This window comes from Patella vulgata, chromosome 6 (genome assembly GCF_932274485.2).
Source record: "Patella vulgata chromosome 6, xgPatVulg1.2, whole genome shotgun sequence".
NCBI lineage: Eukaryota > Metazoa > Mollusca > Gastropoda > Patellidae > Patella > Patella vulgata.
The window spans coordinates 72385975-72448270 of record NC_065884.2 but is presented as its reverse complement, the minus strand read 5'-3'; the positions used below and the strand labels follow the sequence as shown (position 1 = coordinate 72448270).

The following is a 62296-nucleotide window of genomic DNA, read 5'->3' as shown; positions in this document are numbered from 1 at the left end:
CATAAAAGACGGAGGATTCAGCAGGTGATCGATTCCTTGAGAATCACAACAATAGTCATAAAACATGCAGGATTCGTCAGGTGATCGATTCCTCGAGAATTACCGCAGCAGCCATAAAACATGGGGAATTCATCTGGTAGTCAATGCCTTGAGGATGACAACAAAGGTTATAAAACATGGATGATTCGTCTGGTGATCAATTCCATGAGAATTATAACAACAGTCATGAAACACAGAGGATCTATCTCGTAGTCATGTCCTTGAGAATTACAATAGTAAGTCATAAACATGGATGATTCGTCTGGTGATCAATTCCATGAGAATTATAACAATAGTCATAAAACATGGGGGATTCATCTAGTAGTCTTGTCCATGAGCATCACAACAATAAGTTATAGTGCATGGAGCATTTATCAGGTGATCGATTCCTTGAGAATGGTATGGTTTATCTTAGAGACAAGCCGAGTAAAAAAATATATAAAATATAAAATCAAGCACGGCTAAACATTTCTATTTCAAATATAATGTCAGTTCCTGGTGTCAACGGATTACCCTGACATGGATGATTCGTAATCTATTTAATTATATCATTATTTCTTTATATCTGATAGTTTAAGTAGAAGATGGCTTGCCTTATTCAAAATGTCAGAAAAGCGCGGTTCCGTTTATCAGGAAGTAGACTACGATCCACTTCCCTTTGTGACATCCAACAGAGAGAATCATAGAAGACGACATTGTTAACGTGGTTTCAGTTACTGTTACCGAACATATTATTAAACACTTGTTTAGTAATGAAAACGTCAATGGCATAAATGACGTCAGTTTCTACGGAGATGATGTAATCTACAGATTGATTCCGGAGACGTACCACCAACAACAGATCAAATATTTTAGCCATTTAAAAGGCATTTTAATAATTGCATGCATTAATACCTCTGATTTGTGGGTTATAGCCTAATAATAAAACGAGATGAACCGCTTATAACATTTTTCTGTAAACTTTAAGGGTGATGCCTCTTTTTTTTCGTAACCCCCAGTCTGTCAACGGACTTCGGGTTCTGTTCATCCCTGGTTATGCAATGTTGAGAAAAGAGGTGACAGCACAATAAATCCAAAACAAAACCTAACAAACCTTTTCGCCATACTCTTGAAACAATAAATGTGCGTAGTTCCTGAATCTGTCGACAATAGAACTGTTGAGCCAACCACCATAGTTTTCAAGGGACTGTGGTAAATCCCAATGATATATGGTTACCATGGGGATAATCTGATTCATCTTCAGTTCATCTATTAGATTATGGTAGTATTCAATACCTTTATCATTCCTGGTAACACCATCAGGCATGATACGAGGCCAGGATATAGAGAATCTGTAGAATTTAACCTGGGTAAAATAAACATAATACCAGTTAATGAAACCTGGTTAGAACAACCACAATCTGATTCAAACACAGATCCTATTTCGTTTCGTTTTTTATAGTTCAAAATTTTCACTTTACCTGTCTTTACTACACTAGGATCTGGAAGAGTTGTTATCATTGACGTGTTCTGGATGGTGTTAGGGATTAGCCAATGAAACGGTCTGTTACGACGAGTTTTAGACGTGTTTTGCATTGAACTGTGGGTAATCTATTAGAAACATCAATGCTGATTGGTTAATCAAATGTCTGACGTCATAGGGTCAAAAGCCGCTCATATGACCTCTGCTTCTGTTTATATTCATTAGAATTATATAATAATCATGCCCCTTATAATGTTGGTTATGATAATTATATAATAATCTTACCCCTAATTGTTTAAGTATTGCTACATCTTGTTTATATTTATGGTAACTATCGCAGGCGATCTGAGGTGTTGATTTATCTTTGGTTTTACCAGCATTAGCAAATGTATCCCATATACTCGCTCCTTTACCTGTAAATAACATAATTATAAATTATCACCTATACTCACACCTTTACCTGTAAATAACATATATTACAAATGTATCCCATATACTCCCCCTTTACCTATAAATAACATATAATATTACCAATGTATCCCATATGCTCCCACTTTACCTAAAAATAGCATAATTATAAATTATAACCGACACTCACACCTTTACCTTTAAATAGCATAATTATAAATTATCAACTATACTCACACCTTTACCTATAGGGGGTTGGGTGGCTAGCGTGTGCGCGTTGTATCATTAGGTCTGTCATTGAGTCAACTAGGGTGATTTCGATTCCCCAGTTGTACGTTTCAAGGAGTAGGGTTTCCTCCGGTTTCCTCCCACTGCTAAAGACCCCTACGCACAAGCGAATTGTTGAAATAAAATTGAACCATATGTTAGTCCTAGTTTGTGTCGAGTGGACTTAAAACCCCATTTCTCCCCCCCCCTCCATCTATAAATATTATTATAAAGGGGGATAACTGGGGTTTAAACTTACATTAACACAGCTGGACCATTTATCGATAAGCATATCTGTACCTTGAGTGTTAAATTCTTAGCCACCATTACCAAATATCAAATATTCAAAAACATTTACAATTAGACCATTGATAAACTAAATTGGGATTCAGAGGTCGTTAGAATTCTTAGCCTCACTATTTGTGTAATTTGTAACGTACAGAACACCCGAAAGACGTATTTAAAACTTTATCTGATACATACCGTCAACATCCCAGGCTCCTTCTATCTGCGCAGCCGATGTTGCCACACCAAACATAAATTCTTCTGGAAATTTATCATTGAGGTACTTGTCAACATTTTTAGGAGCAATTCCCCAACCTCCAGGCTGGCTGTAACCAGGTGTAAAAGCGTTCTCCATCGCTAGAAGTGAAAACCAATGTGCGGTACCTCTTGCAATTCTCTGTCGTTGGGGATGAGCATAGTCAACTTGATACAGACCATAAGATTTGGTACCATTCCCGTTTCCATCCGGTCCATCCAACAAAGATCCGACAGAGAACCCTTTAATGTTACACTCATCCAGATTCAAGGCTGAAATAAAAACAACAAAACCAAGTCGTCAACATCACTTGACCAGTACACTAACACTAACAGGTCAAATTGTCTCAAATATCATGATCAGTGGCAAAAATATAAAATCTAATTTACTCATTGACATCTATAAACAAAATTGCAATTAAGTCACACACAAGATGTCCCCGGGGGGGCAAACCGTTGTATTATATACACCGACCAAATGTTCTCCCTAAAGCAGCCATTGCCCTGTCCTAATAATGTCAGCCACAACATCGTCTGAACAAACATCAGAGCATATCCATGTTTCCCGTTGGAAGGACTGTACGTCTCAACAAACAGCATACATTCAAGCGGATATAGGGTCGGCCATAAAGGTTCACATTGATACATGTGTCTCTTAACTATACAATAGAGAGAGGGAGAGAGAGAGAGAGAGAGAGAGGGAGAGGGGAGGAGAGAGAGAGAGAGAGAGGGAGAGAGAGATGGGCTTTAACGTCCACTAGACACAAACTAGATCATTTCAGAACTAACACATGGTTCAATTTTATTTCAATAATTCGCATGCGCGTAGGGGTCTTTAGCAGTAGGAGGAAACCGGAGGACCCGGAGAATACCCACTAGATTATACAGATGACCCTACTCCTTATCAAGTACAACCGGGGATTCGAAACCCCGTCAGTTGACTTAATGACAGACCGTATGATACAGCGTAGCTTGCACGTACTAACCATTCGGCCATCCAACCCCCCCCCCCCCCCTCCCATATATACAATAGAAGTATTGAAACTGAAACCAAGCTAAACAATTTAATATAATTGTCGAACTATTAAGTTACCTTTAAGGATATTATTTGTGTAAATTCTGTAGTAGTCTATTCTGGATTTCATATCGCTTGGTATATGTGTACCCGACAGGCTGCTGTCCGTGATATAAACACTGGGATTATCATACAGGTACTTTACCCGGCTCAACATCTTTCTTATTCCAGATTCATCACTTCTAAATTCAAAAATAACAACACAGATAAATATAAATACAACTAATAACATTGTAACCCAGGTATCATTTAATCTTGAGTGTCTAGCACTAATTTCTTTCACATTCGTTTAATATAAAATCTTTGTTTAACCAGCGGCTGCCAGGCAGGATACGCCCACATTTTCGAGAGATGGATAGAGAACAAGCTAACAAGAAAGTGATTTTTCCTACAATCAAGGGCCATAATTCAGGAAATTACAATTCGATATGCGCAAATATCGAAAGGAACTGAATGAACGGCAGCCAATTTGTCTGTCAATTTTGGGCCGATTTTCACGAAATTCGAACTGAGTCATCCTTAGGGTGTAACGGTGATATAATAGAACGGTTTTTTTAAATCGGATAAAAATTATGACTTCTATAGGGTCCACAAGCTAAAAACGTGATTTTTCGTACAATCAGGGGTTATAATTCAGGAAGTTATTGTCCGATATGCGCGAATATCGCAAGGAACTGAGATCTTTGGATTATAAACTTACATTTCAAGTTTCAACAAAATCGGATCAAAATTGTGACCTCTATAGGGTCCACAAGCTAAAAACGTGATTTTTCGTACAAACAGGGGCCATAATCCATGAAGTTTCGATCCGATACATGCCAATATCGAAAGCAGCCGAGATCTTTTGGGGATACACCTATATTTCAAGTTTCGTCGAAATCGGATAAGAATTGTGACCTGTAGAGAGTCCACAAACAATTGTGGACGGACGGACGGACGGACGGACAGGGGCGACGGCATAATACGTCCACATGAAAATGTGGGCGTATAAAAATTTATAAAAATCATTTAAAATCACCAAAAATCATCTAATTTTTACTTGTGTCCAGTTTAAAGCTGACTGATTAATTTTCATAATGAGTGTTCAATTTACAAGTGTTTAATTTCCTGACCACTGTTCAAAAATTAATCATTATACATCATTAATCAATTGGGTTGTTTATTTTTTAATGAATTTTTTAATAAATTTTTTAATGAATTTTTTATGAATTTTTAAACAAAGATTGGATATTAAACGACTGTGAAAGAAATTAGTGCTAGATACACAAGATTAAATGATATCTGGGTTACAGTGAGTTATTTTAAATATGGTGATTTGTATCGCCAGTTCCATCGTTCGTGGTGCTGTGATCGTTATTAAGCCTGTTATACATATACTCCGAAGCAATTAACATAAATCCCTAATTGTGCTTAACAATATAACAGCTTACCCCATCCACGTTTTGACTTCAGCAACCACCAGTCGTCTGTCTTTTATATAGACTTCGTTGGTGGCATGTGTATATGTCTGTTCTACACGCACTGTCGTGTCATAGATCACTCCAAGAAAATCACTACTGCCTGAAATCATACAAATGGAAATTATTACTACACGACATTAGTCAAATTCAAATAGGACTAAATCAAATTGCAATTGCAGATTTGAAGCCCTTGCTCGCCAGTTGAAGGACAGTCCAAACATAATTTAATTTCTTTCAGTATTTATAAAGACATTAAGCAACAGTCTACATTATAACAAGTCACCGTCGTCTTTTCATGAACTTATTTAAATGAAGTATCGACTTTATATATCGTTGAGATTAGCACATTTTTGTCTCAATTAAATATTAAATAAGCAATTTTAGAGTCTACTATTAGAAATTGTCTGACAAAACGCAAATCACGATCCATGGATTTAAGATTATATATTTGCTTGCTTGCTTGATTGATTGATTGATTGATTGATTGATTGATTGATCTATTCATTCGTTACCTTTTATAATATTTTTTTCAGTTGTGGTGATGTTGGGTAAGACTGTACGGTTTCTTAAAATCGAGCTGACTCGGAGCGCTGACTTCATTTCTTCTGGATAATCTCCATCAACATATATAGGATGGGCAAACCAGCCGCTTGTCATCTGAATATAGCGTTCAGCTGCATCAATATCCGATCGATCAGTTGCTGCATACGGTTCCGCCCACGAAAACTTTAGAAAGATGCCTACGTTTCCTGTGTTAGATTAAATAAGACAATAAATCAATCAGAATAATATTACCACAAATGAAATATCAATAACAAAAAACAGATGAAAAGGAATTGGGTAAGCTCTTGCCATATAAGACAGACCTTCATACTATTCGTATTAATGATACCCTGCGTCAATTGTTATATATGTAGTCTACAGTGATACCCTTTCCCGTCAATAGTTATACAGGTAATCTACAGCGATACCCTTCCTCATTTTGGACACCCATCGCTGGCTATACATATAGATTAATACCCTCCGTTTTGACATCCATCATAGATCAGTATTTGGTCAAATGCTTACCAAGTTGACTGTTTTTGTAGTTCTGGCTGTAATGACGGTAAGTACGAGCGTGGGCTAATATCAATTGTTTGGCAACCGCATAAACACTGTCTCCAGTGTTCCATTTACCATCTGTAGATATAGCCAGAGGATCGTAAAACGTAACCCAGTGGTTAACCTGAAACATACAATGTAGATATAGCCAGAGGATCGTAAAACGTAACCCAGTGGTTAACCTGAAACATACAATACATTTACCATCTGTAGATATAGCCAGAGGATCGTAAAACGTAACCCAGTGTTTAACCTGAAACATACAATACATTTACCATGTGTAGATATAGCCAGAGGATCGTAAAACGTAACCCAGTGGTTAACCTGAAACATACAATGTAGATATAGCCAGAGGATCGTAAAACGTAACCCAGTGGTTAACCTGAAACATACAATATATGGAATATTGTATACCACAATGATACAGATAGCTAAACGGACAAAATAAATGCTGTTATTTCTGATTAATGTCTGGGGAGGAGTTATTCAATAACACTAACAAAGATTAATTGTTGTGGAATAAAAACAAATAAATAAATAAGACTATTTATCTACCTTATCTCCAAGTCGTTTGAAACATATATCAGCGTACTCAATGAACCTGTCTACAGTAGCATCTGTTAACCAGCTTCCTTGGTCTTTAAGAGCTTGGGGCATGTCCCAATGATAGAGTGTGACCATTGGTTCGATCTGATTATTGATGAGCTCTGTCGTTAAATTTCTGTAATATTCCATCCCTGTCTCACTAAAAGATGCGTTGGTTCCATCAGGAAAGATTCTTGACCAGGCGATAGAAAACCGATATTGTTTAAGCTGAAGGAATATAAAATAAGATTCAAGTAATGGCATCCTGATCAAACTGCGATTAGATTCATCCAGTAAAATGAATTTCTTAGTCTCTGCTGGGTCTTTCAATAAAATGCTTTGCTTGGTCACCAAGGGGCCTTTCAATACAATAGCAATCTACCACTCGTTCACCATTTAATCCTCTCCATGAGCTCTGTGCGTAATTAAATCCATATCTAGGGGAGTTAGCATCACTGAAGCTACTGCACTAGGACAGGGCAACACGACTTCTACTCCAATGGCAGCAGGCACCACCACTACTTCAGAAGCAGCAGGCACCACGCAATCAACTGCACGAGGGCTGACCAACACGACATCTACTCTAGAAGCCGTAAGCACCACGAAATGTACCCAACGAGGACAGAGCAACACGCCACAGTAAGCATTATGCAATCTACTGTACGAACCGTGAGCACTGAGCATCATAAAATATAATCCAAGAGCAATGAGCGCCGCGAAGCCTACTGAAGAAGCACTAGCCTCAACGAAATCTAAGAAATATGACACCTTCTCCCAAACATTGCGATATGTATTGGTGTTTTATTCAAATATAAAAATATTTACCCCTAAACGTTTTATAAGTTGTACATCTTGTTTGTAATACTGGTCACTAGTGCTGGCTGAAGTATCTGTGTGGATACTTTTATCTCGTCCTAAAAAATAAAAAATCATATATGGTGGTTTTTTTTGGTTTATTAATAAAATTGTCACCATTATCGGGAAAAATGAGGTTGGAATACCAACGAAAAGACATTATCCACAATTCGTTAAGATGTTGACACAAACATAAGCTGTGATGTTAATTGGTGTTGTACGAACCTAAATCCGTGGTCTGGAGGAAGATGCATGGGCCCGAGGTACCAAAGATCATACATGGACCAATGGGCCAGCAATAATGCAAGACATGCTGTCTACTATGATATCTGCGGAATAGATATCTGCTGAATAAATCAGCGAACACGTTGTTGTTGTTTGAAGGTGCTCCCGCAGATGGAGCCTTTCCAATTTGCACAATATTAGATTAGGGGACGAAGCTGGGTACCATATAAATTGGGTTTTCCTGAATACTAAGCTGAGGATTACTAAGTTTAACTGTACTTACCACTAGGTGTTCCATCTATCTGGTAAGCTGCACTTCCGACTCCCCATTTAAAGTCATCTGGGAATTGACCATAATAAATATCATTCTGACTGAGGTGGGGAACAACACCCGATTCACTTCCGACTGGTCCAGGATAACCTTTTAATAAGGCATTATTTTTACTGACTCTGCTCAAATAATCCGCAGAATCTCTTTGAGTTCTTACTTGTTCATTTTCAAAATCCACGTTGTGTAAACCAGATTTCAATGTGTAGCCATCACTGTCTTCAAATCCATCCATCAATGATCCATACATATATCCTTTTATGGTGCTGTTATCTAACTTAATAGCTGAAAAATTAAACAACGATAGACCACTGTAATTATAACTTGCATTAAATAAGTGAAATGAAATGAAATGAAATGGAACAAGGTTTAACATCCTACTGTTCTGCTCCTATACTGGGCTAATGAAGACGGGCATACGTCATACAGTGTGCTATGAGTTAATCTTGGCCCACGCAGCGGTACAATGGCCTAGCTACTCTTATATCGAATTCCAACTGCAAAGGGATATTTTACGTGCATTCCAATGTATACACGGGACCTCGGTTTTTCGTCTCATCCGAAGGACTAGACAGCTGTCCTTGTCAGGCCCTTTGTTCTGCACCACTGACAAGGGGAAACCACGTCGGAAAATGTCGAAGAACTCTCTCGGTCAATACAGGGATCGAACACCCGACCTCCAGGCTAGCGATGTCTATGTACATCTTGACTGTGTGGTTTAATGGTCGAGAGAGAGAGAGAGAGAGAGAGAGAGTAACACTGTCTTAATCTCGAGACCATTAAACAACTTAAAATACAGACACTCGTTCGTGCTTTGCAATGAAATCCGTCACGCGGGTCCAAAATTTCAAGTAGTATAAATAATGTACGCATGACATATATACAATGTTATGTGGAACTGAAATTCCATCGATCTATACTGCTCGCTATGTAAAAAAACAACAGGCAAAAAAACAAAAAAAGACCGCCGCCATTTTGCTATCTCCATAAATGTAATTATAGACCTGTTTTAAATCCAATTAAATACAATCTGATTAATATACAGATCTATATTTCGTTTCGTTTTTTTTATACTTTAGATGGCCTACACTACATGAAGATCTGACCAATTGTACTGGAAGGTGCGCGTCAGGGGTCATACGAGAGGCTTTTGACCCTATGACGTCAGACATTTGATTAACAAATCAGCGTTGACGTTTCTAATGGTGTACCCACAGTTCCATGCATCAAACGCCAAGAACTCGCCGTAACAGACCGTTTCATTGGCTAATCCCCGACTTCAACTAGAACGCAGGTTATATAACAACTCTTCCAGATCCTAGTGTAGTAAAGACAAGTATAACGACATTTTGATCTATAAAAAAACCGAAACGAAATAGGATCTGTGTTTTAATCAGATTGAATTAAATGCAATAGTATATGGCGTTGGTATTTTGATTTTGTTTTCTTAATTAAATGTTAAATAACCAATCTGAGAACATATTAGTTGAATTAAGTCGTAAGGAATTTGATATTTTAGCGCCAACTGCCAATGGTTCGTCGTTACGTTAGCTATTATTGTTATCATCGAGCTATAATGCTTTGTTCCCACCATCACGATTCGTGCTGCGATTGAAACCGTGATTTTAATTGTGGCGTAATCGTGGTGCTCCTACCAGGTTTTATCATATACTGAGGTCAGTCATTGCAATCGCGTTCATCGCGTCGAAACGTATCCGAACGTAACTGCACGTACCAAATCGTGGACTCAATACTGACCATCCTATCGTAACGCATCGCTCAACAGCTGGAACGTAGAGAGAGAGAGAGAGAGAGAGAGAGAGAGAGACATGAGCACAAAGGAACTATTATTGTGCTTACCTTGTAAAGCCTGGTTGATATTTCTTTTAATACTGTGTCGTCGACGGTTGTCTCGATCTGTACCAGATCTAGTTAAATAACGTTCTTGTGTTATATATAATCCAGTAACAGTATACTGTTCCGTTATCCATTTTACCGTATCTCGCAATTGACTAATAACAATTGACCTAAAAATATGTATAAAATGAAAACTCTTAAATTGATGACGATTGATAATACATTAATATTATCTAAAGAAAAACATACTTGATTGTTCAAATAAAATATAGGTCGTCTGGAATATACAGGAAGTCTGGAAAGTCCAAATGTCAATAAAGATAGTGTGGAATGTTCAATCATCAATACATGTAGCATGGAAAGTCCATACAGATATCGGAGCCACGGTAGCTAAGTGGGTAAGACGCTGGGCTCACTAATCTGGGGGTTGTGTGTTCGATCCGTACATTGGCTGATAAAAGTTCATCGGGATTTTCCGACATGGTTTCCCCTTGCAAGTGGTGCAAGATGGAGGACCTGACAAGGACAGCTGTCAAGTCGTTCGGATGGGACGAAACACCGAGGCCCAGTGTATACATTGGCGTGCACGTAAAAGATCCCTTGGCAGTTAGAATTCGATATAAGAGTGGGCCATAGTGCAGCTGCCATGGCCAAATTTCCCTCATAGCACACTATATGGCGTATGGCCGTCTTCATTAGCTCAGTATAGGAGCAGAACATTAAACCCCAAATCATTTCATTTCCATACAGATGTCAAAAAGAATGTAATGTCCATTCATCCATACATATAGCCTGGAAAGTCCATACAGGAAGTCTGGATTATCTAAATGTTAATACAAATAGTATGGAATGTCCATACATCCATACATATAGCCTGGAAAGTCCAAACAGGCATACAGGACGTCTGGATTATCCAAATATCAATACAAATATTATGGAATGTCCATTCATCCATGGATTGTCTAAACATCAATTCAGATAATCTGGGTTGTGTAAATATCAATAGAATATGTGCAAGTGTCCAAACGTCGACAATCAGGGTTGTCTTAACACCAGTCAAGAAAATCTGGAATATTCAGACATCAATCCAGAAAGTAAAGTCGGGGTTATTCAAGATACAATCTAGAAGTCTGGATTTCCAAGCATCAGTCTCGAAAATTTGAATTTGAATTTTGAATTATAAAAATCCAGAAAATCTAGAATTTTCAAACATCAACCCATAACGAGTTGATTGTTGAATCTGGAGACCCTGGAATCTCCAAACACCATTCGTTATATTACCTACGGCTATTAAATACATTTTTACATAATTTCAAAGATTAATATAACATGTTTATATTACCCCCAGTATGGATAATTGCGAATGGCTGTTCCTATTTCAGTGTCACTATCACACGCATATGATGGCGGGTAACAATATCTGACCATGGAAGAAACGTGTTGAGTTCGATCATAATAAACATCAAGAAAATCAGCAGCTCCTGCAGAAGAAGAAAATTAATGATTATTATATTTTGTAAAAATGGTCCAACCTCGTGGTTTTTTTCCGGGTCCTCCGTTTTCCCCCCACTGCTAAAGACCCCTACGTGCAAGCGAATTATTGAAATAAGATTGAACCATGTGTTAGTCCCGAAATGACCTAATTTGTATCGACTGGACGTTTTTAAATTTGAATAATTAGACAATTTTTAAATATACTGTTTGTAATGTACATGACCCTTTCCAGTCTAAAAGTATGTTCTCTGTTTGGAAAAATTATACCATATTTGGGCATCTGTAGCTCCGTCTGATCTACCAGGCACCAGGACTGAGAGCGTGCGCGGTTTTATTCTATACGTACATTGATACAAATTAATTGATAACGCATACATAAATTCTGGGAGGACTATTATTTAAGCATCCATTTGGATTCAGACAATTTGTTTACCGCTTTCAGGAATAAATGGCCAAGTAAGAGTGAGGATCAAGTCGTCATTCTAGAATCCTCGGATTTAACCGATAGAAATACTGAAGAAGATTTCAGTCAGACTACATTTATGTTGATTTTTTAAATTTATTGTGGTTTTGCCGCCGCGTTATATCCATTTCCAGTTTCTTTCTGTAGATTTCTCTGATTCCTGCTTTTACGCATCTAAATTTTAAACAAACATTGGTGCATGGTTATTTAACAATTTGAGAACATCCCTGACATTACATAAGAAACCCAGCGAAATCAATGGCCTACCTTTATTTTTCTGGATCTCAGCTGTTGTGAATGACGGTAACCTTGACGACGAACCGGGTTTATAGTCATGGGTTTTTTCGCCTATTAATTGCTTCATGGTGGTGGGGTAATTCCCATTTCCAAATATGGGTTGGGCAAACCACCCGAAGTGAAACTCCATCGCCCTGTTTTCGGCATCTACGTGTAATGAGACACTTGGTTCTATCGCTTCGTACGTATCAGTAGACAAGGTGATTCCTACTTCTCCTGAAAAAAAAAGAGTCAAAACACTCGTTTAGAAGTCTTGATGAAAGTTGATTCCGGGAGTGGATGGGGCCGTTGAGGATGGGAAATGTCGTAAGGGTTACTGTGGAAAGTTTCATGCCATCAAGTCCTATATTATACGTATAGTGTTATTGTAGAAATACTGGACTGGTGGGAGAATAGGGGGTTATTATAGAAATACTGCACACAGTCGGCAATAGCGGGTTATTATAGAAATACTGGATAGCAGTGTTTAACAAGGGTTGTTATAAAAAATACTGGACGACAGTGGACAATAAAGGGTTATTATAGAAATACTGGACGACAGTGGGCAATAAAGGGTTATTATAGAAATACTGGTAAACAGTGTGTAATATGGGTTGTTTATAATTACAGGACGTCAATAAAATACTGGAAGACAGTGGACAATAAATGGTAGTAAATAACTAGTATGGTGGATAATGAACATCACGCTAAAATGGTTCATTTCAGTTCAGTATTTTGCAACATTCCGCTGACTAGTTTAGAATAGTGTAATATATTTTATACGAACAATGAGTTAGATAAACCCGCGGGCTATATATTCTATTATCAATGGATTAGATTGTTGCTGACTAGATTAAACATACATTATGCAAGAGCTAAATCTGCCTATAGCAGATCTTTCTTTAGGTCTGAAATATTATCTAAATTATTAATTAGACATTAATTAACTTAACCAGACAATAATCAACTCTCGATGCCATCGCTAGCTATGTGAAAAATAATTAAACGTTAAAATATATAATCGAAACCTTATCAATGGCTGTAGATTTTTGCTGACTATAGTAAACGAACAATGACCTGGTTAAACATAAGAATTATTATTTTTATCAACCAGCAGCCATTGTATATATCACCGTTATAGAAATACTGGACAACAGAGTGTATCATAATACCTTGGTATCCAGGCAAACTATCAATGATTTTCCAACTTACAACACTGAATTTGATAGCTTAAGGTAATAAACCAATCTAATTAAAACACAGATCTATATTTCGTTTCGTTTTTTTATACTTTCGATGGCATCTACTGCATGTAGGTCTGTCCACTTGTAGTGGAAGGTGGCATCAAAGGTCATACGAGCGGCTTTAACCCTATGACGTCAGACATTGATTAATCAACCAGTGTTTCTAGTGGTTTACCCGCAGTCCTCGCGCCGCATGCCAAGAACTCGCCGTAACAGACCGTTTCATTGGCTAGTCCCTCACATCAACCAGAAGGTGGCTTATTTAACAACTCTTCCAAATCCTAGTGTTGTGAACACAAGTAAACGAAATTTTGAACAATAAAAAACGAAACGAAATAGGATCTGTGTTTTAATCAGATTGATAATAAACTTCCTGCGGCATATTTTTTTATCGGTTTAGACGTGTGCTGACTATATTAAACTATTTGATACAAGCCATCTATTTATATTATCATCGGTGTAGATTGATTGCAGACCATATTAAACTATTTCATACGAGCCATTTACTTGTATTATCAACGGTGTAGATATATGCTGACTATATCAAACTATTTGATACGAGCTATATATTTTTATTATCTACGGTGTAGATATTTTCTGACCATATTTAACTATTTCATACGACCCATTTATTTGTATTATCAATGCTGACTAGATTACTCTATTTGAAAACATTTAATACGACTTGGTTAAACGCCGAGGATTATCTTTTTTTCCCTATTAACAATGTAGTTTTGTTCTAATTTAAAATATTTAAATCTAATTATTTCCTTCCCTCCTTGTGTATTTGTATACACAAATGTAGTTTTGTTCTAATTTAAAATATTTACATATATTATTTTCCTTACCTCCTTGTGTATTTTTAAATTCATTTTTATAAACGTGGTAGGCGTCTGTGTGAGCTTTGATAAGATTGTGACCGACAATATACGCATTGGTTCCCGGACCCCATAAACCAGGGGCTATTTTAGCAGTGCTATATCCTTCTATTGCTTCTTTTCTTGGGTCGTTTATAGTAATCCAGTGTTTCACCTAAAACAATAAATCGGGTTCAGAGATAAGATGCATGTGAAATCAACATGTGTGAGAAGCCAATACAACAAGGGCAATTGTCTAGTCGTTCGGATGGGACGAAAAACCGTGGTCCCGTGTACACATTGGCGTGCACGTAAAAGATCAATTGACAGTTGGAATTCGATATGAGTAGGCCTTAGTGTCACTGTCAGGACAAAATTTCCCTCCTAGCACACTGTATGGCGTATGCCCGTCTTCATTAGCCCAGAACAGTAGGACGTTAAACCCCATTTCATTCCATCACGTCATCGGCGCCAAGCAGCATGTCAAAGGTACTTGAATTATCTAGCTTGGGGTATTTTCTTGTAAGAGCGTGACACAAGAACCGAAGCAAGAAGATTAGACAAAAAGGCCAGTTGTTATCCAATCCCAATTGAGACCATAGTTGTCCAGACTATCTTTATATATGGCTCTGGTGTTTTCCTTTAAGATTGTGTTCACTATTGAGGCGCAATGCTGCTAAACGAGTGTTCCCTCAAAAGTATTTATCGGGTAGTTATTTGCAATAAGAGTATGGACTCATGTATTGGTATATATGGAAAATAGAGAAACCCAATCCTACTAGAAATATGCTGTGACGGGATCCCTAAAGGCAGTTTGTCTCCTCGACTGACGTAAGGAGTGTTTCGTATGTGTTGTTCTAATGACGAACGGTTGTGAGAGAGCACTGAGGTTATTGAACGTCAAGTAGACACTTATCCAGGACCCAAATCAACTTGAACTATCTGACAGTCAGAAGAATTTATAGCCCTTTAACTTACTTCGTTTCCAAATTCTCTGAAGCATGTTCGAGCATACTCAACAAATGACGTCACTGTAGCTTCGTTCAACCAGCCACCATGTCGTTGTAATTGTTCCGGTAGATCATTATGATATAATGTTACCATAGGAGTTATATTGTACTTCTTTAATTCACTGATCAGATCTTTATAATAGGCGATACCTTTATCATTCGTAGGGTTTCCACCTGTTGGCATAATTCTCGGCCACGAGATAGAAAACTTGTAGACATTCGCCTGAAATAGATTGAGAAGGGGATTTATTGTACATAAGTGTTGAGCACTGTCATCGGATTGATAATTCGCTTGATCTATTTATTTAACATGCCGGTGTTGAAATATCCTCATTAAAATACAGATCTATATTCCGTTTCGTTTGTTTTTTTATACTTTCGATGGCCTCTACTACATGAAGATCTGACCATTTGTAGTGGGAGGTCGCATCAGAGTCATACGAGCGGTTTTTGGCTCTATGACGTCAGCGTTGACGTATCTAGTGACTTACCCACAGTTCCGTGTAGACCACGCCAAAAACTCGCAGTAGCAGACCGATGCATATGCTAATTCCTCAATTCAACTAGAACGCGCATTATATAACATCTCTTCCATATAATAGTGTTGTGAAGACAAGTAAAACGAAATTTTGAATTATAAAAATCGAAACGAAATAAGATTTGTGTTTTAATCAGATTGGTATTGAAATGATAGTTGTCTGTTGAGATATTACAGAGATAAATAAGTCAAGTGTGTTACGAGTGATATGGGTTGGGTCGCTCAAACACAAGATTAGGTGTAAAATGTATTGAATTTCACTGTATCAACATTGTATACTTTAATAATCCCACAAAATAAGCATCTGTTACAATTCAACAATACCCAACTTGCATATTATTGCAAATCAGACAGGAATGTATCACAAGATATTGGGCGCTGGGGGTCTATATTGCTACATATAAAGTTATTATATTATAGTATTTACCCCCCCCCCCCCATCTTGTATAATAATTGGGCGCTGGGGGTCTATATTGCTACATATAAAGTTATTATATTATAGTATTTACCCCCCCCCATCTTGTATAATAATTCGCCGTCCTTTATTGCTACATATAAAGTTATTATATTATAGTATTTACCCCCCCCCCCCATCTTGTATAATAATTCGCCGTTCTTTATTGCTACATATATAGTTATTATATTATAGCATGAACCCCCTCCCCATCTTGTATAATAATTCGCCGTCCTTTATTGCTACATATAAACTGAATATATTGTAATATTTACGCGCCCCCGCCACCTCTCCCTCGTGTTGTGTGGTAAATTTATATGACTTATTACTACATATAAACTGATTATATTGTAATACCCTCACCCCGCACCATCTTGTATAATAATTGTAATCCTTTATCACTACACATAAAGTTATTATAGTGTAATACCCCCCTCCCCTATCTTGTAAAATGATTGTAATCCTTTATTACTACATATTAATATATTACAATATTTACCCCCATTTTGTATAATAAGTGCACATCCTTTTTATATTTGTGGTAACTGTCACATGCTGTATCGCCCGTATTACCATCTTTAATATTACCCGGTTGTTGTACAAATACATCCCATATACTCTCTCCTTTACCTAGAAAACAATATATTAAAAAATATATACATCGCATATACTCTCCCCTTTACTTAGAATAAACAATTATTAAACAATATATAAATCGCATATACACTCTCCTTTACTTAGAATAAACAATATATAAATATTTTAATATTTGTTTAAAAAGACTATAATAAATGGCATATACTCTATTCTTCGTTACTTAGAACACACAGCAATATATACAATGTACACATCCCATATACCCCCTCCTTTACTTAGAAGGCAATATATACGATATATACATTCGATATAGGATAAGATAAGATTTTATTGTATCATTTCATCCAGCAAGGACAACATACATAGTTTAAACAAAAGTTGATTATACAATTATAACATAATATGTCCCCTTTACCTAAAGGAGGGGTGGGGGTCAAATGGTTAGCGCTTGAGCGTTGTATCATAAGGTCTGTCAATAAGTCAACTGGCATGGTTTCGATTCCCCGGTTGTATGTGACAAGGCGTAGGGTTGCCTGTCCAACTTCGTGGGTTTTCTCCGGGTCCTCCGGTTTCCTCCCACTACTAAATACCCCTACGCGTAATTAAATTATTGAAATAAAATAGAACCATATGTAAGTCCCAAAATGACCTAGTTTGTGTCAAGTGGATGTTAAATCCCATCTCTCTCGAATACAATATGCACACCCCATATACCATCATTCTGTCATCCGATGGTTTTGAGTATTAATTTGGCATGTCAATCAATGTCTGTCAACATAATAGTTTTTATGACAACTGAAGCCAAAATACCTGGCGTATGCACCTTTAACGAAGTACAGGTATATTATTCAGGTGAGTAAATACGACAGGACGACCTAACATAACCAATCGTATTTGTATTACGTTATTATTACAGGACGCACTAGGTCGATAGCTATACCTAATGGTACAACGACCCAGGCCATTAATAGATATTTAAAATATCAAACATATTTCCACAACTATTCAAATATTCTCTGTTGGCCAATGGTCACACTGCAGAAATAACCGTAAGGGCGTGGCAAAACCTATTCAAACATGTATCCTACGATACAATAATTGATGTTGGTATCGACCGTTAGGATGTCGCAATCGCTTTACATACTTGTCATGTGCAAACACTGTAGTCAATAACGAATGACCTAGAGAATATCCGCCAGGTTGGGCAGGCGACCCTACTTCTTGTCACGTAAAAAAGTTGGGATCGCGACCACGTCACTTGATTTAATGACAGGCCTTAAAATGTTAAAATCCTCCTCCATTGAACCATGTGTTAGTCCCGAAATGACCCCATTTCTCTCTCTCTCTACTAAATAAAAGATAAGATTAGTGACAAGATATTAGACATTTATTGAAAGACGCAATCTATTTTATTAAAGACATGCCAATCCTTAGCTTTTAAGTGTAATCTTAAATTCATTCAATATATTCAATGATTATTCGAATTGTCCCGGATGCTGTATGTTATAAATATTACGGTTGACTGAAGGGCCATAGGATTCTAGAACGTTCCAGAAATGGGGACGGGCGTGACCATCCCGACAAGACCACTTATTTTGTGATGCAGTGTTTTATCGGTTAAAATTAAAACGATTTCCAGGGGGTTGGATGACTGAATAGTTAGCGTGTGCGCGCTGTATCATAAAGTCTGTCATTGAGTCAACTGGTGTGGTTTCGAATCCCCGGTTGTACGTGACAAGGAGTAGGGTCGCCTGTCCAACCTCGTGGGTTTTCTCCGGGTCCTCCGGTTTCCTCCCACTGCTAAAGACCCCTACGCGCAAGCGAATTATTGAAATAAAATTAAACCATATGTTAGTCCCGAAATTACCTAGTTTGTTTCGAGTGGACGTTAAATCGCATTTCTCCCCCTCTCTCTAAAACGATTTCCTGATTTGCTTGAGTGATTGATCTTTCGTATTTCGTATTAATTTCCTTTATCTTTATCTGATTATTAGATGTCTAGTCGTTCGGATGGGACGAAAAATCGAGGTCACGTGTACACATTAGTGTACACGTAAAGGATCCCTTGACAGTTGGAATTCGATATAAGAGTAGGCCGTGGTGCCGCTGTCCGGGCAAAATGTCCTTTCCTGAAGGAAATGAAATGAAATGGGGTTTAACGTCCTGCTGTTCTGCTCCGACCGTGTTAATGAAGACGGGCATATGCCATACAGTGTGCTATGAGCGAAATTTTCCCCGGGCAGCAGCGGCAACTATGGCCTACTCTTATATCGAATTTCAACTGCCAAGGGATCTTTTACGTGCACGCCAATGAGTACACGGGACCTCGGTTTTTCGTCCCATCCGAACGACTAAACAGCTGTCCTTGTCAAGCCCTCCGTCCTGCATCACTGACAAGGGGAAACAACGTCGGAAAAATATCAATAAAGGAGACGAAACGTATTAGCTTTTATCAAAACAATATTGTTAAAAATATCCTGAAGGATACGAACAAAAATAATTAAAACGTTATTAAATATTTCCTATATGAGACAGAGTGAGAGAGAGAAATGGGGTTAAACGTCCACTCGACACAAACTATGTTATTTCGGGACTAACGTATGATTTAATTATATTTTTTAATAATTCGCTTGTGCGTAGGGGTCTTTAGCAGTGGAAGGAAACCGGAGGAACCGGAGAAAACCCACGAGGTTGGACAGGCGACCCCACTCCTTGTCACGTACAACCGGGGATTCGAAACCACGCCAGTTGACTCAATGACAGGCCTTATGCCTATAGGAGATAAACACATATTGAATTCCATAGCTGTTTCACGCAGGAATGTCGGTTGAACTCGCAAATTATTAAAATAATTTGCGAGTTCAACCGACATTCCTGCGTTGTTTGTGTAATTTATATCACATTTTTAAAATGAATGCCCCCTCTCCAACTAATGTATAAACTACGCAATTTTACACACACCATCCCTTTACTTAACATGGTTAACTAAATCCGCCAAAATATAAAGACGTGTATAGAAGACCAGCTGATATCGGGAAAATGTTTTGCGTGAATGGCTTTCCATACACAATGAACTAAAGTAGTTTAATAATGAAAACATCCGTAAAACTCACCGTCTGCTCTGTACCCGCCTTCTATCTGATAAGCCGACGACGCTGCTCCCCACTTAAATCCACTGGGGAATTCACCGGAGACATAATAATCCAAATAGCCATTGATATCCACACCAGATACCCGGCATGAACAAATAAATAAGAAAATGAAAGAGAAACACTTCATGTTACTTTGAGATTCGTCTGTACAATGGTTCGTGACTCGTTTACACCCGGCATTTGTTGATCAGTTATTGCGACACATATTTACAAGTCACGTGATATTTACAAGTCAAGTGATAAGAGCAGGATATAGGTCGTTACTAAGAATAGCTGCAGAGAAAGGTGTGTTTGTGTATTTTTCCCTTTTCACTAGGATAGTAAGATACCGGTTTTATTGTATTTGTTGTACCTGGTTGTCTCGACTTTAACTATTGTAAGTTGTTTACTGGACGGAGCACATTCTCGATTTGTCGTGTCGCATGCTTAAATGTTGTTCAGTGAGAATGGAGCCAAGTACTATTCTATGGAAGACCAAATGAGACATTATTATTGATTTTTGTTTTTGCTTTCCTGTTTGAGAGAGAAAGAGAGAAATGGGGTTTAACGTCCACTCGACACAAACTATGTCACCTCGGGACTAACACATGGTTCAACTTTATTTCAATAATTCGCTTGCGCATAGGGGTCTTTAGCAGTGGGAGGAAACCGGAGGACCCGGAGAAAACCCACGAGGTTGGACAGGCGACCCTACTCCTTGTCACGTACAACCGGGGATTCGAAACCACGCCAGTCGTCTCAATGACAGACTTTATGACATTCTGAACATCTGAGACACGCAACCTGCGGAGAAGTATCTCAGACACAGTCAAATAGCCATGATATCTATATCACGTGATCTACACATCACTGGTCATGACATTGACGTCAATGAGTCATGAGGTCAACAACACGTTAAATTGTAAACAATAGGTTTATCTTCAGCATTGTTTCCTTTGCACCCATAAAGACTATATAATTCGTCCAGTCCCAATATGTTCTCTCTTCTTCCAATGATTTTTCACAAAAATAACACTACAACTCATAGAATTGACGTCGTCTTCAATGACAGCGTCTGCAAGTGGTAGCTGCCATCTTGGCACTATTTTGTGCGTAGGTCGTGTCTATTTCAGATATACACAATCAATTCTGTTGATGTTTTTAGCGTTGGGATTGACTAATAGTTAATTTATTTCAGTTCTAAAACAAATATTTTAATTTAGAAAATAGCCAAATTCTGGCTGGGATTACTGAGCAAAATGGCCATTCACTGTATACGTGCGAAAAAAAAGCTAGCCACCAATTAATTTTCGTACGTTAGTTACGTACGACTTTATGATACAGCGCGCGCACGCTAACCATTCAGCCATCCATCCCCGCTCTTTCCAGTTTGAACATTTTATATACGTAAGCTATATTGCAAACTAATAATGATTTTTGTTTGTACATTCTTATGTCAACATTGCATGCACACGATACCCCAGTCAGATCCGGGCACACAATTTATAATAAAATAAAATGGAGAGAGAGAGAGTGAGAGAGAGAGAGAGAGGGAGAGAGAGAGGGGGTCGCCTGTCCAACCTCGTCGGTTTTCTTCGGGTCCTCCGGTTTCCTCTCACTGCTAAAGACCCCCTACGCGCATGTGAATTCTAGAAATAAAATTAAACCATATGTTAAGCCCGAAATGACCTGGTTTGTGTGGAGTGGACGTTAAATCCCATCTCTCTCTCTCTCTCTCTCTCTCTCTCTAAGAATCGACCAACGTCACACAATCTGAAGTGTGAACCAGCCTTTAGTTATTTTACCGATAGGCGTTTAATTGATAATATGTAATCATGTATTATACAGAGGTGCAGTACATGGACAAAATGGCGGACAATGTAACTAAAGATGGACTATTATATGGTCGTTTTCCTGACAAGTTTTTATGGGGTGCTGCCACAGAAAATTATATGGTGGAAGGGGGTTCTGTTGCTGATGGTAATTTTCATTTACTCTTATTAGAACACTTATGGGTCAATTTCTGACAAGTAGTTTCTGCTCCATTAAGCTATAATTAGTAACAGCGGTCATGTATGAAATGATCATGTGGTCTAACATACTACTGTTCTGAATCAGGGAGCCACGGTGGTTAAGTGGGTAAGACGCCGGCTCGCTAGCCTGGAGGACAGCTGTTCGATCCCTGCATTGGCCGAGAAAGTTCAACTGACGTGGTTCCGATTCCCAAGCTGTACGTGACAAGGTGTAGGGTCGCCTTTCTAAACTCGTGGGTTTTATCCGGGTCCTCCGGTTCCCTCCCACTACTAAAGACCGTTACGCGCAAGCGAATTATTGAATAAGATTGAACCATAATGTTAGTCACGAAATGACCTAGTTTGTGTCGAGTGGATGTTAATCTCTCTCTCTCTCTCTGATTCGCCTTTTATTATCTAACACAAGCCTCGTCTGTACAAACAATATTGTTTTCTTTTATATTATCAGGTAAGGGCATGAGTACTTGGGATACATTTGTTAGAAGTCACGGACACTTGTTTGATCATTGTAATGGGGATGTAGCGTCTGATAGTTACCATAGATACCGGGGTGATATCGAGGCCTTGAAGCTTATAAAGGTATATTGTAAGATGTATAAAACAACATACCATATGACGACATAAAATACTAATAAATAGGTTAACTGTTCCAAAAGCCGCATGCACAAACATTCAAAGCAAAACGTGACGCCGTACTCAATATTATTGATCTCTTATTTTGACAATCCCTGACATGGACAGCTGTCTAGTCTTGCGGATGAGACGAAAAACCGAGGTCCCGCGTACACATTTGCGTGCACGTAAAAGATCCCTTGGCAGATGGAATTCGATATAAGAGTAGATCGTAGTGCCGCTGCCCGGGCAAAATTTCCCTCATGGCACAACGTATGGCGTATGCCCGTCTTCATTAGCCCAGTTTAGGAGCAAAACAGTAGGTGGTTAAACCCCATTTCATTTCATTTAATTTATTTTGACAATCAGAGGTCTGACTCCTGGACTTTCGGAATTTCTACATGATATATTTTTTAACACACTCTTCACTTGTATTTGGCGAGGAGTAGGGTCACCTGCTTAAAGATACATTATGGGAAATTAGATAAAGAGCTGGCAGTTCTCACTAAAATAGTTAAAAACTAGTTAATGTAAAGGGAATTTGCTGAAAATTTCAGTCAAACCGATCCACCCTAAACCGAGTATTTAGCGATTTAATTTTGGGCCTAGTCTCAATCATCATTACTAAAGTCGGTACGATAAATAACATAGTCTCGATTATCCAATTTTTTATTTAATCAGAAGCAGCAAACCGGGTTCTAATCCAGTAAATATCGAAGGCTAGCGATGCCAAAGAGAGTTATGGTCTGGATAAGTTAATTAATGTCTAATTAATAATTTAGATCACATTTTAGCCCTAAAGAAAGATCTGCAATTGGCAGATTTAGCTCTTGCATAATGTATGTTTAAGTAATCTCGCCTAAGTAGGGTCGCCTGCTTAAGTAATCCCGTGGGGATTCTTCAGTTTCCGCATTACCCTTTCTTCTTCTATATAAAGGAAAACGCGATTTTCGTTATCGGTCTAATGAGGATATTATCGGGAACATCGTTGATATTTACAGACTGGTATTGTTTGAGGGGGCGGGGCGAGGCGGGGCGAGGCGGGGCGGGGGCGGTATGGTTTAACGCGTGCGTGAAAGATCACAATGTCTTTTACTGAGTTAAGTGATGCGGTTTCGGTTCCCTGCTAGTATGTGACAAGGAGTAGGGTTACCTTTTCAACCTCGTGGTTTTTCTACGGGTCATATGGTTTTCTCCCACTGCTAAAGACCTCTACGCTCAAAGCAATTACTGAAATAAAAAGAAAATCAAGCACACGTTAGTCCCGAAATGAATGACCTAATTTGTGTGTAGGTAACACTGCAATATCATTAGTATTACCCAAAACTACTACGAAATTGCAAATCTGATCCCTTTTCTCCAATTCTAGACCAAAAATTCAACCCAAAAGTTCCAGAAGGGGGGAGAAAAAAATTAAGGGAAATAATGTCTTTTTAACAAATCGCACTACATTCGTCCATGAAATAAGAGGAAATAATTAGTAGTCTTAGTCCATACGGAGGCAGACAGTCGATGTGTCGTAACTTATTGTTGATTTACGAATTATTGCAAATATTGAAATTCGTTATCTTATCTCCGTACATACAAACTGAACCATTTTTTTGATCCCTAGGTGATAGATAAATTATTGTGAAATATGTAAACAATCAGAGATTAAAACCCTATATATGAACCTGATAACTATCAGTTTGTCTTTCGCAATTATACATAAGTGTAGTTGTATTTTTTATATTCCCTCTCCGCAATAATTCAAGACCCCATGAACTCAAACACGTAGGTGTCATTTCCGTGTGGTTTTTATTTTTAATGCCGTCGAGTTTAATATGAAACTGAGACTATAATTTCTTGCTTTAAATGAAGAGTAATGATGCTAAAAATCAATTATCTAACACCGGGATCGAACCCTCGACCTATTAGATAATGAGTCAAGTCCCGATTCTAAGTTATCGCGGCTCCCTGGTCTTGAAAGTGTACGTGCAATTTCCCTTGTGCACATAGTTAAACTTTTATATGCACAGACAAAATGTACACGAACATCAAAAACTATATATTTGTTTTAAAAAATTGGATTGTAAATTTTCCAGCATGATTACTTTTGTCGTAAATTACAAGCTCGGGAAACTTGTGTTTTGACATCTAAGTACCAACAATAAAAAAAACTAAACATAGCTACAATCAAGGCCAGGGCAGATAATTTGAAATCGTGGATTGACCCAGGGTATAGTGGAGTAGAACGGAATGAGTACACTGGGGATACCGAGGATGACACACCAAAGGTGCAGATATACTTTTTCGGTTGCGGGTTACTATATTTGAATGACAAGGGGGTGGGGTGTTGACGTTACAGCATGTTTGGCGTTAGGTCTTGGGGTCTACTAGCGAATTGTACAGAATCAGACACTCGGAGACAAAATGTCTGTCCATTTAGGAACATGCATGTACATGATAAGAGTGGAGTGAGAGAACAACGGCGGCAATGTTTCGCACGTATCTTTGTTCACCGATTAGATTTTATTACATACTTCGAGAAGGTATTTGTTGAGTAATAAAACCTTCTAGTAGTTTATCGAGGGCTGGCCGTCCTTACCGCACTGTACAAATATTATCACCACTAGAAGCAACAAATTCCAGAACAAGCCAGAACTCATACCAAAATGGCCGCTTTTAGGGGAATACTAACCCGAACCCTAACCCTAACCCTTTTAAGAGAAGTAAAAACTAAATTAGACCCAAGTTCAGTCTTTAAAAAAGGGTTAGGCTTAGTGTTCGGGTTAGTTATCCCCCAAATTCTCATTTATATAAAGCAGCCATTTTGGACTCCGGAAGCACCCGAACCTCGATAAACTACTAGAAGGTTTTATTTGTACCGTGCGGTAAGGACGGCCAGCCCTAGATAAACTACCAGAAGGTTTTATTACTCAACAAATACCTTCTCGAAGTATGTAATAAAATCTAATCGGGTGCTTTGTTAGATATTATTTCGATGATTGTAGGAGAGAAAAAATATGCCCTACGCCAGAAGGGGCGCGGGATGTGGACCCATCGGACGCTCCTTTTCGAACGCTCCTGTTTAGGTTGATTTGTATATAAGTAACTGTTTGCGGGCCTTTAGGGCTTTCGTTAGCTCAGTTGGGGCGTAGCACATGCACACTTAACCCCATTTCATTTCATTTCGAAATGCAGCATTCGCGCACAGCCATGCATTAATTTTGTTCTCATTCTTTTGAAAGGCCAACCATTATAAATTCAGCCTGTCTTGGTCAAGGATTCTACCTACTGGAGACATCAATGACGTAAATCAACATGGCGTTGATTATTACAACTCTGTGATTGATGATCTACTACAAGCCGACATACAACCAATGGTTACATTATTTTCTTGGGATATGCCAATCAACCTGGCCAAACATGGCGGGTGGTTAGTGGAATCAACTATTGCAGCATTTGTAGCTTACTCTAAATTCTGTTTCCGACTATTTGGAAATAGGGTAGGACCTTTTTTAATATTATTTTATATTACATTAATGTTCGCTTATATTTATATTCTGTTGAAGACAATATGTTATGTCAAAGTTCACACTAATAATTTGTTATGTTGAAGTTCTCTAATAGTTTGTTATGTTGAAGTTCTCTAATAGTTTGTTATGTTGAAGTTCTCTAAAAAATTTGTTATGTTGAAGTTCTCTAATAATTTGTTATGTTGAAGTTCTCTAATAGTTTGGTATGTTGAAATTCTCTAATAATTTGTTTTGTTGAAGTTCTCTTATAGTTTGTTATGTTGAAGTTCTCTAATAATTTGTTATGTTGAAGTTCTCTAATAGTTTGTTATGTTGAAGTTCTCTAATAGTTTGTTATGTTGAAGTTCACTAATAAATTGTTTTGTTGGAGTTCACTAATAATTTATTATATTTAAATTTGTCAATGCACAGTTTATCAGCAAACTGTTAACTTTTAAAAATTGTAAAACATGTAGTTTTGAAGTGTCCTAATGTGACAGGGTACGTACAAATGAAATGAGATTGAACTTAATTTCGGATTTATATGTTTGGATTACTCCAAGGCCATGAAATGTGTTCATACAGTTATTAGCTAAATTGGTTAGATCGGATTCGATACCAGTCCTGTCCGAGTAAGTTCTTCGAGATTGCCAAGTCTGGGTCTCTCTTCTCAGTGGCGTCTGGTCCATTGGATGAGACGCAAAGCTAAGATCTACCAGCGTAATTTTTGGCATGGGTGTAAAAGACCACCTGACAGTTGGAATCTGATGACAGTTGAAATAGGACGTAAAACTTCATGTCATTTGTACACAATGACGTTTCTATTCGGAGTCCAAATTGACACTGCTCCTAAGCAAATTGTAATTCGAAAATGAAATTGTATTTGAATTCAGGTAAAGTTATGGTTAACTATTTTTGAGCCGTTTGTGGTTGGTTTACATTGTCATGAAGATGGTCTGCTGTATCCTGGTGAAATATCACACAGTGACAACATGTATTTATCTGTTCATAACATGATTAAAGCCCATGCACAGGTTTACAGAATGTATCAGAATGATTTTTTCACTCAGCAACAAGGTATGCTTGAATTTAAATTTATCTATTATGCGTCAATTCAAATTCATCTGCAATGTATACTTGAATACAAATTTAACTACGAGGTATGCTTGAATTCAAATTCAGCAACAATTTATGCTTTAACTCTGATCTAATGTAAATAAAGCAACAATGCATGCCTGAATCTAAATACAGCAACAAGGAACGTGAAACAAAATGAAGTAAAGTTTAACAGTATGATACTGTGTTCGGACAGCGGGGCTGCGGCTAACTCTTATATCGAATCCCGACTGCCCACGGTTCTGTTACATGCACGTCCAGGTGTAAACGGGACTGCAGTTTTTCGTCCCATCCGAACGACTATCGGTTGACCCTTGCCAGTCCACCCTACACCACTGACAAGGCAGCACCATTAAGGACAATCGTGATGAACTTTCTTAGCCAGGGCAGGGAACGAACACGAGACCTCCAAGTTACAGAATACTAGGACGTTAAATCCCATTTCATTTTGCTAATACATTGTGCGATAATATTAAGGATATATGTATTTTTTTGTACCATTCGCCCGAGATGTCGTGTTTCTACTCGTATCTACTCCTTCCTCTCAAATACTTGTATTTACGCTTGTTGTTTTGTACATTTTGTGTGTGTGTGTGGGGGGGGGGGGAGGGGGTAACGGTGGGTAAGACGCTGGCTCGCTAGCCTGGAGGTCGGGTGTTCGATCCCTGCATTGGCCGAGAAAGTTCATCCAGATTTTCCGTGTCAGTGATGCAGGACGGAGGGCCTGACAAGGACAGCTATCTAGCCTTTCGGATGTGAAGATAAACCGAGGGCCCGTGTACACATTGGCGTGCACGTAAAAGATCCCATGACAGTTGGAATTCAATATAAGAGTAGGCCATAGTGCCGCTGTCCGGGCAAATTTCCCTCATATGACGTATGCCATTCTTCATTAGCCCAGTTTGGAGCAAAACAGTGGGACGTTAAACCCCATTTCATTTGTACATTGTGTGATAGTCCTACCTAGCCAATAAAAGTAAACCACAAGAGTACAACCTTGTGAACTATTAGTTTGCAAGTAGAATCACACACAAGTTGCTGACGATGATTGTAAATCACAGGGTAATACTGGATGGAATCGACCTTGATATTTTAAAACCTGGATGGATCATATGTGTTCGTTTCCGTCTGTATCATGGCACACATATTGCAGGTCAAATTGGACTATCTCTGGAAGTGAAGTGGTCGATAATGTCAGATCCCAGCAATATTCAAGATCAAGAAGCCTACAAAATAAATGATGAATTTAATTTCGGCTGGTTGGGAGATCCAATATTTAAAACTGGTGATTATCCGGACGTCGTAAAGAAAAGGGTTGAAATCAAAAGCAGGGAATCTGGGCTAGAGTCTTCTAGACTTCCTGAATTCACAGAAAGCGAGAAACAAATGAACAAAGGTGGTATCCCTTTTCTACTATTATTACCATGCTTTGAGACAATCTTTTAGGGGAATTTAGTAACTGAATAGAACAATACATTATGGAAGAACAATTACTTATTTATTTAGTCGACGTTTCGAAAAGTCTTCGCCCAATGTTCTCAAGCTTCGAAGACATTGAGAGAATACACTTCGAAACGTCGAGTAAATAAATCAGTTATTGTTCTTCCATAAGTATGTGGTATTATTTATTGCTTTTAGACAACTATTATTGCAATGAATTGCAAAAACTTAGCCAATGGCTACTATTGCCAAGCCTTGAGACAACTATTATTCTCACGTCCTTGAAATAACTTATCCAATGACTACTATACAGTGGGATAACTGGCCCACTGACTGCTTTTATTACCATGCTCTTACCGGGCATGCTATAGTTAACGCTGTCGGAAGCTAGGTATGATATGGTTACTGTTGACGGGAACCAGGTATGATATGGTTATTGGTGTCGGGAACCAGGTATGATATGGTTACCTCTGTCCGGAACCAGGTATGATATGGTTACTGGTGTCGGGAACCAGGCATCATATGGTTACCTCTGTCGGGAACCAGGTAGGATATGGTTACTGGTGTCGGGAACCAGGCATCATATGGTTACCTCTGTCGGGAACCAGGTAGGATATGGTTACCGGTGTCGGGAACCAGGTATGATATGGTTACCTCTGTCGGGAACCAGGTATGATATGGTTACCGCTGTCGGGAACCTGGCACGATATGGTTACCTCTGTCGGGAACCAGATACCCTGGAGAAAACTAACAGGTGTAGGCACCGACCCTAGCTACTCATTGGCTCAATATTTTTTATTTATTTTATTTTAAATCATTGTTAAAAAATAATTTCTTTTACTTAGGATCAGCAGATTTTTATGGAATTACCTACTGGACAGGGGAGATAATTTCAGCATTAGAACAAACACATGACAATGTAACCTCGTTAAAGAACGACAAAGGCGTATGTTCAAAGTTTGATCCAAAATGGGAAAGGTAGGTAATCAATCATTTGATGACAAACTGTCAATCAAAAATGCTGTATGTGCGTTAAGCTGAACATTTCCCATATGACATTCTTTTAACTAGCCAATATTCACACACATATATATATATATATATATATTATATATATACCCACAAACACCTTGTTGTATCGTATTTATGTTCTACCCATCTCCCACAATAACTTGTTTAATCGTATTTATGTTCTAGCCATCACCAACAAACACCATGTTTTATCGTATTTATTTTCTAGCCATCACCAACAAACACCATGTTTTATCGTATTTATGTTCTAGCCATCACCAACAAACACCATGTTTTATCGTATTTATGTTCTAGCCATCACCAACAAACACCATGTTTTATCGTATTTATTTTCTAGCCATCACCAACAAACACCATGTTTTATCGTATTTATGTTCTAGCCATCACCAACAAACACCATGTTTTATCGTATTTATGTTCTAGCCATCACCAACAAACACCATGTTTTATCGTATTTATGTTCTAGCCATCACCAACAAACACCATGTTTTATCGTATTTATGTTCTAGCCATCACCAACAAACACCATGTTTTATCGTATTTATGTTCTGGGGTTTAACGTCTTACTTTTCTGTCCCGGTTAGGTTAATGAAGACGCCATACAGGGTGCTATGAGGGAAATTTTGCCTGAGCAGCGGCACTACGTCCTACTCTTATATCGAATTCCATCTATCAACTGATCATTTTACATGCACGCAAAGTCCCACCCGTACGACCAGATATTTTCCTTGACAGACCCTACACCCGGCACCACCGACAAGAGAAAATCACACCGGAAAAGCTTCTCGGAAAAGTTTCTCGGTCAGTACCAGGAGCGAACCCGAGCCACTGCGGTTTCCATTTATGTGCCCCCCCTCCCCCAATAACCGTCGAACTGTCTAGGCCAATAGCGTGGTCGAACCCATGACACCCTGGGTAGCAAGCCAGTGTCGCATTAGCGGAGCCATCTCGACTCCCTATTTATTTTTTAAGCACCTTGTTTAATGGTATTTACAGTTGTGCAAGTGATTGGTTAAAGATAGTTCCTGGAGGTCTACGACCTACTCTAAATAAGATCAAAGATAGATTTGGTGATATACCTATTTATGTGACGGCTAATGGTATATCAGATAATGGCGATGTCGGTGATGACCAGAAGAGAATAAAATATATCCAAGATAATACAAATGATATATTGAAAGGCAGGTAGATTTATAATACAGGGATACACCCTCTTATACCATGGTACTGCTTCACTAAGATATTCGATACTGCCCAGGGGCCTGTTTCACTACATTTTAACGAAGATAAAATCCAAATTTTAGTAATTTGATTGGATAATTTTAAAATGATTTTTGTGCTTAGCCAATCAAAACTGGAGTATCTACTAAAATTCGGATATGTCTGCGATATCACCTCGGTGGAAGCGGACGTAAAATACAACTAACTCATCATCATAAAATTCGGATTTTATCTTTGGTTGAGATTTCGAGAAACAGGGCCCTACCAATTTGCGGATAAATTTTAACATGCCACCAATGACCCTCTAGTTCTCACCAGTGTACTAATTATAGATTTGGAAAGACCAGTTAAAAAAAACGTACACTGTTATATTTATACGCAGTAATTCGCCTTGCAAATTTAGAGGGGGTTTATTGTCCATTCGACCACAATTTTCGAACAATCAGAATCGAGGAAATGTCTAATTTGTGCTACAATTGTGCGTTAGACCCGATTATTTCACCCACATGTTTGTGTCCATAAAGGGTGTTTGCAAACTATGACTGTCTCCGTTAAAACTACAAAAAAAAATCTAATGTTAATTAATACTGTAAAGTTAATATAAATGACTAATGAACAAAACACTGTTAAAGTTATAAATGAAAATATATGGTACAGGTAGATCTAAGTCGTCATTTTATATGCATAATGTTTATTAGTTAGTTAAAATTGTTAGTAATTAGGCAGTAGTCATTAACTAGGTGTTATAGGGGGGTCAAAACCGTGACGTATGAATTACATGTATGTATATCACTATTGGTTGGCTGTGTGTATTCAATGGTTATAGGTGTTATTATTAACGTATAATTTCTAACCCAGTGGTTCTCAACCCTTTTTTTTTACAACGGCACACATTGGAACACATGAAAAAATAGAGGCACATCTGGCTAATATGAAAAATATTAGAAATTTTCAAAATAAAAACATGGCAAGTCAGACGGCATACAACCATAGACAGAAACTAGTCATAGACACATAGAATGACCCAAACTAAATAAAGAAATACACAGCTATGAACTTATCAGTAGACACCTGTGAATACTCAATCGGGATCACGTGGCTTTTCGCATTTTCTTAGTGTGCCGTTCAAAATTACGCGGAACCCTTAGGGAGACTCGGCACACTGGTTGAGAATCACAAGTATAGAATAATGAACACTTGTTTAGTTTGAGAAATAATTTCATTAAGGTTCATTAGTCAATGGTAGTAGATTATTTATGTTTTTATTTCAGCTATTTGTTTAGATGGTATAGATGTTAGAGGTTACACATATTGGTCTCTCATTGATGGTTTTTACTGGAATGGTTATCAGGAGAAGTTCGGATTGTTTCATGTTGATTTTACTAGTGATGAAAAGACTAGAACCGCTAAACCATCGGCGTTATGTTTTGCTAAGATTGTTGAAAATAATGGATTTGTTAAGGATTCAGATGATAAATGATTTGAACACGTCATTGTGTGTATTTTTGAGTACAGGATTCTGTTACTTAATGTATATCATATACCTGTATATCATAGGAAAATAAGTCACAGGTAAAAAAGTCACAGTAAAAAAAACACAGGTAAAAAGTCACAACTTATATATATTGTATTGTAGAGTGAGTATATCTTTGATCTTTTAAGTTATTTGTCTTTGAGTTAATTAGGTTTGGTTAATAGAGAGGTTGCTGCAAACACTATACAAACAGATTGGCTCTTTGATCAGTGCTGTGAGTTGATCTGTTGCCATGTTCCCTCCTGAAGTTTGGAACGTACATGACGCATCCATGAACAGTGCCCCCTGTGTCAACATCTGCGAGGGATGGAACAACAAGTTCTACAATCTTGTCGGCCAACACCATCCATCCATCTGGAGAGTGGTGGAGTGGTTCCAGAAGGAATCAGCCACAGTCCAGACTGTCGTCGCCAAGGATGCCATCGGAAATCCACCTGTCAGGAAGGTCAAGAAGAGGTTTGTAAAGATGCAGACACAACTATGAAATCTTTGCAGAGATCGTGTCAGCGGTGCCAAATCCATCCCAGAATTCTTACATGGAGTTGGATGGAACATTAGAATTAACAAAGAGTATTGATGCGCTAGAATGTTGAATGAGCTAGAATGTGCTAAAATGTCTGATGTACTGATATGTCAAATGTGCTATAATGTATTAAAATGTCAGATGTGCTGATATGCCATATGTGCTAATACGTCAAATGTGCTATGATATCAAAATTTGCTGATTTCTAAAGACTAAAACAGTCTGGTTACATCTGTGTAATGAACATATATGTAATGAAAGGTTAAATATGTATGTTATTGTTTATATTGTTATTGAATTTGAGAAGTAATAAAAAACTGTGACTTTTTTTCCTGTGTTTTTTTTAACTAGGCAAATTTGTGACTTTTTACTGTGACTTTTTTTCCGCACCGTTAAAATGAAGTATATCCAATATTACGGTCTGATGTAAAATATGTATATCATATATCTCAGATATTAGAATGTATGATAGTAAATGTATATCATATATCTCAGATACTGAGTGTAAGATAGTAAATATATATCATACAGATATTTGAGTGTATGATAGTAAATGTATATCATATATCCCAGATATTGGAGTGTATGATAGTAAATATATATCATACAGATATTTGAGTGTATGATAGTAAATGTATATCATATATCTCAGATAGTGGAGTGTATGATAGTTAATGTATATCATATATCTCAGATAGTGGAGTGTATGATAGTTAATGTATATCATATTTCGCAGACATAGGATAGTTAATGTATATCGCATATCTCAGATATTCGAATATACAGGAGCTTAAGCTGTTCAAATTCTTAATTAATACATGTAAGCATTAAGTGCCTGAACCTTGAATTCATCGGTACGTTAAGTACACCACTAGCCCTGTAGCTCAATGGGCTGGTTATATCGGACATCCTGGTGCTTCCCTGTCACCATATTACTATATGTGTGACCATAATGTAAATCTACATGGCGAGGGAGGGATGGGGTTTAGCATCCACTCGACACAACCTAGTCTTTTTAGGGACTAACATATGGTTTAATTTGAACTAGTTAATTATTGCCAGTACAAATCTTTACTAGAACCCGAAAAATACTTAAACGTTTATTTAAATAAATATAGAATAGCCTTGTCTAGATTTCGTTGTAGTAATCACAATTTAGCTATTGAGTCAGGTAGATGGCAGAACATGAATTAAAATGATAAAGTATGTAAATATTGTTTAATTATATCATACAAAAATTACTACTAAGATGAACTTCATTTCCTTGTTGTTAATTTATATGGTCATTTGAGAAAAGATAATTTTATTGATTGATACTGATTGTAATAAACTGGCTAAATTTATATACATGTATAATGGAATGAGATTAATATTTAGTTACAATTAAAGATAGAATATTTGAAATAATTTCAAAATACTATGGTTTATTAAATATATATATTTTGAGGCATATCAATTTGGATATGTTATTATTATAATGTGAAATAATATTTCAATTCTGTTCTAACTGTACAGTATAATCATTTTGTTATTATAATATTAATTATGGTTTGAAACACTGTTGTTTTTGTTAAGATTATTAGGGTTTCACACTGCTGTTTTTGTTAAGATTATTATTAGGGTTTCATACTGCGTAGCTTGTGTGAAGCACTATTGTTTTTGTTGAGATTGTTATTCTTCTTCTTATTATTATATTTCGATTTTGATTAGATCTCAGCAACTGCTTGTCGAATCGTTATGCAGTCTTCGGTTTTATTGGAAAAGTGGGTTTGACCTATAGGGTAAAACTATTTTGAGTAATATTTTTGTTATTATAATATTAAATGAAAATTACAATTGTAAATATACTACTGTAACATAATGCACTATGGACGGGAGGCCTTGAACACTGAATAATGTTACTATTATTATTACTTGTATTTCAAAAATTCGATTTGGTTTTCATTTCAATAATTCTTATGTGCCTAGGGGTCTTTAGCAGTGGGAGAAAAGGGGTTGAACAGGCGACCCTACTTCTTGTCACGTACTAACGGGGAATCGAAACCGCGCCACTTGAACTAATGACAGACAATGGCAGACATTGTGATCTTTCGGACACACGTTAAATCATACCCCTCCAAACAAAAACCTATATGTATATTAGTCTGTAAATATCAATGATGTTCCTGATAATATTCCCATTAGACCGATAATATTCCCATTAGTCCGATACTATTCCCATTAGACCGATACTATTCCCATTAGACCGATAATATTCCCATTAGACCGATACTACTCCCATTAGACCGATACTATTCCCATTAGACCGATAATATTCCCATTAGACCGATACTACTCCCATTAGACCGATTCTATTCTCATTAGACCGATTCTATTCTCATTAGACCGATACTATTCCCATTTGACCGATTCTATTCCCATTAGACCGATAATATCTTCATTAGACCTATTGTATTCCCATTAGACGGATAAAGAATATCCCGTTTTCCTTTATAAAGAAGATTCCGTTTCACCCTGAGTGAATAGAACATACAGTCCATTAGCTATGCTACAATCATATTCAACAAGCGATTCAGTACAATTGTGATTCATATACAAGGCATTAGAAGTAAAAACCAGTTGTTAATAATTTCAACTTTACATGATCACTATAATCTAATATCATTTCTCGATGGAGGAGATCAAATAACTAACAAATTCTGTTCGTTCATTCGTTCGTTCTTGAGGCTTAACGACATCTTCCACCTTGAATGATATCGCAGACAAACACGTTTTGTGTTGAACTTTGGTTTAATACAGTGTAGTTGGACTAAGGCTAGTGGAATGTAGTCCAATGTAGTGCGAGTTATAAATATACAATTTTTCCCTTAATCCCCCCCCTTTCTGCAATTTCTTGTTGACGTTTTGGTCTAGAATTGGAAAAAGGGATCAAATTTGCAATTTCATAGGGTATTACAGCGGGGGTGATAGGGGGTGTAAAGTGTCTTTCTGCAGAGCAATCGTTGTGTCGGAAGTGAGATTATCACCCCAGTCAACATTAAATGGTCAATCCCCTACAAAATTATGACAAGAAGATTGCCAAATGTGCCTATAACGATGGGAACCAACGGAATGTTGAGCAAAAAGCTACAGTCTGTGATGTTACAGCCATTTAACATTGAAGTCAATGGACAATTAATTGGTAGTCTGGAACCAGATAAATGGTAGAGTTATCTCTCTTTACATTTCAAATTTCATTAACCACGCCCATGCATAGATAAAACCATTGACACTCAAATTGTATTTTTTTTCATATCTATATCATTTAGTTACATATATCGCAAACTCCCAAACACTGATTTGAAAAAAAAAGAATTCAATTCGTACATATATCCCAAACTTACACTTTTGTGGAGCAAAGTAATAACTTGTTTTATTCTACTTTTCATTTTGCATGCAACACACGTAATCGAAAAGTGAATTTATGCTGCTCGTCTAAATATCCTTTCGGTATTTTTTCCAACTCTTGAAAACTAATAATATCTTTCCAATAAATGGTTGACTGGAATCAAACACAGTTGTTACCTCCTTGTTTATCGCATGATTTTTTCTATTCAAAAGCTCAATTTTTAATGATATTTTAACAGGTAATTTGCAATCCTTCCATTTGTCTAAGACGAGTCCAAGACAGAGCATTGAGTTAGAAAAGTAAGCAGTTCTCCACCACGTCATTCCATCCTTTGTTATCACCGTGCTTTCGCCACAATAATGTATCTTGTTGCCGTTCAGTGTAAACTTCAAAATGGCGTCTCCTGACCTCGATAACACGCTTTGGTCGACTGATTTGTCGGCTGATTTTTTAATGGTGTCTTTATTTGGTGGATCACATTTATTGACACTAACGTGACCAATTTGTCTGGTGAGATCAGTAATATTTTTTTCGCCTTCTTGAAAAAAACTTATATTTGGTACAGGAACAATGAGGTCCAATTGACCATTGTCGATCTCACATAGGAGTTCTTGTTTTAAATCTAATAATTCGAATACACTTTTGTGGTCTACACCATCTGTTAATTCTTTTAAAATATGCTTGGGTCGTGTTGATAATTCATTAGCCAATGATTCTAAGCTCCCCATCTCCTTCTCGGCCTGACCATGGCTTTGCGTTACTCCGTCCTTCATTCCACGGCCAATTTGGCGAAGAGCTGCACAAAGTTTATCCACTCTCTTATCAATCCTGGTACAGATCCGTGAAGTTTGTGTCTCGATCTCTTTCTTCTGATGCTGGATGGATTCAGAATATTGTTGGTATTTCAGTAAGGTTTTCTCTAACTCACCTCTCAATGCTTGGATCTCCATCTTTATCTCGAGTTTAAAATCGTTTAAATCACTGACCGAGTGACCATTGTGATCAGCTATTAAACATTTATAACACATGGATACACTACACTGTTTACAATATAGATCTATTTCTTTCATGTTATTACTACAAATCCTACTTTTACTTTCGTTTTTATCATCAGGAATGGTGGACACGTTTCCACATATGGCGTCGGTAGATCCATTCACCTCTGTTTCTTGTGATAGGTAAAAATTTGTAGCCAATTGTTCAGGAATCCTGATGACTTTACGACAAATAGGACAAGGAAAATGTCCGTTCTCAGATTTGTTTGAAATGTAATCATCCAGACAAGTTTTACAAAATGTATGAAAAGTCAATTATTTTTGGATTTGTAAACTCACACAAACATATACTACACTCCATCTTGGTCGCCATTTTCTACACAAGAAATATTTTTCTCGCTTCACTATATATCTACTATGTCTATAAATATTAACATATGCTACACTCCATCTTGGTCGCCATTTTCTACACAGGAAATATATAGCGCCTCGCGAATGTACAACTATATTACGTTGATGCGAACTAACCTATGAACAACATTCGATAATTGCAACATATTACCTTTTCTAGTCAAGGTTTAATCGATAAAACAAAAATTCCACATGGTTGTAAAATAAGCAGTCAGCAGAAATCGGCAAATTACTTCTTTAGCACACTCAACATTTACTGATCCAAACCATTCAATATAAAACAATAATTATATATGTTTGTAATATAATCAATCAACACAAACCATTGTCGTCATTTTCTACACTAGAAATATATCTCGCCTCATTCGATACATACAAGCCTATACTCAGGTAAATTGATCGTTGTAACACCTGCGTTTACCTAACTTTTCACCACAATTCGATATGGTTATAAACCACGTAATAATGACAGAATATGCACTTCACATCACCTTTATTTATTATGCACATAGAGAGATTTTTTTTTATCTTAATACGTATTTACATGGGGATCACGATGGCTAAGAGGGTAAGGCGCTGGCTCGCTAGCCTGGAGGTCGGGTGTTCGATCCCTGCATTGGCCGAGAAAGTTCATCCAGATTTTCCGGCGTGGTTCCCCCTTGTCAGTGATGCAGGACGGAGGGCCTGGCAAGGACAGCTGTCTAGTCATTCGGATGACACGAAAAACCGAGGTCCCGTGTACATACTGACAGTTCAAAAGGACATAAAAAATCCAATGACAGTTGAGACAAGGTGGAAATTCTGAAGTACTTGCAAAAATCTCCACCGCGTATTTCACATAAAATGGGATAAATAAATATACAGAAATGAAATGAAATGGAGTTTAACGTCGTCAATAGCCCAGTCGGTGCAGAAAATTAGGACGTTACACCGTATTTCATTTCATTTAGTAAGAAGGTCAAACAATAGTCTTGTGCATCACCAGCAACTCCATTTAAGCTGCTTAACCCAAGATGAACATAAAATGAAACGGGTTTTTAACTTCCTACTGTTCTGCTCTGACTGGATTAATGAATACGCCAACCCAGTTTTGTAGCACCATGAGCCTTCTGTCTGACGTGGAGAGCGTCTATGGGAAACCGGTCGCCACATCCTACATACGACCCATGCATCTTTTCTTACTACATATTTCTGTAGCCTTGTGATCGTCTAGAATTTGTCTCTAGCTGTCTTTACTTCTGCTTCACGTTGTGTATTTACTTCTTACAGTTTCTTAAGACGTTTGTCTTACCAGGAATAACAATGCAACAGTTTGCTTCTACATTTTATATATATATATAGCTGAATACAGGTATACAAGCATAATAGATAACAATACTAGTTAAAACCATTTCTCTACCCTAGCCAGCCTCGCGGCTGTCTAGGAACTCAGATGTAAGCTCTCTGGAACCTAATAGAAGTCTAACGAATTCTCACAAGTATTATAGTTTTGTAGCTGTGGGTTTTGGACGTTCAATTATCTAATTGGTCAAATATCTTGTAAATAAGTATAGAGATTGGTCAAACAAGCTAAATGATGCAATCGTAATTTTCCGTCACATGTTTCTCGACACAATCTATCCTTGAAATCAGACCCTCTTTCCTGTTATTCTCACGCTATTTCATAAACAGTTAATTTGCGTTTTAAATAAACTCATACCTTAATATACTGACAATAGAGAATAATTTGTAAAGATAAATAATGTTGTTTAACCCATCTTATTTCTCTATTCCTTGTCTATAAATTTAAAAACAATGTCGCAACGACGATAGTGCTACAGTTTTAAGACTTGCATGTGTCAATAATATTATAACTTGAACCAAATGTAATTCTCCAAGTGGAATGTTACATTGGCTTGTTAAAAGCATATGCGTTCAAGTGGTTATGAGCATTACCAGTCCAGTCAATACAGCTAAATTAAAGCACATCGGTTATACGAAATGTGGACTGACGGACAGGGATGACGACAACATGTTATAACAAATGTATTGGGGCCTATATAAATTCATTTAATTTCCATAGTTGTGAGATTAATTTAACAACAAAATTATTACAGCAAGTTAGCCATATTTGACAAGTAAATTATTCAAGCTAATTTTAAAATAAAATAATTTTCACTGGCAATGGCGAGTGTCGGGAGATGACTCCATGAATCAAACAGTCTACTATGGCATTACATTTAATACAACTAATTGAAATGTGAAAACACCTTGGCCATCTACATATCCAAGAGAAGGGTTCCCCAGTTCGTTCATGCTAATTACATCCTCCCAATTATATGTTTTGCTTCGCTGAATCATCGACTGTTTTATTTTGTTTAACTTTTGATTTCGATTGTTTAACAGTTCCAGTTTAATTAATATTTTAGATGGCAATGATCCATTAAAGGAATCGAGAACTTTTAACTCGAACTGTAAAAACAGTTTGTTGTTACGAAAAAATGCAGACGACCACCAAGATAATCCACCATATTTAACATCCGAGTTTCCGATATACTGTATTTGCTTTCCGTGATCTAAATTAAAAAGGAAAATGCATGCCTTTTGTATGGCCACTTCTGAGTTTGACAAGTTGTCTCCGTTTGCAGCCCCCGAATTTGACAAGTTATGTTTGCTTGCTATCTTTGTGTGATTTTTCTTCATTCCTGTCTTTATTTGACCAAGTTGGTTAGTTAGTTGTATTTTGTTCATTTCACCTTCTTGAAACAAAAGTATGTTGGGTTCTGGAAGGATGAGCTCATGTTTACCATTTTCAATCTCCTGTAGAAGTTTCGTTTTTAAAACCAATAATTGTGATAACCCGATATGGTCTACATCATCTGATATTTCTTTTAAAAGGTTCTTTGTTTCTGTGTCTATGCTCGTCATCTTAGTTTCTTCCTGGCGATGATTTTGCCTAACCTCGTCTTTCATTGTATTCCCGATATTGCGAAGAGCTGCACTAAGTTTATCCACTCTTTTATCAATCCTGGTACATATCTGTGAAGTTTGTGTCTCGATCTCTTTCTTCTGATGCTGGATGGATTCTGAAAATTGTTCGTATTTCAGTAAGGTGTTCTCTAGCTCCCCTCTCAGTGATTGGATCTCCATCTTTATCTCGAGTTTAAAATCGTTTAAATCACTGACCGAGTGACCATTGTGATCAGCTATAAAACATTTATAACATATGGATACACTACACCGTTTACAATATAGATCTATTTCTTTCATGTGATTACTACACATCCTACTTTCACTTTCATTATCTTTAACGGTGGACACGTTTCCACATATGGCGTCTGTAGATTCACTCACCTCTGTTTGATGCGAGAGATAAAAATTAGTAGTAAATTGTTCAGGAATCCTGATAACTTTACGACAAATAGGACAAGGAAAATGGCCGTTCTCAGATTTGTTTGAAATGTAATCATCCAGACAGGTTTTACAAAATGTATGAAAACAGTCAATTATTTTTGGATTTGTAAAATCACACAAACATATACTACACTCCATCTTGGTCGCCATTTCCACACACGAAATATTCCTCGCTTCATTAACGTACCACTACGTTGTTGTCCCCCGCCTTTCGAAGAAAGCAGGGGACTATTAAAATGGGTTCGTCCGTCTGTCTGTCTGTCTGTCTGTCCGTCTGTCTGTCCGTCTGTCTGTCCGTCACACTTTTTGGGACACAATAACTCTCTTCCTAATTGAGCTAGAATGTTCAAACTTGGTGTATGTGTTTATTAGGTCAATGCCTTGATGGAGTTCGAAGATGAGCATTTTCCGCTTAGGGTAAGCAGAGATAAGCAATTTGATTGGTTGATGCTTTGGGACACGATAACTCTCTTCCTAATTGGGCTAGAATGTTCAAACTTGGTGTATGTGTTGATTAGGTCAATGCCTTGATGGAGTTCGAAGATGAGCATTTTCCGCTTAGGGTAAGCAGAGATAAGCAATTTGATTGGTTGATGCTTTGGGACACGATAACTTTTAATTGAGCTAGAATGTTCAAACTTGGTGTATGTGTTTATTAGGTCAATGCCTTGATGGAGTTCGAAGATGAGCATTTTCCGCTTAGGGTAAGCAGAGATAAGCAATTTGATTGGTTGATACTTTGGGGCACGATAACTCTCTGCCTAATTGAGCTAGAATGTTCAAACTTGGTGTATGTGTTGATTAGGTCAATGCCTTGATGGAGTTCGAAGATGAGCATTTTCCGCTTAGGGTAAGCAGAGATAAGCAATTTGATTGGTTGATGCTTTGGGACACGATAACTTTAGTTCTAATTAAGTGAGATTGATGAAACTTGGTCTATAGTTTCATTACATCAATACCTTGACTAAGTTCAATCATGAGCATTTTCTACTCAGGCTAAGCAGAGCGATAAGCAATTTGATTGGTCGAGACATTGGAACACAATAATTCACATTCTAATTGATGTAGAATGTTCAAACTTGGTGTAGGCTTTCATTAGGTGAATGCCTTGATGGAGTTCAATGATGAACATTGTATGCTTACGGTAAGCAGAGATAAGCAATCTGATTGGTTGATGCTTTGGGGCATGATAACTTTGAGAGAGATGAAACTCCGAATATAGATTCATTATATCATTACCTTGACTAAGTTCGATGGTGAAAATTTTCTGCTAAGGCTAAGGAGCAATAAGCAATTTAATTGATTGGTCAAGACTTTGGAACATAATAACTCTGCTTTTAATTGAGGTAGAATGTTTAAACTTGATGTAGATGTTCATTAGGTGAATGTCTTGACTAAGTTCAATGATTAACATTTCGAGCTGAAGCCAAGCAGAGCTTATCAGTTTCATAATCTTGATTCTATTTGATAGACAGTGATGAAACTTAGTCTATAGTTTAACTGTTCGATACTTTTGAAAAAAATAAATGTTCTATTAATTAATACGTGTCATCTAATTATTTTGCTATTTCGGCGGGGGACATCAGCCTCACTGTTGGCTTGTTGTACTAAGGATCTCAATCAGTTGAACTGAATTAACAAGCAGCTCCTATTGACCAACTTAACATTAACATTTCACTCCATATGATATGCGCCGTTTGAATGCATATGCTATATATAGACATGGTTATAGGTCTATATGACGTTGTTCTCCTTTTCCTTTTAATTTTAAACATTTTTTAATGGTTGGTGGGTGGGTGTGTTTAAATTGACATCGTTTAACTGTATAGTCAATATGGTACACGTCACGTGTTAAGATAGAATTCTCTTTACCTGTATAACAAATATTGCTGGGTTTATAACGATATGGACTTGTGAACACTATAAGGTTTACCTGAGTATAGGCTTGCATTTATCGAATTTAGCGAGAAATATGTCTAAGGTAGAAAATAGCGACCAAGATTTGTGTTGATTGCTTATACGTTAGTGAAGCGAGGAATATTTCGTGTGTGGAAATGGCGACCAAGATGGAGTGTAGTATATGTTTGTGTGATTTTAAAAATCCAAAAATAATTGACTGTTTTCATACATTTTGTAAAACCTGTCTGGATGATTACATTTCAAACAACCCTGAGAACGGCTATTTTACGTGTCCTATTTGTCGTAAAGTCATCAGGATTCCTGAACAATTTACTACTAATTTTTATCTCTCGCATCAAACAGAGGTGAGTGAATCTACAGACGCCATATGTGGAAACGTGTCCACCGTTAAAGATAATGAAAGTGAAAGTAGGATGTGTAGTTATCACATGAAAGAAATAGATCTATATTGTAAACAGTGTAGTGTATCCATGTGTTATAAATGTTTAATAGCTGATCACAATGGTCACTCGGTCAGTGATTTAAACGATTTTAAACTCGAGATAAAGATGGAGATCCAAGCATTGAGAGGTGAGTTAGAGAAAACCTTATTGAAATACCAACAATATTCAGAATCCATCCAGCATCAGAAGAAAGAGATCGAGACACAAACTTCACAGATATGTACCAGGATTGATAAGAGAGTGGATAAACTTTGTGCAGCTCTTCGCCAAATTGGCCGTGGAATGAAGGACGGAGTAACGCAAAGCCATGGTCAGGCCGAGAAGGAGATGGGGAGCTTAGAATCATTGGCCAATGAATTATCAACACGACCCAAGCATATTTTAAAAGAATTAACAGATGGTGTAGACCACAAAAGTGTATCCGAATTATTAGATTTAAAACAAGAACTCCTATGTGAGATCGACAATGGTCAATTGGACCTCATTGTTCCTGTACCAAATATAAGTTTTTTTCAAGAAGGCGAAAAAAATATTCCTGATCTCACCAGACAAATTGGTCACGTTAGTGTCAATAAATGTGATCCACCAAATAAAGACACCATTAAAAAATCAGCCGACAAATCAGTCGACCAAAGCGTGTTATCGAGGTCAGGAGACGCCATTTTGAAGTTTACACTGAACGGCAACAAGATACATTATTGTGGCGAAAGCACGGTGATAACAAAGGATGGAATGACGTGGTGGAGAACTGCTTACTTTACTAACTCAATGCTCTGTCTTGGACTCGTCTTAGACAAATGGAAGGATTGCAAATTACCTGTTAAAATATCATTAAAAATTGAGCTTTTGAATAGAAAAAATCATGCGATAAACAAGGAGGTAACAACTGTGTTTGATTCCAGTCAACGATTTGATTGGAAAGATATTATTAGTCTTCAAGAGTTGGAGAAAATACCGAAAGGATATTTAGACGAGCAACATAAATTCACTTTTCGAATACGTGTGTTGCATGCAAAATGAAAAGTAGAATAAAACAAGTTATTACTTTGCTCCACAAAAGTGTAAGTTTGGGATAAATGTACGAATTGAATTCTTTTTTTTTTCAAATCAGTGTTTGGGAGTTTGCGATATATGTAACTAAATGATATAGATATGAAAAAAAATACAATTTGAGTGTCAATGGTTTTATCTATGCATGGGCGTGGTTAATGAAATTTGAAATGTAAAGAGAGATAACTCTACCATTTATCTGGTTCCAGACAACCAATTAATTGTCCATTGACTTCAATTTTAAATGGCTGTAACATCACAGACTGTAGCTTTTTGCTCAACATTCCGTTGGTTCCCATCTTTATAGGCACATTTGGCAATCTTCTTGTCATAATTTTTTAGAGGATTGACCATTTAATGTTGACTGGGGTGATAATCTCACTTCCGACACAACGATTGCTCTGCAGAAAGACACTTTACACCCCCGCTGTAATACCCTATGAAATTGCAAATTTGATCCCTTTTTCCAATTCTAGACCAAAAAGTCAACCAGAAATTGCAGGAAGGGGGGGGGGGGATTAAGGGAAAAATTGTATATTTATAACTCGCACTACATTGGACTACATTCCACTAGCCTTAGTCCAACTACACTGTATTAAACCAAAGTTCAACACAAAACGTGTTTGTCTGCGATATCATTCAAGGTGGAAGATGTCGTTAAGCCTTAAGAACGAACGAATGAACGAACAGAATTTGTTAGTTATTTGATCTCCTCCATCGAGAAATGATATTAGATTATAGTGATCATGTAAAGTTGAAATTATTAACAACTGTTTTTTACTTCTAATGCCTTGTATATGAATCACAATTGTACTGAATCGCTTGTTGAATATGATTGTAGCATAGCTAATGGACTGTATGTTCTATTCACTCAGGGTGAAACGGAATCTTCTTTATAAAGGAAAACGGGATATTCTTTATCGGTCTAATGGGAATACAATAGGTCTAATGAAGATATTATCGGTCTAATGGGAATAGAATCGGTCAAATGGGAATAGTATCGGTCTAATGAGAATAGAATCGGTCTAATGGGAATATTATCGGTCTAATGGGAATATTATCGGTCTAATGGGATAAGTATCGGTCTAATGGGAATATTATCGGTCTAATGGGAATATTATCGGTCTAATGGGATAAGTATCGGTCTAATGGGAATATTATCGGTCTAATGGGAATATTATCAGGAACATCATTGATATTTACAGACTAATATACATATAGGTTTTTGTTTGGAGTGGTATGATTTAACGTGTGTCCGAAAGATCACAATGTCTGCCATTGTCTGTCATTAGTTCAAGTGGCGCGGTTTCGATTCCCCGTTAGTACGTGACAAGAAGTAGGGTCGCCTGTTCAACCCCTTTTCTCCCACTGCTAAAGACCCCTAGGCACATAAGAATTATTGAAATGAAAACCAAATCGAATTTTTGAAATACAAGTAATAATAATAGTAACATTATTCAGTGTTCAAGGCCTCCCGTCCATAGTGCATTATGTTACAGTAGTATATTTACAATTGTAATTTTCATTTAATATTATAATAACAAAAATATTACTCAAAATAGCTTTACCCTATAGGTCAAACCCACTTTTCCAATAAAACCGAAGACTGCATAACGATTCGACAAGACTTAGAAGTATTATTAATACTATTATCTCTCCAGATCAGTCATGTATTCCTGGTCGTGATATTTCAGATAATATTGCTTCGATAAGAGATGTTTTAAATTATGTTGATTTTGAAAATATACCATGTTACATTTTAAAACTTGATGCTCTCAAAGCTTTCGATCGAGTTTCACATTCCTATATTTTTACTGTACTAAAACATTTTAATTTTGGTGATAGTTTTATTGATCACGTTAAAATATTATACTCCAATATATACAGTAGTGTTAAAGTAAACGGCCATATATCTCGCCCTTTCCCGGTAACCAGATCTGTCAGACAGGGTTGTCCACTTTCAGCACTTTTGTACGTACTTACAGCAGAACCCCTCAATGCCCTTATAAAATCTAATCCGAGCATAAAAGGAATATGTATACCAGGTTCACCCACCCCATCCCTCCTATACCAGCATGCAGATGATTGCACCCTTACGCTATCAAACACTGATTCTATTATAAAAACCTTTTCACAGATAAAACCATACTGCAAGGCCTCTGGGGCGAAAATCAACGTCGAAAAATCCCAATTATTACCAGCTGGATCTGTTAAAAATGAACATGTTTCACTCCCTGTACAAGTTGAAATTATCTATGAATGCATCGAAATATTAGGTATTTACTTAGGACCAAACTCCAATGCATGTAACCATAAAAACTGGGATACCAAACTAAATAAAATTAAGAGAATTTTAAATATGTGGTCTCAACGGAAACTTACCCTAATGGGAAAATCCTGTGTCTTTAATTCATTATGTATGTCCTTATTATGGTATCCCCTAAGGGTCTTGAATATACCTTCTTATATTATTAAAAAAGTTGAAGAATTTATAAAAGATTTTATGTGGTTTAATAAAACACCTCAAGTCAAGAGCTCCACCATTATAGGTTCATATGATCAAGGCGGTCTAAATATACCCAAACTTGTTTTAAGACAATATGCTTTCAGATTAAATGTTTTAAAGAAATACAATGATAGTACTTTTCATGCTGTATGGAAGCACCTTTTTACTTATTTCCTTAATTCATACCACAACATGAATATAGATATTGAAATTTTCGCATTAAAACCTATTTCAAGTGGTTTACTAAATATACCAGACTTCTATAGATCTGTTTTAATTGCATGGAATAACATTAATAATAATACAAGGAGACCACCATTAAGTTATAATGACATTTTAAACCAACCATTGTTTGATAACCCCTTTATATTGTATAATAATAAGTCTCTCCATTATGACATATTTATTAGCAATAAGATTGTAAAAGTTTCTGATATTTGTTATTGTGTTATACCAGGTTTGCTCCCTTTAATTCATATAATTGATTTATTTACCATTAATAATGATGATGTTGATATTGTTAAGATTGAAAAATATTATAAAACCATATGTTCATGCCTACCAAATGACTGGCTTGTCATGATTAATAAAGAGAGTCATGTGATTGATAAGCATATTATTCTTCATATACAAACTAATGATGATTATGTACCAATTACAAATTGTACATCTAAGCACTTTTATAATGTTTTAAGAAAGAAATTTTATAAAGAATCCACTAGTATAATTTTTTGGAATCAGCTTAATTACGATATTGATTGGAAAAATGTATGGAAATCCATAGGTTATTACTTAAAAAGCAATGAATGTATAGAAAATGATTTTAAAATAGCCCATAACATTATATATACAAATGAGAAACTCTTCAAGTATACAACTATTGATAGTCCTCTGTGTACGTGTTGTCTCTGTTTAGGTGATATAGAGAATATGCAGCATTTACTTCTTAATTGTCCAAAAATTTCAGAATTTATTAAGAATCTAAAATCTATATTAATTAATTTCTACCCTGAAGGATTTAGCTCTGTCTATTTTAATAAAATATTGTTGTTTGGTGTCCAATCTATCAAGGGTAATAAAAAGAATAATATTTTAATTCTACTACTATCTTTTGCCAGACTAGCTATAATTAAACGCAGAAATATGTTTCTAAAGACTGATAAAATTGTAAATGTTTTCAAACTTTTTATAACAATGTTCCCAGCGGGCACACAACGTTGTGACAACATTGTTCAGGGGTTGTATCACAACGTCTGAAATAGGTCAGCTGTAGGTTGTTTTGCAACAAACTCTTACGTTGTGACAACGTTGTACGGACGTCAAAGCAACATTGTCACAACGTTGTGTGGTGGTTGACGAAAAGTTGTGACAACGTTGTACGGACGTCAAAGCAACATTGTCACAACGTTGTGTGGTGGTTGACGAAAAGTTGTGACAACGTTGTACGGACGTCAAAGCAACATTGTCACAACGTTGTGTGGTGGTTGACGAAAAGTTGTGACAACGCTGTACGGACGTTCAAGCAACATTGTCACAACGTTGTGTGGTGGTTGACGAAAAGTTGTCACGACGTCAGAATTTGTTGTTTTTCAACGTTGTGTGGTGGTTGGCGAAAAGTTGTCACGACGTCAGAATTTGTTGTTTTGAGGTTGTATAAAACCCAGTATAAGCCCCATCCGAACTCCCTACAGTTCTGCCCCCACTGGACTAACGAAGACGGGAATAGGCGGTCGGCACTATGGAAGTTAAATTAGGTGTGTGTTCGGGGAAGGGGGGGGGGGGTGCTTAAATGCCCGACAGATTTGGGCCACAGTTTTGACATAGTGAAACGATACGCGAAGTTTCAACACCCTCACTCAATTAGAATCAAAGTTATTGTGTCCCATCACAACCAATCTAATTGCTTCTTTCTGAATAAAATCAGTATCAATTAATAGGACAGTACGTAGTTTCAAAACATTCAATTCAAACGATTATATTACAGTCAATATTAATGCTAGAGTCATATAACTTTGCAGTAATGGGTAAAGGTAATAGAATCTGATCATTAAATTTTAAGTAATGGTCATGTAATGAGTAATGGAAGATTTCAAAAGTAATGAGTAATGGAAATGTAATTAATTACATTCCGAAAATCATGTAATGGTCAATTACATTTCAATTACATTTAATGGCGCATTCTTTGAATGGCATTTAGTAATTAGAACATAATCAAATAACGCACTTTTATGGAATAACAATTACTATGGTTTATTTCACTGCAACGTTTCAACAAGATTTCACAAGTCGTTTTCAAGCATATATACACAAATAAATAAAATGAAAAAGATATGAATATATATATAAACATCAGTGCGAACTATCCAATGGTATGCATGTCTTTAAATCTGATTGATTAAATGCTAAATTAGCACTAATCTTTAAATAGTAATAAAATGTAATTATTTACTTTCAATGTAATGGGTTATGAATGATATTGCTAAAAATGAGAAAGTAATTTTAATGCAATTGGTACTGTAATAATAATAATAATTTATTATTTATAATTGGTACTGTAATAATAATAATAATTTATTATTTATAATGCGCCTATTACCAATATAAAACACTCAATGCTCAATGGCGCAGTTAACATTTTGTGGACATCACACATAGAAAATAAAATAAAATTAAATGGATGATAAAAGAACTTAAAATGGCTTATAAAGATTATAATAAAATATGACATGTAATAAACAAATTTAAACTGTACATGTACTTAATTGGTCCCTCTTCTGTCCGGCTCATATTTTAGATGAGCCGAAACTGCTGTTATTATCTCGGCTTCATTGCAGCTCGGCTGACTGATCATTACACTATCTGAAGAATACAAAAAACTGTATATTTACTCTGTCAAATTTTGTAAATTATATAATTCAGTCCGATCAAAAAGGTGGTCCTAAAGCTGTAACAGATAATTCTGCATCCCATGAATTATGGACCAAAGGTGGCTTATTGGGTAAAACGCTGGCTCGCTTGTCTGGAGGTCGCATTTTCGATCCCTACATTTGCCGAGAAAGTTCAGTAGGCCTGACAAGGACAACTGTTAGTCGTTTGGATGGTATGAAAAACCGAGGCCTCGTGTACACATTGACGTGCAAGTAAAAGATCTCTTGGCAGTTGGAATTCGATATAAGAATAGGCCATAGTGCCGCTGCCCGGGCAAAATTTCCTTCATAGCACGCGGTATAGCGCATGCCCATCTTTATTAGCCTAGTCTGAGCAGAACAGTAGGACGTTAAACCCCATATGAATTATATTATATATGACCCAATAACACATTCTATATGAGACATCGCTTGTGTTATTACTTTCATATTCTCCATAAATTTGTACGTGTAAGAAAGGCATGGGTGTTAAATTACAAAAAAGATAGGTTGCCAGGCAACGAAACATACGCCCACAGCAGCTAAATCGTCCGGGCAGTCAACAAGAGTTATCGCATATTTTTACTTTTTTCGGTAATGAAACATTTATAATACACTAAAATCTGATTAAGAGCAACAACTCAGAAAACCATTAGAATTTGTTTGGTTTTTATAAAGTTCTGCCCCATGCTAACGTTTTGTATACAAAACTTTTAATACTGTATCATGGATTTAGCTGTCCAAGTCATAAAGATAGGTTGCCAGGCAACGAAACATACGCCCACAGCAGCTAAATCGTCCAGGCAGTCAACAACAGTTGTCACATATTTTTACTTTTTTCGGTAATGAAACATTTATAATACACTAAAATCTGATTAAGAGCAACAACTCAGAAAACCATTAGAATTTGTTTGGTTTTTATAAAGTTCTGCCCCATGCTAACGTTTTGTATACAAAACTTTTAATACTGTATCATGGATTTAGCTGTTTCAAGTCATAAAAATTCATTGAAAATCAATATACTTGTTCGCCTCAAGATCTTAAACTCTGTGTATCAATCTGAAGTCAATCGGATATTAACTTTGGCCTCTAGAGCGTCCCCAAGATTTTTCAAAGTGATCAAGGGCCATAACTTTGGCAGTAATTATCAGAAATCTTTGAAAATCAATAGGATTCTTCGCCTCGTGACCTCAAACACTGTGTATAAATTTAAAGTCAATGAGATTAACTTTAGCCTTTAGAGCATCCACAAGGTTTTTTGAAGTGATCAAGGGCCATAACTCTGGAAGTAATTATCGAAAATCACTGAAAATGAATAGACTTCTTCGTCTCATGACCTTAAGCACTGTGTATAAATTTAAAGTCAATAGGATATAATAACTTTGGCCTCTAGAGCGTCCACAAGATTTTTTTGAAGTGATCAAAAGCCATAACTCTGGCAGTAATAATCAGAAATCGCTGAAAATCAATAGGCTTCTTCGTCTCATGACCGTAAACACTGTGTATAAATGTAAAGTCAATCGGATATTAACTTTTGCCTCTAGAGCGTCCACAAGATTTTTTGAAGTGATCAAGGGCAATAACTCTGGCAGTAATTATCGGAAATCGCTGAAAATCAATAGGCTTCTTCGTCTCATGACCTTAAACCCTGTGTATAAATTTTAAGTCAATCGGATATTAACTTTGGCCTCTAGAGCGTCCAAAAGATTTTTTGAAGTGATCAAGGGCCATAACTCTGGCAGTAATTATCGGAAATCGCTGAAAATCAATAGGATTCTTCGTCTCATGACCTTAAACACTGTGTATAAATTTAAAGTCAATCGGATATTAAGTTTGGCCCCTAGAGCGTCCACAAGATTTTTTGAAGTGATCAAGGGCCATAACTCTGGCAGTAATTATCGGAAATCGCTGAAAATCAATAGGCTTCTTCGTATCATGACCTTAAACACTGTGTACAAATTTAAAGTCAATCGGATATTAACTTTGGCCTCTAGAGCGTCCACAAGATTTTTTGAAGTGATCAAGCAATTGTGGACGCCGGACCGACGGACGAACGGACGGGGGCGACGACAATATACGACCACATTTCAATGTCGGCGTATAAAAAGATCAACACTCATCGATGAAGTAATAAAAACTCGTGTATGCCCATACCATGTTTGATTATCCGATATTTAAGGATATGTTCGTAAATTGAGTATGATAAAAACAAACCTCGGACAACTTTGTAAATTTCTAAGTCCATTATGGACCGCCTCCCTTTATTTCCCTTTAAATTAAATTGGGCCATTAGGGAATTAGACATCAACCTGTTAAAATAAAAAGACATACTGTTTATGCGTTTGACAATACCAGGAATTTTGACTTTCCATTCCTTGACACCTAGAAATGGACATAAATGGGTTGCAACGCATATAATAATGTAATATGAATGTATATTAACTGATTTACATTCAATCGTTTCTGTTTTTACTGTAATGTCTAATCAGTTATGTTCGGCGAAATACGCGAAGAGAGAGAGAGAAATGGGGTTTAACGTCCACTTGACACAAACTTGGTCATTTCGGGACTAACACATGGTTCAATTTTATTTCAATAATTCGCTAGCGCGTAGGGGTCTTTTTAGCAGTGGGAGGAAACCGGAGGACCCAGAGAAAACCCACCAGGTTAGACAGGCGACCAAACTCCTTGTCACGTACAACCGGGGAATCGAAACCCCGCCAGTTGACTCAATGACAGACCGTATGATACAGCGTGCGCGTGCTAACCATTCGGCCATCCAACCCCCCATACGCGAAGAGTCCAAATTGAATGCCAGTCTTTGGCGTCTGGTTATTCAAGTTTACACCCGCATATAGTATTCTCTTGGGTATATTTAACTTCATTCTTCGAGTCTCTCTATTACAAATGAAATTTTAAAGCATTCTTGCACGCGATTCGTGTGGCAATTTCAAAACTTTAACTTTGTGTTAAATATTGGACATTAGAAGCCCATCTTTTCACGTTTACAACATTGATGTTGGGTTTAATTAAACAATGAGTCCCATGGTTGCAATGTCGAAGACTGTGGATGATATTGAGTTAGAGACTTGACTCCTTTAAGACGAAGACGATTGGAAAACGAATGTACTATTATTTTATCAATTTGTTTTTCAAAAGAAAGAATACGACTTTAAACTGGTAACCACCAAGGCTCATCAGATGGGTTACCTATAGCTATAACATGAAATAAATGAAACACATCTAGTATATTATTATATTTCAATCACTGTAATATTTACAATCAATGTCAGTTCAATTATGCAGGTGTATGCTCATGGATATTGATGTTGTACATTTAATAATAAAATTACCCTTCACTTGAATTAAATCTAAAACCCACAAGCATGTAATTAAAGAGCTGTGGTGTTAACAGTCGCACTAGCCCGGCATTTTATCCACCTGTCCGTAGATCGACAAAGTACAAGATTTAATTTTCAGAGCATATATGTTTTGTTGCGTGTCAACCTATCTGTTTAATTAAGATCGTAGACTTGGTTGCCTAATAATTAAGATGTATACAGCGACTTGGTTAACCGTTCATCGGTTACTACTGGTGAAACGGTTCAAAAAATTACAAACCGATATTCGTTTTCATATCATATTTGACATTCAAAACCAGGAATGGTAGCCAAAAATGTTTTCATTCACTAAAGACTATATAAATAGTTCATACAGCACAAAGTTCATATAGCATTTGTCATTTGTAATATATCACGGGAAATTAATGTCTTATTAATTCCCGCTCGAAGTTTTGTACACGTTACATTATTATTAACACTCCCTGCAAAGCTTGGGGTAGTATCAACTTATCTAAACAATTCATGAAATTGGTAACCCTATAAATTTAAAGATAATAGATAATGGGAAAGTCCATTATACAATACTATAAATATTGAAATGGCCCCTTCCAATTCCAGACATAGATTGAAATAGCTCTTTCCAAATCCAGACATAGCAAATGACCAAAAACTAAATGATTAAAATGCAATACAATTATAAAATAAAAACACTAAAGTTTCAGAACTAAAATAAATCATTTAAGAGATAATAAAACATATTTAAAATACTCAATTTACTTTGCAAGGAGGGTTCAATAATGAAATGACAATAGAAGTTCGGCTACGTGAGAAATGGCACCAGTAGAAAATAATCTACAATTACCGAAACAATTAATTCTTTTATATCATAATTATTTCTAAATGGACACAAAATATTAATTAATCGTAACATACCTAATTCTCAACTGTTACGCCTTCTAGCAACTTATAAAACTCGATAGTTTATCACAGCTCTAAAAAAGCAGCCATGCCGGTTTGGCTGGGATTCCTTTTTGGCGGAAAGATGTTTAAATTTGATTGGGCCAACTGTCAACCTTGGGTGTGTTTTAAAATAAAATATGTATAAGATAATTAATCTTGACCTTTATTGGGTTTTTTTTTTATCCGGTACATTAAATATAGATATTTTGCAATTAAGTTATGAACGTAATTAAGTTTTAAAGGTGTAATAAACGTTTAATAAATGTTTTTAAAAAAAAAAAAATTTCAAATGGCGTGTATAGGTAATTGTTACCTATTCATTGGGGGTTCTTTATAAACGGTTCATAAACGTTTAAAAAAATCATATTTACGGTACTACGTTTTAATGGAAAATTTTGTAAGAAAAACATCAATTATGAACGTTATCGAAACATATTATATTAAACATTTTTATCAATATTTATCGAAAACTTCTGAAAAACTTACACTTAAAACATTTAAAAAACGTTTAATAAATATTTTTTTTTTTTACATAACCTTTTAGAAACAAGAAAAATAATAAAAACAAAAACAAAAAACGTTTTTGAAATATTTTGTGCTTGCTGGGAACTGTAATTAATTAAATAATGGCCAGGTTTCACACTTATATATACTGAGCGCCATGGAAAACGCATCACTTAGTTTTTCGTATAACAAAATGATCCTGTAAACATATCTTATTTATTTTGCTTCTTATTGTGAACAATATTCAAATGGGAACACATCAATAACAACACATTTGTACACTTATGGATGTTTAATCTGTAATCACCGGTACAAAGTCAGAGGGGTCAAAACCAAAAGTACGACACAGATGTCAGTAGCGCGTGTGTCCTCCACGGGCTTTTACGCACGCTGTGCAGCGACGTCGCATGGAATTAACCAATGTTTGAAAGAAGGCCTGGGGCAAATTGTTCAATTCTTGGACAAGAGCAGCTTCTAAAGCAGCAATGGTGTGCATCTGTGGTCTCCGATACAGACGGCGTCCAATCTCATCCCAGACATGTTCTATTGGTGCCATGTCCGGAGACATGGCTGGCCAGTTCAAGACATTGATGTTGTTAGCAGCCAGGAAGTCCATACTAAAACGGGCGGTATGCGAACGTGCATTATCCTGTTGGAAGTGCTGAAGTTGTGGGTGCGCTCGAAACATCGGAACAACAATTGGTTGCAAGACATCATCACGGTAGGCTACAGCATTAACGCGACCCCTGCAAATGTGTAGGGCGGTCCGGCGATGAAATGTGAAGCCTCCCCACATCATTACACTTCCCCCACCCCATCGATTCGTTTCGAAGACGCAGCAGTCTGCAAGACGTTCCCCAAGACGTCTCCACACACGTTGACGGCCATCAGCGTGATAAAGATGAAAGCGACTCCCATCACTGAAGAGCACACTTTGCCAGTCTACTCTTCTCCATGTCTGGTGTGTCCTTGAGCCCATATCAAACGCCGCTGACGGTGATGATCCCTGAGGATAGCTCCAACATAAGGTCGTCGTCGAGTCCTACTTCTCTTAGACGACGTCTTACGGTGTTGGCACTTACTGGTCCTTGTCTTTCGACGACTGCCGCACATGTTTGAGTCGCTGGGCAGAATCTGTCACGCAGATGAGTGACCCGGATGTAGCGGTCTTGAGTCTGGGTTGTAACGCGTTGTGGACCAGGACGTTGACGGTCACGCGTTGATCCAGTAACTCGAATACGTTCCACCAACCTTACAGTAGTGGACTGATGACAATTGAGGTGTCTGGCAATAATAGCACGCGTAGACATGCCAGCCCTGGACATTCCCATGGCTTCATTCCGTTGATTTTCAGTAAGTCTCGGCATCTCTAGCTCGATTCCTTCACACGTCCAACAACAAATTACGACAAATTGACGTTTCACAGTTCATGTACAACACATTAAGTTGAAAACATGCTTTTAAAGGGCTCACACACAATGCTGCACGTGAATATTGGGTTTTTCATGTGCATCTCATGCAATTTTTTTTTGTGCACACGGGCCGAAATTTTTTGCGTTTGGGAGCATTGTGTGAAACAATAGTTCATAGTATTGCATAATATTATACATACAAAACCAACTAGTAATAAAATATTTGGGAAAAAAAAGTGATGCGTTTTCCATGGCGCTCAGTAATATAACGGTATCTACTTAAAATGATCATTTAAATACTTAAAAGAGATTGAATTGATTTCATTATTCTTTTATTATTATTGCTTTTTTTAAAACCGGAATAGTATTATTAAATTTACATTAGCACTATTAGATGTCGATCTACGGCTGTTTTTATTAATAATTTGTTTAGTGAAGCCGAATGATAAAAATCGCGTTAAGTCTACGTCGATCGAGATTTTGCCGTGGGTAACAAAACTCCTTCAAATCAAATAGCCCAGTGACGTGTAGAATAGATCAAATGGCTTGCTATGTGTCGCAAATTATTCGTTTAACGGCTATGTATATGAGTAATATGAAAAAACTAATGATGAGAGATTTCATTTAGATTAGATCTACTTGCGCAACACATCAACGCAAATGTCTAGCCTAGACTAGTGCAGATCACGTCGGTTCTAAATTCTACGTCTCTTGGCCTAGACTCGTGTATTCTGAGCGGACTGACACAATCATGCAGCTGGTCCAGCTAGTTTTAATAGTTAAAGCAAGAATTTCATATTTTCTAAGAAAGTCAAAACATAATTATTTCTATATCTTTTGCTCAATAGGCTGTCAACTCAATATTATAGGATCATAGGTATCATTATGACACTTATAAAATCATTCACACCGGAAATAATAACACAATTACCACCTTTGTTGTTCTACCCCCCCCCCCTATGGAAAAACTATCTGCAAACGTTTGAATTTGAAGTCGAAAATGATATTTTGGCCAATTTCTCAAAGTCACCTAATGAAACTGACGAAGAAACAAATGACAAAATGAAATGAAGTTCACATTCATCGATTTATTCCAAATGATCGTTAGACTAAGTAAGGCACAGACTGACCATTATAAGGGTAAAATGATACCCGGGGTCAAACAGCAAAGTTACCACAGCATCACAACCAAGTCAGTAACGGGTAAATCCTCCTCTGTTTGCCAAACAAGCATTGATCCGACGTGGCATACTCCTAATGAGACGTCTAAGGTCATTTTGGTCCAGATTGTCCCATTCCTGTTGCAACGCAGCAGCAAGTTCTTGGACATTGGCAGGACGTTGTTGACGTTGACGTAACCTCTGTCCAAGCATGTCCCAGACATGCTCGATGGGGGAGAGGTCGGGACTCAGTGCTGGCCAAGGTAATGTGGTGATGTTCTGTTGTTGGAGGTAACCTGTAACGATCCTGGCCCTGTGACATCTTGCGTTGTCATCCTGGAAGATGAAACGGCGGCCATGACGTCGTGCGAACGGCACAACATGGACTGCCAAGATGTTGTCCCGGTAGTACTGGCCTGTAACACGCCCTGCAACAACATGTAAAGCCGTTCTTCCAGCAACAGTGATGCCTCCCCACACCATAACAGAACCACCCCCAAATCGATCATGTCTGATGACGTTAACGTCTTGGAAGCGCTCGTTTCGACGACGCCACACCCTCCTACGTCTGTCTCTCAAACAAGGGATCACGCGAGGACGTCGGGCGCGAAGGTGACCCCTATGCAGTCGATTCCGAATCGTCTGGCCACTCACTCTCACACCAGTGTCTGTTTGAAGACGAGCGCTGATCTGATTTGCTGTGATGACACGATTTCTCAAGGCCAAGGTACGGATAAATCGATCCTGGGCTTGAGTTGTCGCCCTTGTTCGACCTGAGCGTGGTCTGTCCTGTACAGATTGTGTATCACGGTATCTGGACCATAGCCTGCTTATGACAGACTGAGAAACATTCATCGTCCGCGCCACAACCGCCTGTGTTGTGCCGATCTGTAGCATGCCAAGGGCACGTAACCTTTCAATATGGGTAAGCCGACGCATATCAAAATTTGTTTTCTGGTCACTAAAAAAATTAAACTGATGTTTCCACCCTGGAATTCAATGCCACAATGACTGTAACATTCAAAGTCAGAGTCGTGCAAATCTTGGGTTGGACCCCCATGATGATCCCAAGCATCACCTGCATTCCATGCGGTAGCTATTGGTGCGTTTGGGCGTCACATGTAACTGGAAATGTTTCTTCTGTTAGGTTCTATAGTGACTTTTTTCGTAGTCATTTGCATATTTTAGTATTATGCCCCCAAAATCAAATATCCCCTACTTTTTTTGAATAGTATATTTTAAAGCTTTACTTTAATACATTTTAAAAATATAACTTAAAAATATGAAATTCACTCGGCACAGCTGCAGTCTGAGTGTGTTTTGAAATGAACGTCGCCACTTACATCGCGGTCGTCAACAAAGTCCATGCCTACATTGCCGGTAATCATATTCGAGGGGCTTTCATATTCAACTTAATAATAATAGTCTCTGTTACTACATGATGTATGTATAGGTGCGCGTGTTTTACATACATGTAAATATATTTGGTGTTTTTGTTGTTTTATAGCCATTGATAATGCTGTTGCGTAGGTAGCCTAATGTTTTGTTTGTATTTGTATGCTGTCTCTAATAGCCTAATGGGGTGTTAAGATACAATATAATTTTATCTGATCTTATATTAGCCTTAGAAGAAGCAATTGACGATTTTTATATCCCTTCCACATACCCGGTTGAGAGTTAAAATAATAGAACTTACCTTCGGCACGAACCAAAAAACCAATATGGCGTCCCAGAAGCATCTTTCGCGGCAACATTTAGAGTCACGTTATCAGTTTCCGCGGGAAAAAAACCCGCTAGTGTTACCAGATAATTTACTGAAGAATTAACCGGAATATTTGTCAGCTTCTAGTTGTTTTACAATAAGCCTTAAATAAAATGTATTATAGTTTGTATTGTGTTATTAAATCTCGATCTACGTCGTTAACCAATACAACTGTACCCAAGATCATACGTCAATTTCTATAGATAAGCGCATTGCAATTCCTGTTTTAGGCCCGTATTATGCACTGAATTTGTGTAGCAAACGCTGCACACTACACAATATGCATTAATCACCATTTTCTGTGCTTTGTGTTATTATTTCAATTGAAAAACACCGGATGTAAAAACAGCGACATTTAGGTGCGAGAGAGGCATCTCGTTTACAGTTCATAATACATTTTTATAATACTTGACGGACGCAAACGCCTTTTCTTGCTTTCCCAACCCGTGTGCTCAGGAACATGAAAGCAAGCCAGTATTGCCTATTTAGTACACCAATAACTTTAATGCATTAAAGGAAATTATGATTTCCGAAAAATTATAAATCAAATAAATGACCGATGTCGCACACCGCCGAGTGGGGCCCGACGAAATGTTTCAATCCGCGATCAATGCAGTACAAATTCGCCGTGTTCAATGACAAGAAAGTGAAAATGTTTTATTATACTTAAAAATCATCGAATTTGGGGCTCTTTATTTGACTGACAAGAAAGCAAAATATTTTCTTCCAAATAACATTCTGAAAGTTCCGCTTTCACTTTCTCTCGGGATTTTGAATGTGACTTTTTCCCTAAATTGCTGCCGGGAACAGGGAATGTCAGGCAATGTCATGACCTTGACTCAGGTTACAACCCCAAAATTGACCTTGCGGGTGCGGGTCACGACTTTGACCTTGACATTTATTCGCGATATCTGGGTGGTACATGAAGTTTTGGGACTTTTTCGATCCCAAGGTCAAGGGTCCGGTCAAAGGTCAAGGCCCCATTCGAAAGGTCAATGAGTTGCCTATCCATGGTCATGACCTTTGATTTGCCGCGCAGACCAGGGGCCCCACCATGTGCCCGGGAGCATCGAACTCAGTAGATATTTTGGTGACCTTGACCCTTTCAGATGACCTTGACCTACCGGGGTCATGTGGACCAAGATGACATTTTGGAAGGTCAAGGTCCAGTGGTCCTGACTTTATTAAATGGGCCCCTAGGGTTCAAAAACCAAAATACTTCCGGGGCCCCTAGCGGGTCAAGGTCACGACTTTTGGTTGGCGATTTTAAAAAATGAAGAACAAATGTTGGGTCAGTCTATCGGGTCACCAAACCCCGGGGCGATCGGAAGACATTTTTGGGGCAAATTTCCCTAGAAAGTGAAATAGCTGAGCATTACAGCGGTGTGGTCTAAGGGCAGATAACTCGCCCATCCCAAATCGGATCCGACGACCTTGAGGTCGTGGCTATTTAAACTAAATTGACCCCTGGGAGTCTCGTGGTGACCTTGGTTTGACAATCAGAGGTCAAGGTTCGAACTGCTATATATGACGTTTCGATAACGTTATGACAATGTTGTGACAACGTTTTAACAACGTTGTGACAACAACCTGTATATGAAGTTTTGATAACGTTGTGACAACGTTGTGACAACAACCTGTATATGACGTTTTGATAACGTTTTGAAGACGTTGTGACAACGTTGTGACCACGTTGTGACAACGCCGTGACAACAACCTGTATATGACGTTTTGATAACGTTGTGACAACGTTGTGAGAACAACCTGTATAATAATGACGTTTTGGTAACGTTTTGAAGACGTTGTGACAACGTTGTGACAAAGTTGTAAAACCGCTGTGACAACAACCTGTATATGACGTTTTGATAACGTTGTGACAACAACCTGTATATGACGTTTGAATAACGTTTTGATGACGTTGTGACAACGTTGTGACAACAACCTGTATATGACGTTTTGATAACGTTTTGAAGACGTTGTTACAATGTTGTGACAACGTTGTAACAACGTTGTAACAACGCCGTGACAACAACCTGTATATGACGTTTTGATAACGTTGTGACAACAACCTGTATATGACGTTAGAATAACGTCTTGATGACGTTGTGACAATGTTGCGACAACGTTGTGACAACAACCTGTATATGACGTTTTGATAACGTTTTGATGACGTTGTGACAACGTTGTGTCAACAACCTGTATATGACGTAAATACAACGTCGAATATTGGTCGAAAACACGTTGTACAACGTCACGACCAATATTGACGTTGTCACAATGTTGTAACAACGTTGCGTGCCCGCTGGGTTACAACATCATTTTCAATACCTATATTTTTATTTAAAAGAACAGAAATTTAATGATTTAATATGTATACCAAATCTTGTATATATAGAAAATAATGAAGTTAAATTATGTATAACCTGATGTATTTACAATTGACTAATTCAGTCCACAAACCACCTTTAGTAGCAGACGAATCTTCACCGTCTGCGCGGAGTATGACCTTGTTGCATAAATACTCAACAGTCTCTTTTATCCAGCTATAATGCTACAGCATAAATCTCTGTAGACTAGTACATCCAGAACTCTTTAAACTACAACATGTAATAAAACTGTTTGAAGCATTTTCTCCGTAACTTTCTAATCATATATAACTTTTTATTTGTCTATTTTACCCAATTGTTTTAAAAATATACATGTTATTTGAATTATAAATATAATATCATGATACAAGTTTACTATTATTGTGACCCACTTTACAACCCGTCATCCAGACATAAACACTCAATCTGTGTCAGCATCACAAGCCTTTATTATCCAGTTCAAAGTTACCTATATTCCCCATAGTAAACTTGTTCATCCAGCCCT

At 37.2% G+C, this 62296-nt stretch overlaps 3 protein-coding genes and 1 long non-coding RNA gene across 6 annotated transcripts; 1 reads left to right on the top strand and 3 right to left on the bottom strand.

The window, feature by feature from the left end:
* Positions 1–6671: 6671 nt before the first annotated feature.
* On the bottom strand, positions 6672–20496 carry LOC126825226 (lactase/phlorizin hydrolase). The gene is made up of 11 exons (XM_056101983.1): positions 20249–20496; positions 17038–17168; positions 15515–15769; positions 14528–14711; positions 12427–12672; positions 11545–11683; positions 10206–10372; positions 8301–8630; positions 7763–7851; positions 6908–7165; positions 6672–6734 (listed from the first exon to the last, which is right to left on the bottom strand). Exons 1-11 carry the CDS (start codon positions 20412–20414, stop codon positions 6672–6674), a joined length of 2028 nt encoding a protein of 675 aa, XP_055957958.1. The 5' UTR covers positions 20415–20496.
* LOC126825565 (cytosolic beta-glucosidase) lies at positions 20492–35202 on the top strand. Of its 2 annotated transcripts, XM_050555220.2 has the most exons (9): positions 20492–20572; positions 22115–22246; positions 22748–22878; positions 26142–26399; positions 27302–27485; positions 28678–28920; positions 29810–29942; positions 30993–31177; positions 32489–35202. In XM_050555220.2, the coding sequence occupies exons 2-9, from the start codon at positions 22126–22128 to the stop codon at positions 32695–32697; spliced, it is 1464 nt and encodes a 487-aa protein (XP_050411177.1). In that variant the 5' UTR covers positions 20492–20572; positions 22115–22125; the 3' UTR covers positions 32698–35202. The 2 variants fall into 2 exon arrangements, with proteins under 2 accessions (XP_050411177.1, XP_050411178.1); XM_050555221.2 differs by lacking the exon at positions 22748–22878.
* A 3913-nt stretch (positions 35203–39115) lies between these two features.
* LOC126825567 (E3 ubiquitin-protein ligase TRIM39) lies at positions 39116–41656 on the bottom strand. Its single transcript, XM_050555225.2, has one exon. The coding sequence runs from the start codon at positions 41609–41611 to the stop codon at positions 40274–40276; it is 1338 nt and encodes a 445-aa protein (XP_050411182.1). The 5' UTR covers positions 41612–41656; the 3' UTR covers positions 39116–40273.
* Positions 41657–49935: 8279 nt separating this feature from the next.
* Positions 49936–59473, bottom strand: LOC126825581 (uncharacterized). Of its 2 annotated transcripts, none has more exons than XR_007682065.2 (3): positions 59360–59473; positions 52501–52595; positions 49936–50239 (listed from the first exon to the last, which is right to left on the bottom strand). It is a non-coding gene; the product is annotated as an uncharacterized LOC126825581 (long non-coding RNA). The 2 variants fall into 2 exon arrangements; XR_007682066.2 differs by lacking the exon at positions 59360–59473 and adding an exon at positions 54561–54651.
* Between the last annotated feature and the right edge of the window lie 2823 nt (positions 59474–62296).

Bases quoted from the DNA above. Each gene is read 5' to 3' on its own strand.
- LOC126825226 (XM_056101983.1), bottom strand. From the start codon at position 20,414: ATGAAGTGTTTCTCTTTCATTTTCTTATTTATTTGTTCATGCCGGGTA. The intron at 14,712-15,514 runs GTAAGTTAAAGG...TTATTGTTTTAG, and splicing joins TCAGAGAATTTGGAAACGAA to GTGAAACACTGGATTACTAT. The intron at 10,373-11,544 runs GTAATATAAACA...ACATATTTTTAG, and splicing joins CGCAATTATCCATACTGGGG to GTCAATTGTTATTAGTCAAT.
- LOC126825565 (XM_050555220.2), top strand. From the start codon at position 22,126: ATGGACAAAATGGCGGACAATGTAACTAAAGATGGACTATTATATGGT. The intron at 28,921-29,809 runs GTGGTATCCCTT...TCTTTTACTTAG, and splicing joins CGAGAAACAAATGAACAAAG to GATCAGCAGATTTTTATGGA. The intron at 29,943-30,992 runs GTAGGTAATCAA...TGGTATTTACAG, and splicing joins TTTGATCCAAAATGGGAAAG to TTGTGCAAGTGATTGGTTAA.
- LOC126825567 (XM_050555225.2), bottom strand. From the start codon at position 41,611: ATGGCGACCAAGATGGAGTGTAGTATATGTTTGTGTGATTTTACAAAT.